This window comes from Suncus etruscus, chromosome 1 (genome assembly GCF_024139225.1).
Source record: "Suncus etruscus isolate mSunEtr1 chromosome 1, mSunEtr1.pri.cur, whole genome shotgun sequence".
NCBI classification, from domain to species: Eukaryota; Metazoa; Chordata; class Mammalia; order Eulipotyphla; family Soricidae; genus Suncus; species Suncus etruscus.
Window position 1 is genome coordinate 135,069,775 of NC_064848.1, and position 72,089 is coordinate 135,141,863.

Here is a 72,089-nt window from a genome sequence, read left to right on the forward strand (position 1 = left end):
TCTATCCATTTATTTTCTGAGTTTTTCATCAAATTATTCAAAGGAATAGAATTATTAGGAGAAACAACAGGATTCTTTCTTGTACATTTGCATAGCATGTTCCAAAACTATTTTAATCACTTATTCCCTTATCTTTACTAATGTATTATAAAATATGGTTATCTGCTACTTTCCTAAGGTATTTTATTTATACCTTACCTTCTAAAAGTTAATAGCAACAAATATTTATATTTGCAGAATATAAATTGAAGAATTCATTTTTAATTAAAATTATGGTAATCTTTCTACTTAAAGTTTTTGGATACAAAGAAAGATTTTAATTATCTTTATTAATTTTTTTTGTTTTTTTTTTTTTAGGGTGCCACACCCAGTGATGCTCAGGGGTTACTACTGGCTATATGCTCAGAAATCACTCCTGGCTTAAGGGACAATATGGGACTCCAGGAGATAGAACCGCGGTCTGTCCTAGGTCAGCACTTGCAAGGTAAATGCCCTACCGCTTGTGCCACCGCTTAGGTCCCATTTTTTTAATTAGTTTTTATTTGTTTGTTTTTGGAACACACTCAATAATGCTCAAGGTTTAAACCTAACATCCCTTCTGGGCCTAGGGAACCATATGTGATGCCAGGATGGAACCCTGGTTGTTCTTGAAAAGACAAGTATCTTACTCAATTTACTGTATGTTGGGCACTAAAGCAAACATTTTAAACGACAAAAAGAGTCTAAAAAAATATATCATATAATGCAGCTATGTGAAATATGGACAAAGAAAGTAATACTAGAAACAAAATTAAGTATTGGATTTTGCCCCTTAAATTTTTTTAGATTAAATGTCCTAAAATTATATCCCATTCATATGAATTTTCCAGTTACATTAAACTTAAAACTAAAAATTTTAATGTTGGTAACATTGATTTTAAGTGTTTTATTGAGCACTTGTGAAAGTCTTTGTTAACTACAAAATGCTATAGCAATGCTAATTTTTACATCAGTATTATTACTAAAGCAATACTAGTAGTTTAGCTATTACTATTGTGATAAAAGAACAATTGCTAAAATAAGAATGAAAACTGTCAGTTAAATGCATTACATAGCTTTAAAGGAAAATTCATGGCCATAAGATGCTTGGAAATATATAATGTTAAATATATATTACAGGACATAGATAAACGAGTAAGCTGAAAAAATAAATCATATCTGAGTAATTGTCTCCTAATATCTATTAAATATGCATTGAAAAGCTTTAAATATAACCTGAGAAATATTGCAAGGTATTGGGGAATATTTTTAAATCAAAGCATTAAATATTCTCTACAAAAATTTGCATGTTACCATAAAATTTTCTATCATCTCTTCACAATCAGAAATATTATTTCAAAATTTGTACTCATATGTATAGTCACTTGAACTACTGTCATTACCTAAAACATCATGGAAAGAGATTTATACTTAAATTTAATATTTTCAGGTTGTAAGTTAAACCTCTTACAATCTCTATCATTTGTTCTTTCTCCTCTGCCAAATGGTATTTTGTTTGTTTGTTTTTGGACTTTGGGCTACATCCAGAGATGTCCTGGACTTACTTCTGCTTCTGAATTAAGATATTACTACTGGCAGATTCAGGGGGACCATATGGGGAATGGAGAATAGAACTCAGGTTGGCCACTTGCAGTACAAGCTCCTTCCCTCTGCACTATCTATCATTCTGTCTCCTACAAAAGATATTTTAAATGAGATCATTTAAATAAAATGAATCCACGTCCATCCAAAGCTCCATAGTTTATGATTAGGAAATTTCGGATAAGAACAGAAATCAGAGGATCTAAAAAGGAAGACACTGAGTGCACCCCTGTTAGTGTTAATGAGTATGCATGGATTGTTGAGCACAAAACTGAGAAAACAGCCATTGTTTTATATAAATGTGCAATGGAAATAGTTACAACTCTATTCCCAAGGTTATTTTAAAAGAACACTCAGCTCTCCATGCTCTGGCTGCTGCCAAAGCTCCCACAGTGCATCACACAATATCTCATTGAGTGCCTCTTGTCTAGAAATAAAAACAAGAGATCTAATTATTGATGTAATTTTCAATGTGCTGCACTCTCTAGGAGATCTTAGATTTTTAGTCTTTCCATTATATATAAGAAGCCCGTATATTCTAAAGAAGATCACATTGAAAATTCAAAGAAGATTAAAGTAGTTTACATATTGAACCCTTATTCTAAAGATAAAATCTCTATTGAGTGAGTTTACCAATTTGAAATCATCGGGATAAAGCAAATTTTATTCTAATTATACACACAAAACTTTGGTAAGGTTTTATTTAATAGATTGTTTCTAAGATGCATTTAATAAGTAAGAAAGAGAAAACTTTGGGAATATACATTGGTAAATGGCAAACCAGGAGAATGGATGATTAGTAGGCATTAGTTCAAAATTCTAAGTATATATATAATCTTTTTTTTTTATTTTTATACCAGAGAAAAGAACTCAAATGTCTACTTTGAGCACCTCGAGAGGAATCCCCACACTCTAAATATCCAACAATACTAGATGTGACTCCAAAATATAATAACATAAAAAATTACTTGACAAGACTATTTTCAAGGATCATAGAAATAGTGCAGGAATTAAAGTTTATCCTTGACATGCACCTGACCTACTTTCAGTCCTTCAACCCAATAATCTCCCCCAGCACAGCCAAATGTATCCCTGTTGGCCCCAAGTATCACAGGGTCCAAGTAGCACTACATCCATAGGCTCCTATCACTCATTTTTGGCCCAGTTGGCTGAGTATTTTAGATGTATCCCTATGTATCTTTGTGCAATCCTGGAGAATCCCCCCTTGATATATTTCGAAAAAAAAATATGAATTTGTATTCATTCTTTCAGTTATTTCTACATGAACTAATGAATAAGTCTATACTTTGCCAGGACTATTGTAGATGCTTAGAATACCTATGTTACAAGCATAAATCAGGAATTCAAATTCCCCATTATTGTCACATATGAAAAATATGAACTTTATTATCTTTTCTGTTGACACTGCCAGTTTTACTATCAGACATCCCAGGATCCACAACAAGTAGGTATGTGAGAAATATGAGGGAATATTAAACTGTTGAATAGCACAGTGAAAACTATATAACATACATTTCTTTCTGGAATCTCCAACATTCCAACGCTGTATGATTTCTCCTACCTTTATTTAGGGACTCTTGTGTGTATGAGTGTGTGTGTGTGTTTCTTTCTGCTCTCATGTTTTTTGAATAAAACTCACTTCCTTTTCCAATGTGCAAGCTGATCACAAAATAGGGAGAGTAGAAAGACAAAGAGGAGAGAATTTTTGGAGAAGTGGTATAGTTATAAATTCAGAGCACATAAATAACAAAGAATACTGAAAACATGAAGGAAAGAAGGAAGGAAAGAACGAACAAAGGAAGAAAGGAAGGAAGAAGAAGAAGAAAAGAAAGAAAGAAAGAAAGAAAGAAAGAAAGAAAGAAAGAAAGAAAGAAAGAAAAGAAAGAAAAGAAAGAAAGAAAGAAAGAAAGAAAGAAAGAAAGAAGAAGAACAGAAAGAAAAGAAAAGAAAGAAAGAAAGAAAGAAAGAAAGAAAGAAAGAAAGAGAGAAGAGAAAGAGAGAGAGAGAGAGAGAGAGAAGAAGAAAGAAAGAAGAAAGAAAGAAAGAAAGAAAGAAAGAAGAAAGAGAAAGAAGAAAGAAAGAAAGAAAGAAAGAAAAGAAAGAAAGAAAAAAGAAAGAAAGAAAGAAAGAAAGAAAAAAAGAAAGAAAGAAAGAAGAAAGAAAGAAAGAAAGAAAGAAAGAAAGAAAGAAAGAAAGAAAAAGAAAGAAAGAAAGTAATATAAAAGAAGGAAAGAAGGAAGGAATGCAAGGGAGTTTATTACAGCGTCCTGGTTTCCAACTTCTCCTAAGATATGAGAATCCTGAGAATGGCTTACATGACAAATTTAAAGGGTACCAAGCATTCAGTCTAAGGCAGGGTCTCAAACTCGTGGCCCGCGGGCCGTTTGTGGCCCTCCGTACAACATATTGTGGCCCGCGGCTGGCCTTCAAATATTGCAGTATTCGCGATTATTCGCTTACCGAATAATCACAATAAAAATTGCATTAGTAGAAAAAAAATCGTATTAAACGTTCGCATACCCCGAGCAGTTCTGTTCAGGTATGCAAATGTTTAATGCGACTATTTGCGATTTTTTTTTTACTAATGCGATTTTTTATTGCGATATTTGGTAAGCGAAATCCCTTATGCGGCCCTGCCTCACCCCGACTTTGCCTCCTGCGGGCCCCCCAGGTAAATGGAGTTTGAGACCCCTGGTCTAAGGTATCCCACCTCTAGGTAGTTGAGTTTTAAAACTATTAGTCCATAATACAAAGTTTGAGTAGGATTGATTGTAGTTCAAATGTAGCATTAGACAGACTTCTGGGTGGGCTACAACCCCCAGACCCATAGTGTGGTGTCATCTGGCTGTCAGATGCTGTTTAGCCTTATATGGGTATTTCCTGGCACTTACCCCTAGGGTCTGGTTTCAGGAACCTGCTATTCTCTGGGCCTACTTTTTGTACTTTAAAACTAGAGCCTATCATGGTTGTACTTAGGCTTACAGCAAAGCCATGTTTACAGCAATTAACTTTCTTAAGGAGCTGATAAGGTTGGGAATTCCACATGCACCCTCTAATGACTCCAAGAGGCAGAGACCATGCAAAGGCAAGAGGGTTTTATCATACAAGAACATGCAGGGGCTCTCAATATGGCCTAACATAAGCCAGAGAATGAGGACCCTGATCCAGATTTTTAAAAGCCTTCATATGACTTTTCAGTAGAAAAGTACAGTAGGCTAGTCCATTTCAGGAAGTACGTGACACTTGACATATGCTCAGTCACATTTTTGCAAGATTTAGATAACCACAAGTCACAAGGTTTGCAACAATATCTTTTGGTCAAGGACAAGTTCTTGGGATTTAGGAAGGGGTGGGGTCCAAGGGCATTAAGGGCGAGTCCTCGGAAAGCTGCAGAGAAAAATTATTTTATTTCTTTTACCTTTCAAAGCAATGCTATCACTAAGCAAAGGCACAAACCACATTCTAACATCAACATTTTGGGTTACAGTTAACTCTAAACCTTTGATTCTAACAGTTCCTGTAATAAGCTCTGAATACTGCTAAGTGGCCCCTGTCCAAAAAAAAAAGACAAAAATAAATTGCTAAATGACTTTTTTAATATATTTGACATTAAAAGTACTAAAATAATTCTGCCTATTGAGGGTTGGAGATACAGGAAGAACTTTTGCTCTGGCTATGGCCTACCAAGGTTTGATTTCTGGCATCTCAAATATTATCCTAAACCTGCCAAAAATAATTCCTGAGTGCAAAGTTAGGAGTAACCCTAAACATCACTAAGTGGCCCCAAAATAAAAAACAGACAATCAAAAGAATTACTGCCATTATAAATATTCCATTACATTACTGCTGACCAAATGAGAAAGGCAAGGACAGGTTAATCCAGAAGATTGGAAAATGATAGAGACACATCCTAGAAAAGTTGCTGGTTGGAGATTTAACACCCACACTTCCCAACAGTGTCATGGGGAGGAGAAAGGTGGCAACCTGGCTAAGAAAATCTACTACTTCTCTTTCTAACCACCTGGGTCACCCAGAAAAGTGTCTAGAAAACTAAGACAAATGAGAGACCACAAGGCAATTGATGGTCAAGTCTCACTGAATTCTCTTGTTCATGCAGTTTGAATAAATATCTTCCACCTTACTTCTCTTGGAGTTATGGACTCAGGCTGCAGCAAAGAATTGTTTTTTTTTTTTTTTGTTTGTTTGTTTGTTTTGGTTTTGGTTTTCGTTTTTGGGCCACACCCGGCGTTGCTCAGGGGTTACTCCTGGCTGTCTGCTCAGAAATAGCTCCTGGCAGGCACGGGGACCATATGGGACACCGGGATTCGAACCAACCACCTTTGGTCCTGGATTGGCTGCTTGCAAGGCAAACGCCGCTGTGCTATCTCTCTGGGCCCACAAAGTATTGTTTTTTTTGCAGGAAGGAAAAGTCAGTTCAAAATCTTCATCAAGTCTTCTGAGTGTATTATCTTTCCCTTAAAGAAAAGATTTGCAGGGAGACTGCATAGAGAAGTAAATAAAATGTATTTGGGGGAAATAGTGGGAGAAAAAAGAGAAGATTTAGATAGGTGCTTCAGGGGGGAGTATGGGCCTTTCTTGAATGAAGAGTGCCAAGTACATGCTGAAGCATTGAGGTGCAGGCTGGGCCATATCTTCAGAATGGGAAATTGTGCCCTAAATTATGAAATAATACACCTCAAGTGGGGAGATGTAGATGTACTCCCTCTGCCAAGTTAGTCTATATAGTTAGTTTTTAAAATTCATCTTCCCCACCCTCATTGAATAGTGCTTAGGGTGGTTGACAATAGTCCTTAATTTTCTTTTGATATTTTTCCATAAGCTAGATACAAATAAGAATAAGAAGAATAAGAAACTTTGTTTCCCTGTGCGGCTTGGGTGAGAGTTTTGCTCCCTTGTACGGCTCGGGGGAGACAGGGTTTTCTGTGCGGCTTGGGTGAGAGTTTTGCTCCCTTGTGCGCTCGGGGGAGACAGGGTTTTCTGTGCGGCTTGGGTGAGGAGTTTTGCTCCCTTGTGCGGCTCGGGGAGACAGGGTTTTCTGTGCGGCTTGGGTGAGAGTTTTGCTCCCTTTGCGGACTCGGGGAGACAGGCTTTCTGTGCGCTTGGGTGAGAGTTTTGCTCCCTTGTGCGGCTCGGGGGAGACAGGGTTTTCTGTGCGGCTTGGGTGAGAGTTTTGCTCCCTTGTGCGGCTCGGAGGAAACTTGGTTCCCTGTGGGGCTTGGGTGAGAGTTTTGCTCCCTTGTGCGGCTCGGGGGAGACAGGGTTTTCTGTGCGGCCTGGGGGAGACTTTGTTTCCTGTGCGACTTGGGTTAGACTTTGTTTCCTTGTCGTCAGGACCGACTCCCCCCCCCCCAGTGAGTCCCTTCCCCTGGGTGGGCGCCTGGAAAGGCAAGTTGAGCAACCGGAATAGTCGGGGGAGATAGGGCCAGCTATCTGGACTCTCAGGTGACCTAGAGCAATCCACCCCCTTGGGCCCTGGAGCGGATCAGGGACTCCCAAGGGTGAGGGCAGAGCCTGAAAGGGTAGACTGAGGGAACTCCTTCAAGGGAGGTTTGGAGGGGGCGGAAATCCATTGACTCCCAGAGAAAAGAGGGGGATTGAGAGCTAGGCTCAACCAGCGCCAGTAACCATTGTGGCCAGGAGTGGAACTGCACCGCTGACAGAAATAAGGAGCAGAAAAGGGAAAAGACCCACAGCAGGAAGGCTGAACTCTAGGAAGCAAAGGGGAGGAGAAAGGGCTAGGCTCAACAAACTCACCCAACAGGCCCCTCTAGAAACACCTTCAGGAAGGGGTCAAAGCAGGCCAAAATTAGAATCCACAGCACTCCAAAATACACCATTAAATACAAAGAACAATGCGTAAAGCAAGGAAATCTATAATAACTGGAGACACCATGACAAACCCTATCAAATTTCCAAGTCCACCAAAACGCACAGATCCACGGGAAGAAGACCTAAAAGCTGTCATGAGGAAGGAAATGCAAGAATTAATAAAAGAATTGAAAGAAACCCTAGCAACCGAGTATAAGAAATCCATGGACGAGACGAATCAGCCAAATTAAAGAAGAAATGTCAAAGAACATGAGAGATTCCATACAAAAAGAAGTGAAGGACTTAAAAGACAAAGTAGCAAATCTTATGAGCAGAAACACAGAGTTGGAGAAGCACATCGAAGAACTCGAAGGAAAACTACAATCAAAAAATGATCAAGAAACCAACAAAGAAATAAAAGGCAAAGCACTGGAAGGAAAAATCCAATATCTAATGAACAAAGACAAAAGAAACAATCTAAGAATTGTGGGTATACCAGAAGGGGAGGATATAGGGAAGGGGGAAGAACAGGTAGTCAGGGAGATAATAACAGAGAACTTCCCTACACTCTGGAAAGACACTTCAGGACAAATCAAGGAAGTCAAGAGAGTCCCTAATAAAAATAGACCCTAATAAACCCACACCAAGACACATAATAATCCAAATGGCAAAAAACAAAGAGAAAGAGGAACTCCTAAAGGCAATAAGGGAGAAAAAAACCTCAAGTACAAAGGAAAGGACATAAGAATCAAACCGGATCTTCCATTTGAAATAATTCAAGCAAGAAGACAGTGGAATGACATATTTACACGACTGGATGAAAGAAACTTCCAACCCAGGGTCCAATACCCAGCAAAACTATCATTCATATGGGAGGGCAGACTAAAAACATTCTCAAACATGAACGAACTTGAACTATTTGTGCAAACTAAGCCGATCCTAAGCGACTTACTCAGAGATGAATTACACAATCCAAACCCCCGATTGTAACAACAAACACTGCACACAATACAACTGCCACAACAGTCCTCTCTATCAATAATTTCCCTAAATGTGAACGGACCTAAACTCTCCATTTAAAAGACACATAGTAGAGAACTGGGTTAGGAAAAAATAAACCGGACTTCTGCTGTCTGCAAGAAACACACCTACAGCTACAGGATAAGCACAGGCTTAGAATAAAAGGATGGAAAGTAATTATTCAGGCCAATGGAAAACAAAAAAAGAGCAGGGACAGCAATTCTTATATCAGACCAAATTGTATTCAACCTCAAGAAAGTGATCAGAGACAAAGAGGGACACTACTTACTGATCAGGGGAACATTAGATCAAGAAACACTAACCCTGATCAATATCTATGCACCTAACATAGAGTCAGCAAAATATGTGAGGCAACTACTGGCAAACCTGGAGAAACACATGAAGGGAAAATGTGATAATAGTAGGGGACCTCAATACTCCACTATCACCACTGGACAGATCCACCAAACAGAAAAATAACAAAGAAATAAGAGCTCTAAATGAAAAATTAGAAGATTTAGGGCTAATAGATTTATATAGAGCCCTCCATCCCCAGAAAGCAGAATACACATTCTTCTCAAACCCACATGGAACCTTCTCCAGAATAGACATGTATTAGGATACAGAGCCAACCTATATAAGACCACAAAGGTAAGGATCATAAGAAGTACCCTTTCAGATCACTATGCAACAGAGGTTAAAATTGATGTCAAGAAGAAGCAATGGAGGAAAACTAGTACCTGGATATTAAACAACATCCTGCTCAACAACAGCTGGATCAAAGAACAACTCAAGGAAGAAATAAAAAGATTCCTTGAGACAAATGACAATGAAGAGACAACATGTCAAAATTTATGGGACACAGCAAAAGCAGTAATTAGGGGGAAACTCATAGCAATAGAGGCCTATGTCAAGAAACAGGAAAATAACAAAACCAACAGTTTAAAAGATCACCTCAAAGAATTGGAACAACAGCAACAGAGAAATCCAACACAACCAGAAGGCAAGAAATAATAAAAACCAGAGCAGAAATAAACAACATCGAAACCAAGAAAACAATACAAAAAATCAATGAGACCAGGGAGTTGGTTTTTCGAAAAATAAACAGATAGACAAACCATTGGCAAAACTCACCAAAAAAAAAAAGGGAAAACACCCAAATCAACAGGATCACAAATGAAAGGGGAGAGATTACAACAGAACCCCAAGAAATACAACATATCATGAGATCATACTATGAACAACTATACTCAACTAGGCTAGAGAACCCAGTAGAAATCGACAGATTCTTAGACAAACACCCTCTTCCAAGACTGGAAAAGGAAGATCTAGAAAGCCTAAACAGACCAATCACCTCAGAGGAAATTGAAGACGTAATTAAAAAACTCCCTAAGAACAAAAGCCCAGGCCCAGATGGATTTACAAGTGAATTCTATCAAACATTTCAAGAATACTTATTACCACTTTTCCATAGGCCTTTTCCAAACCATAGAAAAAACAGGAATCCTCCCCAACTCTTTTTATGAGGCTAATATCACACTCATTCCCAAAGAAGGCAAAGACACCACCAAAAAGAAAACTACAGACCAATCTCACTAATGAACATAGATGCAAAGATACTTAACAAAATCTTAGCAAACCGAATTCAGCCCTTCATCAAAAAGATCATACATCACGACCAAGTGGTATTCATACCAGGAATGCAAGGTTGGTTCAACATACGCAAATCAATCAATTTGATACATCACATCAACAACACGAAAGACAAAAGCCACATGATCATATCAATCGATGCAGAGAAGGCATTTGACAAAATCCAACATCCTTTCATGTTAAAGACAATCAGAAAAAATAGGGTTAGAAGGAACTTTCCTCAAGATAGTTACAGCTATATATGAAAAGCCAACAGCAACATTATACTTAATGGCGAGAAACTAGAAGCATTCCCACTAAGGTCAGGAACTAGACAAGGTTGTCCACTCTCTCCACTCTTATTCAATATACCCTTAGAAGTCCTAGCAATAGCAATCCGACAAGAGAAGGGAATCAAAGGAATTCAAATAGGGAAAGAGGAACACAAGCTATCTCTATTTGCCGACGATATGATGATATACATTAAAAACCCTAAAGAGTCCACAGTAAAACTCCTAGGAAACAATCAGCCAATACAGCAAAGTGGCTGGATACAAAGTCAATACACAAAAGACAGTAGCGTTTCTATATACAAAAAATGAAGTTGAGGAGAGAGAGATTAAAAATACAATTCCATTTAAGATAGTATCAAAAAATATCAGGTATCTAGGAATCAACCTTACAAGAGAAGTGAAAGACCTATACCAGGAAAACTTCAAAACACTCCAGAAAGAAATTGAAGACGATCTAAAGAAATGGAAGAACATCCCATGCTCATGGATAGGTAGAATTAACATAATCAAAATGACTATCCTACCCAAACTCCTATATAGATTTAATGCAATCCCTATCCAAATCCAGACACAATTCTTTAAAGAATTAGAACAATCATTAACAAAATTCATCTGAACCACAAAAGACCCAGGATAGCCAAACACATACTGAAAAACAAGAAGCTGGGTGGAATCTCCTTACCTAACTTGAAACTATACTATAAAGCCATAGTAATCAAAACAGCATGGTACTGGAACAGAGACAGGACTTCAGACCAGTGGGTCAGGACAGAATTTCCAGACATAAACCCCCAGATATACAGCCAACTAATATTTGATAAAAGAGGCAAGAATCTGAAATGGAACAAAGAAAGCTTATTCAACAAATGGTGTTGGCACAACTGGAAAACCACATGTATGAAAGTGAAAATCAACCCATACCTCACTCCTTATACAAAAGTCAACTCAAATGGATCAAAGACCTTGAATCAGACCCGAATCTATAAAGTTTATTGAGAATAAAATAGGCAGAACACTAGAAGACCTATATATCAAAAAGGCCTTTGAGAATGGAGCACCCAATGGCAAGAACCTTAGCAGCAAACATAAACAAATGGACTACATCAAACTAAAAAGCTTCTGCATGGCGAAAGAAACCTTACTTAATGCAAGAAGACAGTTAACAGAATGGGAAAAAATCTTTTCACTAGACATATCAGATAAAGGGCTGATATCTAGAACTTACAAAGCACTCAGAAAACTGAGCCCCTCAAAACCAAAACAAAGCCCATAAAAAATGGGGAGAAGAAATGAATAGACACTTCTCTGAGGATGACAGAAGGATGGCTAACAAACACATGAAAACATGCTCACCTTCACTCATCATCAGAGAGATCTAAATCAAGACAACAATGAGATACCACCTTACACCAGTGAGGATGGCTCACATCAAAAATACTGAGAACAATCTTTTTTGGCATGGATGCGGTATGAAGGGAACTCTCATCCACTGCTGGGTGGGAATGCCCCCTAGTCCAACATCTATGGAGAACAGTCTGGAGAGTACTCAAAGAACTCAGAATTGAGCTCCCTTTTGACCCAGCAATTGCACTCCTAGGTATATACCCCCAAGTTGGAAGAACATTCATTCCAAAATACGTGTGCACCCCACTATTTATCGCAGCACTCAGTATAATAGCCAAATCTTGGAACCAACCGCGATGTCCAACAACAGATGAATGGATCATTAAGATGTGGTATCTATATACAATGGAATATTACATGGCAGTCAGAAATGATACAATCACAGATTTTGCTAGCAACGTGGATGGACTTAGATCATGTTATGTTAAGCGAAGTAAGTCAGAAGACAAAAGATAAACACAGAATGGTAGCACTATTCTGAAAGCACATGAGAACATACATCTCAATCACAACTAATACTTAACAATCAAATAACAGGGTCTAACAGGGTAGAAACTCCAACCACTGTAATAGTCAACATATACCTCGGAACAGTGCCCAAAACACATGAAAAAGGAACAACACAAACTCGCGACTAACACATTATACCACAAAGAAAACAGCAACACCAGAACAGCAGCATAGAGAGAACAGGTACGTAATTAACCTTCTACAATAATGGCCCATAATATCATGTAAGAGATTGTATACAGGAACACAGGTAAAGAATACCAAGGCAAACCACTGGCTCCAATGGAAACATCCCATAAAACTACGTATTAATGCCTCTATCTTACTATATTTAAAATAACCTCTCAGCTTTTCTGTCCACAGGTCGTTCTTGGATACAAAAGGCGGACAAGCTAAGATAGCAACTCGGGATACCACACGAGATACCATACCCAGTTTGCACTACGAGTTGGCCCTGAGAAAACTCTTTAACGTACACTTTATCCCTAGGTTTACCTTCTTTTAGGGTTTCAAGCACGTGACCAGTCAGACCACTGAAGCAGTAACAGCGACGTACAGACCCAAACTATATGCTCTATTCACTGCACACATTCAAGCAAACCAGCATTCCCTTGCTATTTTCTCCTCTCTTCTCACCACTTTCTTGGTTATTTTTTTCTTTTCTATTCTTTTCTTTACTTTCTATCCTTTCTCTTCTCCCTTTCTTTCTAATGTATTTTTCTCTTTTCTCCCTCCCTACCCCTTCCATACACCTTACCCTTTCCCCCCTCTGGAACTATCCCTCCACCCCTCAATCCCATCCAGACCTCCCTCTATATTAAAACATTTCACCCTCAGTCCTTAATCTATTAGGCAACAAGATCGACCTCCTACCCCAACGAACCAGTACCCAGCACCCAAGAGAGGGACACCCAGTCAAACCCACACCTCGTCCCGGGCAAGAAAAGACAGCCAACTCCCCTGCGGACTCATGCTGCGAGGCCCTCCCTACCAACTCCCCCTAACGTGGACTGTTTCTTAAAACCGGACCTAGGTCCAAAAGTATCCCCAATGCAAGAACTCTTCCAAGACCTCCCTGCCGCAAATTTTTACCAACCTGAAGAAGGTCAGGGGGTGTGATAGGAAGATGCCTGGGAACCCACACATCACAAGAAAAACCCAAAAGACAATGGGAAAAACTGTACTTCCAACATAGGCATAAGACCTGTAATACACCACTTCGTTATCTGCTCTCCCCCAAATGTAAGGTAGTCTTTTGCACCACTTTGGTCCTTTAAAAACTTCGCTAACTCATTTTCGTTCTTTTTTTTTTTTCCTCTTAAATTTATTTATTTATTTTTTTAAATGTTGGTCCTATATATACATTTGTGAGCACATACGTTTTTATTTATTTTATTATTATTATTATTATTATTATTATATTTTTTTATCATTTTTGGGTATGTGACCTGTGTCTGTTATCCCCTCTGTCCACCCCCAACCACACCGACAATACAATGTGGCTCCACCTCCCCCTGCAAAAGACACACTAAATAATGGGGAAACCTTACATATAAAAAAAAGAGCTCTTATCTACTAGAGATGGGAACTCATAGTTGTTTACAATACAGGGGTATCTCCTACCTTGAAAATATTTCATGTGGAATCACTTAGACCTCAGATGATTAGATGCCATTCATCCAGCCTTGAACCCTGGATCCCAGACATAGAATCGGCACAGCTCTTCACAACAGCTACAGGAAACAAACTCCATCCGGAACAACCTTAATACTGCGGGGTCAACAACAAGGACCAGCTCTAACATGATATCCTGACAAAGAGGAAAATGTGGAACAACTTGGACCTTAGAGCAGATTAGCCTACCTTACCAGCTAACGACAAGACAAAACCAGAAGACTCGGCACCCTTTGGTAGGTCCAAAAGCCAAGATCGTGACTTACAGATGACTGGCTACTAGAACCACGACCAGACAGTATACAATCTTGGGACCAATAAAAAAGCCCTAGTTTAGGGTTTGAACTATGACTTGCACAATAAGCATGACCCCCAGTCCAAAGGTCCTGACAGAGACAACTGCAACAGAATGGGCCTTCTGGAAGCACAAGAAAGACGCTAACCTAGGTGCCATCCTAGGTTCAGTGCAAAGAGCCAAGGTCACCAACCACAGAAGATGGACTAAAACGACACTGAGGTACCAGAACCTCTAGAACCACAAAGACTGACCTCACCATAAGTCCTACCTCAGGATCTGTGCAGATACTGAGACCTCTAAACACAGAGCTCTGAGTATATCACCCTGGACAGAACAGAAGTCTTCCACACGCCAAAAACACCACCAGGAGAATAAATGATCACTGAGCAAAGTCTGGAGCTGATCCCATGACAGTATACTCCAAGGACGGAGAAACCCCATATTTCTTAGGCCATGTGATATTCCTTTTCGAATGACCCCAATATTTACTGTGCCAGGGCAGGAGGGGAAAAACAAAAATACAAAAAAGCACAAAAACTTAGTATTTTTATATATGTATATATATATGTGTGTGTGTATATATATATACATATATATCTTTTACCTTCATTTATTATTGTTATTATTATTTTTATTTAACCTATCTATTTTGGTCGATTTCTCTGTTTGGGTGTGATTATTGAAATCGTCGTCCCCAATTATACTTATTTTTTTCTATTCTTTTCTTTTCCCTCGTTATGTGCTATGCATGTTTCTTATTTCAAGACCATGGCGTGTTTTTGGTTTGTTTGTTTGGTTTTTGTTCTGTTTTTTGTTTGTTTGTTTGTCTGTCTGTTTTGCTTTGTTTTTCGGCTGTTTTTTTTGTGGTGCTTATCGATATAGCTGGAGTCCTCACTGGATAATTGACACTTTTTTTGGTACTGGTGGAGTGTTTCACCTTCTTTCTCTCCTTCATCTCCCAAATCGATGATGAGAGCCTCTAGAAGGATTCCACCCATTTTGGGAGTATTAGACTCTTACCCCAGTTTATTTATCTTCTCCTTCTCAGGCAAAACCACGCAACTTGAACTAGCTAGTCCTGCCTACAGTTAGAGGGGGAGATAAGGGAGGCATCAAGACCAAACAGGTGCAAGACTACTAAGTAGTGGGTTGGATACAGAGGGGACCACATATTCTAGCCGCCCTGGGGGTGAGGGAAGAGGAAATGGGAGGTAGGACAACAACGGAGGGGTAGGAGGACAATTTGGGGATGGGAATCCCCCCTGATTTTATGTAAATATGTACCTAAAATGTTATTGTCAACAATATGTAAGACACTATGATCAAAATAAAAATTATATTAAAAAAAAAAAGAATAAGAAGAATAAGAGCATTCCCTTTGAAGGAATTCAACTGTCTTAGAAGCCTCTAGCATCCTGGAATTCTGCATCTCAGTGGTTCTCTAGTCCCTGAAATGGGTCTTTTGTATTAAAGGCCTCAATGCATAAGGGGCTGGTTCAGGTTGTTAGCACTTTTTTAAATAGACATTACCTGAAACTTTTTATTCTTGCCCAGAAGCAACCATCTTATCTTAATATCCTAAAGAAGGAGCTTTTATAAAGTAAAACAAAAGAAAAAAGATTTTCAGGACAAGTGGATCCAGTATAGTGGACACCAGAATGAACCATAAAATTCCCAAATGGATTGGGTCTTAAGGCACTGTCTACATAAAAGACAGTTCTCCTAACTTTAGGCAAGGATAATGGTACTTGTACAATACTGATATTTGGCCCAGTTTCAAATTGATCTTCTCTGCATATTTTCCCATTGAACTGTTCCTTTTCTGATACATTTATATTGATTTACGTTGTTCTCACCCTCTTCTTTTATGTCCAAAGTAATTTAACCAAAGCAATTGTTTATATTTAACATGGAAAAGTTACTAATAGCTAGATTTGTGAGTCATCACATGTAGTATGGAATAAATTTGAAGCAATGTGAAAGCCTTGGAAGACTTTTTTTTGGTTCTGGCTTCAGAGGAGGAAAATATGTATTTTAAATTTAAAAATTCCTGCAAAGGGCCCTTTCCTAATACTCTTCATGCCTTATTCTCTGCCGCTGTACTAATGTTACAGAAACAAGATGACAAGATTCAGCAAAACTTTATTTGAGAAGGGAGAGGAGGAAAAGGCAGGGCAAAGCAAGAAAGCTAGGGCGTGAGGTTTCCTTAAGAAGGCAGCTCAGAAAAGATGAAAATATTCATTTTGTTTATATTTTTAAGTAAGGGAGTGGGTGAATTTTCTAGTAGGGTTTAAGACATAAAAGTTAAAGTAGGGAAAGAGATGGTAAAAGCAGGGTATTTGAAAGAATTATCTCCTGTGCATCATGATTACATATCCTTGGCCCAGAATGCTGCATTTTCACACATTTCTTCCTGACTATTTTCCTTCTAATGTCACTATGCTTATTTCCCTCTTGGCACTTTGTTGCTATTATCAGAAATACTTGACCCCAAAATAATTTAAAGGCTGGGTCTCTGGGTGTCTTAACTCATTTTGTATTAATTCTTATCTCTTTGCATTTCTTTACATCCTAGTGTATCTCCTACCTCAAATAAATATTATAGAAGTCCCTCTACATATTTATTCTTATACAGCCAGGTTGGTGGCAATGTCTATGTGTCCATAAATACACATTTTTTCACTCTATCACTTGATATGTAAATTTCATCTTTGTAGCAACTCATTCCAATATGTACAAAATTAAATTCTATATTGAGGGAGTGGTGTTGTCAATAAGCAGAACTATATTAGCTTCTTTCTGCAGACACTCTCAAATTTTAAACTGAAAAATTTATTTCTCTTATTTTTCATGCAGAGATGAGGTTTACTTCTACTGTTAACAGAGGTAGGTAATCAGCTCAATAATTCTTCTGTCCATCATTTTTTTTTCTGGATTTCATGCCCCATCACACACACACAAACACACACACAGGCACATATATGTATAATAGTATAGAATTATATAATATAGATTATATTGTTAGAGTCAGAGAAGCCTGAGATGAGTAAAAGAGGACTAGTCTGCCAATAGTTGTTGGGACAGTGTTTTGCTTTAACCAATATGTACCTGTCTATGTTGCTTTCTTTTCTTTTTTAGGGACCAGGTCATTATCTGGGAGACCTGCTCTCTGTTCCCTCATCCTGTCATGGGTGTCTTCATGGCCTATGGGTCTAAGAGCTTTTAGTTCGAAGGACCCATGTCCGAAACGATATTCAGACTGCTTCAGTGAAGTAGGGTTAGAGGATATTTTGTTAGTTTTCTTTTGGTTTGAAGCCCACACCTGATGCTCTGGTCTTACTCCTGGCTCTGTTCTCAGTAATCACTCCCGCAGATTCGGAGACCATTTGGGTTTTCTAGAACCAAATTTGGTTGGCTTTGTGCGAAGCACACAACCTCTGCTTGCTGTGCTATTGCTCCTGGCTCCTTGTTTGTTGCTTTTTGCTGTAAACACTACTTGATGATATAAACACTCCTCTGCATGCTTTTCTTATGCATATTGAAGCAGGCAGGAAGACAGGCAGGCTGGTACAGAGGGAACCTCAGGCAATGAATATTTTAGATATTTCTTATTTAAAAATAAATAAAAATGAATAAATAAAACCAAGAGACAAAATTTGGAGGAGTTATTTTTATCATTGATAAAGAGCCTAACCTGGTACCATGGCAGGCCTAGAGATGACTGAACCCCTACCAAAAGAAATTGAGTCAGGAAAAAGGTCAGAATGTATGAGAGTATAGCCCCCAAATATAAGAGTTAGCCTTAAGCAAAGATAATTGTCAGCTGGGAAAGTCAAAATTAGAGACACAAGGACCAAAGTTGAACAGGATGTCTTGGGTTTACTCTAACCATGCTTTCCATTTCTTTACCTGGACCACTGTGAATTAGATGAGGTGGGAAGTATCCTTGATTCCCCTAGTCTCTAAATAAAGAAAATATATAGCATGTGCTAAAAGACTGCTTTGGGCTCATGGAATATCTTTAAGGACTTACAGTGCTAAGCTGTAATAAACTTTTTCTTTCACAGTCAATCTCTAGTGTCTCCATGGACTAACGAAAGTAGTAAAAAAGACATCATCTATACCCATGCATTCCTCCTGGAACCATCCTAGCAATGGTGCTCTAACTCAACTTGCTCTAACCTTGGAGCTGTTAGGTTCGTCAGGCCTAGGGGAAGTACTGACTGGCCAGGCCAAGGACCTTCGTGGCTTTCTTTGTCAATCCTTATATACCATAAGGAGGGGAGAGGGGGTAGGGGACGATTTAACATTTCCTTATAAGGGCATAAAATCTGCTAAGACATTCTGAGGCAGTGGAAAAGTACAAGATATCACATGATAGTTATCTCAGGAAGTTCCATACAATGAGCCCGTCCTTTGGGAAATTTCTACCTTGCCCCGGAAGGTCAAGCTGCTTTCCTGGAACTGTGTTCCAGCCCTTACAGAGCAAGTAGGGAAAAGCCTAGGAAAATCAACTTGGAAAAAAGGAGCAAAATACATGTTGCCTGAATTTCCCTTCCGGAAAAGTGGGACTTTCCAAATTTCAGGCTGGATGGTGTACCAGGGCTTTTTCCATCTCTGAAGAAATCTGAGCTCTCTTTCTAATTCTCTCCCTACTCCTCAAAATAAAACCTGTTACTTAACTGCTTTTTACTTCCTGATTTTTTTTTCTCAGAGGAATGCAATGTAACTCAAAAATTATGGGTAAGCTCTAGAACTGAGTTTGCTTTTCTTGCCAGAACAAGATCCTAGCTCTCCCCAGCCACTTTTTGGGGTAACAGGGGTAGAGAAATAAGCACAGATTCCCCTGTCTGAACTGCTACCGATCTTTTTTACACCTCAGGTAACTCACTGGGGGACCTTCATAGACATCAATATCATGTGTTTTCCTCTATTTTGATTGTTTTTAAATGTTCAGTGGAGACATTAAAAATACTTTAAGTTTATAAACTTAATTATATATACACACACACACACACACACACACACCACACACACACACACACATTATAAGTTATAAACTCATTTCCAAAGGAGCTATCCCTAATATCAGGAAAGCACAAAAAGTCTATGCATCTAATAAGACAATTGCCCTAAATGCTATTCTCTAAGGAACATTAATTAAACTAGATAAAATAATTCAGAATCTATTAGCTGAAATCATACATTTGTTTCTTTTACTTAGTTATTTAGCATTAAATGAAATTATCAAAAATGTGTAAAATAACCATAAATATTTAGCACTATTAGTCATTTAAATACATTTTAAAATTGAATATTTTATTTAAACAATAACCCTTAAAGTATTTTTACCTATGACAACTAAGTTACTTTTTTCTTATGATTTTATATTCATAATAAAAAATAAATGTTTTTTCTCTAAGAATATATGTTTATGGGCCCGGAGAGATAGCACAGCGGCGTTTGCCTTGCAAGCAGCCGATCCAGGACCAAAGGTGGTTGGTTCGAATCCCGGTGTCCCATATGGTCCCCCCGTGCCTGCCAGGAGCTATTTCTGAGCAGACAGCCAGGAATAACCCCTGAGCAATGCCGAGTGTGGCCCAAAAACCAAAAAAAAAATATGTTTATGGAACTATGAGGTACCATCTCATGCCACAGAGATTGGCACACATCACAAAGAATGAGAACAATCAGTGCTGGCAGAGATGTGGAGAGAAAGGAATTCTTCTCCACTGCTGGTGGGAATGCCATCTAGTCCAACCTTCATGGAAAACTATATGGAGATTCCTCCAAAAACTGAAAATCGAGGTATCATCTGATCCAGCTATATCACTCCTAGGATATACTGTAGGAACACAAATATGCAATACAAAAATCCCTTCCTCACACCTATATTCATTGCAGCGCAAATTCCAATAGCCAGACTCTGGAAACAACCAAGATGTCCTTCAACAGATGAATGGCTAAAGAAACTGTGAAACATATATACAATGGAATATTATGCAGCAGTCAGGAGAGATAAAGTCATGAAATTTTCCTATATATGGATGTACATGGAATCCATCATGCTGATTGTAATGAATCAGAGAGAGAGAGATAGATGCAGAATAGTCTCACTCATCTATGGGTTTTAAGAAAAATAAAAGACATTCTTGCAACAATTCTCAGAGACAAAAAAGAGAAGGAAGGGCTAGAAGTTCCAGCCTATTACATGAATCTCACCACAAAGAATGGTGAGTGCAGTTACAGAAATAACTACATTGAGAAATATCATAACAATGTGAATGAATGAGGGAAGTAGAAAGCCTGTCTAGAACACAGGAGGGGATGAGGTGGGGAGGAGGGAGATTTGGGACATTGGTGATGAGAATGTTGCACTGGTTAGGGGGGTGTTCTTTACATGACTGAAACTCAACCGCAATCATGTTTGTAATCAAGGTGTTTAAATAAAGTATTAAATAAAAAAGAATATATGTTTATGGGCTGGAGTAATAAACAAAGCAGTAGGGCATTTTCTTGCATGCTGCCAACCCAAGGGCAGACCCTGGTTCAATTCCCAGCATCCAATATGATCCCTGGAGTCTGCCAGGAGTGATTTTTGAGTGCAAAACCAGGAGTAACTCTTGAGTGCCACCGGGTATGACCCAACACTCCATAAAATAATATATGTTTATATTGATAGTTTGGTCAACTGACCTCAACTCAGAGTTTTGACAGAGCTCAATGCTAAAATGAGGAGACTACTGGCCAAATATTAATTCTTTAAAACTACAACAGTGGTGAAATATATAGATGTTTTGGTATGCTTCATGCATAGCAAAATGCATAGGTTACCTTTGGAGGTTGATACAGATTTTCTTTTCTTTTTTACTTTATGTAAATTAAAATAAATTAAATATTATTAAGAAACGAATGTGCAGCTATTTATAGTGGATTTTCAGGCATATAATGTTTCAGTATCAGTCACCACCAGTGTCAGACTCTCCACCAGTGTCCCAGGTTCCCTCTTTCCCTAGTCTGCATTCTTGAATGGGCACAATTTTCAGTTAGATGTTGCAATGTGAATCTCATACTTTTTTGGTCTTGTTGGTTCTGTGGTTTAGTGATCTACTTATACCACATCTCTAAGCCACGAATGTGCTCGAAACCCTACCCCCTTGTCCTATTCCTCCCATCTGCCTCTTTTTAACAGTCTCTGGCCAACTGTGTTTCTTTCTTTAATCTTTGTTTTATAATCTGGTGTCAAGGATAATTTAATTTGGTATCCCTTAAGAAGTTTCTTCCTTTATCATGTTATTCTATATATCACAGATAAATGGGATCATCTGGTATTTGTGCATCTTCTGATTTGTTTAACTTACATGATATCCCCTACTTTCATCCAAGTTGCTGTGAATTGCATGATTTTATCTTTTCTTGCAGAAGAGTAGTATTCTGTTGTGATATATACCATACCTTTTTCATTTATTCATCTACCATTGAACACCTTACTAGTCACCCTGTCTCTGGTGATGTTCCTATAACTAAGCAATAATTTACAAAATCAGGGCAAGTACAAAGAATTGTGTATATATGATACATATAATATATAATATGAATTTTTGTACTGTTTTTGGGGGGGCCACACTCTGTGACGCTCAGGGGTTACTCCTGGCTATCTGTTCAGAAACTGCTCCTGGCTTGGAGGACCATATGAGACACCAGGGGATCGAAATGCAGTCCATCCTAGGCTACCATTTGCAAGACAGACGCTTTGGTTCGCAACACCACTCCGACTTCCATGTACTATTCTTTTTATAGCAACTGACTTGACTCTAAGGAAAAACCAATGAACATAACTATATTGAGAATCCAAATTTTTCATTACAGGATCTTGGCACTATTAGCACAAATTATGGTTAGAATTTTATTTTTGTATATTTTACAGCTATTGTATTCAGTGTCACATCAATACAATGATATTAGACAAAGGATAGAACACACATACATTATCTGCAAGTATAAAAATTAATAATATACTGGAGAAAATATATTACTTTACATTGAAATTCTTAAACCTTGCTTTCATTTTGTCATAGTTTAAAAACAAAATGTAAAAAAAATCATAAGTAAGAGATGAGAAAAAAGGACAACAAAGAAAGGAAGGAGGGGAAAAATGTGAAAAATTGGATGAGTAGTAGAAAAATATTTAAATAAATGATTGAATCAAATTACTAAATAATCTTTGTTTTATAAGAACTAAAAGTAAAATTTACTTTTAAGTTACCACTATCTTTTAAGTGTTTTATATCATATTAACTCATTTTATTTTTATCATTTATAAAGTAGATATTATACAGCTAAAGAATCATGTCCAAAATATATAAAAATTGTAAAAGTTGCCAAACTAAACAGTACAGTAGAAATGAAATTTAATAGTTTGATTATCATCCAGAAAGTTTTTTTGCCTGTGTTCTATTGATGTTGACCCAGTATCTGAAACCATTTACTAGTTTTATCATATTTTAGCAAAATCTTTTGTCTAAATAAATGAAAAGCTTTTTTTATTCAAAATTCATTATGCTCTTTCCTTATTATTTTCTTATAAATTGGTGTCTCATTATTCAGATTGCAGGCATACAGTGCATTTAGCATAAATAACTGCAGAAGAAATTAAGTAATGTATGAGAATATATTACATTTATACATACATTTTAATTTTAGACATACCCCTACTCAGTAAGTGTTAATATTTTAATCTATGAAATATGATTAGATATCAATGAGTAATTTGGCATTTTGGTTAATCAACTATTTTATGGTTACTTCATAGACAAATGCTTGCAATATTGCTATCATAAAGATATAGCAGGAAATTAATATTTAAGCTTTTCATAGTGTTGAAAGTACAATGCTTTACTATATATACATATATAAGCTTTTGATTTATAAAAAAAAAAAGAGGAAAAGAACAGCAGCCATTTTCCTTTACTTATACTTTCTTGATGGCATATGGCCACTCAGGATTGTTTAACAATGACTTTTAAATTTTATGCTAATTCTATATAAGCAAGACAACTTCTGTCATTATCTAAAATACCAAACTATCTTTTCCCTTATATGTTTTATTAGAAAAGAACACAGTAAATAAATAATACTGTATATATTATGGATTAATAATGAAAATATAGTACAGGGTAAAAACACTTTTCTCACAAAACATGTGCTAGCAAATACAAGAATGATAGTATATTGATGTGGGCATTTTCTGTTCATGCATCCAACCCAGGTTTGATCATTAGAAGCACTACTTGTTCTCAAAGCCCTGTTAAGAGTAATTCCTGAGCAAAGAGCTTGGATTATGCCTTGAGTACTGCTGGGTGTGTTCCCCAAACAAAACAAGTGATATAATTTGGCATAGAGGAAAATATGCATTCCTAAATGGAATTATAACTATATATTTAAATTGTTGATCCACTTGTTTATATTGTTACTAAAATAAATATTAAAGCATTACTTTTGTGAACTAATAAAATTTCTGCAACTAAAAAACATTTTAATATATTTTACCTAACCTAGCAACTGCTCATAAGTGTGAAATAATTATAAGACTATTTATACTAGATATATTAATATGAGAAATGGAGTATTATAACACTAAATTAAGAGTCCTGGTACAAAATAATATTAAAAAGCCAATTAAAGTGAAAGTTTAAGTATGAATAATCATCACTAACTCATAATCGTAATTTTTATATGCTCAGCATGTTACAATGGAAAGAACACAAGGCTAAATAGATAGTAGAGTGGGTAATCCTTGTATTTTACTTGGCTGACCAGGGTTCAATCCCTGGCACCACAGATGATCCCTTAAACCCCAACAGGAGTGCTCTCAACAGAGAGCTAGGAATAAATCCTGCACACAGCCTGGTATGGACCTAAAATAATTTTTTTAAGTACAAATATTTCATTGTTAGATTTATTCTGAAATATAAAATGTCAGTAATGTGTCAGTTGTGGTTTGTTATTTCTTAAACCATATTGTATGTTTTAAACCATTTATTATATAAAGAAATTAATTTACATAAAATAGTGGTGCAAATTTCATCTATAAATTTAGGGTTACAAATTATCTAACACATAGATTAAATTCCAATTACATTACTGGATAGTGCATCATTCACTTTTTGTGTTCTCCACAGTTATGAAGAAGATATAGTTCCCAGAGAGTAAAGACAAGCACTGGAATATTTCCAACTTCTCAATGAGTGACTTCGTTATATAATGGTTATCCTACTAGAAAGATAAATCATAGAACTGGGAGAACTATAAAACTAACTTTAATTTTTTTTTGATGGGTGGTGGTTCACACCCAGCAAATCTCAGGGATTACTCCAGGCTCTGCACTGGAAATCGCTCCTGACAGGCTCAGGGAACCATATGTGATGCCAGGAATTGAAACTTAGTCTGTCCAGTTTTGACCACATGCATGGCAAAGGTCCTACTTCTGTGCTATCTCTCAGGTCCCACTAAATTTAATTTTTAAAAATTACATAGAACCTGCTATGAAATACAAATAATCTACTATTAAAGTTATATGACACATAGTTTGAACATTTTGAGATGGAGTCATATTTACTCTTTTCCATAGTTTTCAGTGATTCCTTAGTGTCTTATGCAATTGTATTTCTTTCCTTCTATTTGAAAATGTAATATTTACTAAGGGAGATATACCTTCTGCTTGAGTTTTTATCTTTTGGGACACATCATATAAATATTGTACATGACTTTCTGCTACCTCCTTTCTCAGAAATGTAATAAAATATTTCATTGTATTTTTTCTTCAAAAAACAGAAGTATTATCCATTTTCTTTCTACTTTTCACAAAATCTACTATAGTTAACAGAATTTGTAACAGACTATATTAGTAGTGAATGTATATTTATTTTATATTACAAAACATGAAAAACATGATTCATTTGTGAAAAACTTGTGTCTGATGTTTACCTCCAGAAAATGATATTATAGGTAAATGTGTAATATAATTATAACAATCAGGATTTAGGTAATTTAGTTGAATTACTTAAGATTTGGTATTTAATTTTATTAGTGAAGCTTGTGTGATTTGTAATAATCCATAATATAATTGCAATGATTTTATTACATATATTGTGTATACATAATATTGATACTATTTATATATGTTAACCAATAATAATCAAAATTATCTATAATATAAAGAAAATCTTAGGATTTCCACGTAACTCTGAATCATATAATACTGCAAGTGCTTCATTTTATTATATATAGATATTGAGAAAATATATTGATCCTAAAAGGTTAATAACTTTTTTCTTTTTTATTGTAAGAATTTATTCAAGAGACAAAATTGATTAACATAATGAGGTAAACTAACATAACATAACATATAATATAATTGACATAATAATAATGCATGCAAGTCAAAGAAAGTTTCTGATTAAAAACACATTTTTTTTCATAATGACTTACATATCTTTCACAGTAATATTTTAGGTACATATTAACATTGAGTCAGGGGAATACCCATCACCAACTATGTCCTCCCCCCATTCCAGTTCCCTTTCTACAACCCATATACCCCACCATCACCCCCCGGGCTGCTAGAGTAGGTGGACCCCTCTTTGTCTGGCTTACTATTAGTGATCACATATCTGTTTGGTCCTGGAACCCTCCCTTGTTTCCCCCTCTATTTAAGAGGCAGAGCTAGAAAAATCGAGGTATGTGGTTTTGTTTGAAGGCAAAGAAAGCAATAGAATGGGGTACAAAATAAGAGGAAAAAAAAGGAAGTCAAAAGTCAAATACGCTGAAAATGGGCTGAGTCCCTCTAGAGGCTTCCAACCTCAGTTTGAGAGAGGATGTGAAAAAGGTAATTGAAATATCACAACAATACCAAAAAAAAATCGAATTAAATAACCGGTGAGCACTACAGCAATAAAGACAGGCACCACACAATAGTTTCGATTCTGAAATCAAATCATGCTCGAGGGCCCGGAGAGATAGCACAGCTGTGTTTGCCTTGCAAGCAGCTGATCCAGGACCAGAGGTGGTTTGTTCAAATCCCGGTGTCCCATATGGTCCCCCGAGCCTGCCAGGAGCTTTCTGAGCAGATAGCCAGGAGTAACTCCTGAGCAACGCCGGGTGTGGCCCAAAAACAAAACAAAACAAAAACAAAAAACAAAAACAAATAAACAAAAAACAAATCATGCTCGAGTGCAAAAAGAAAGAGAAAGACAAGACAAAATAAAATAAAATAATATTGGAGACATCAACCGTAATCTCCACACCAAAATAAAGATGTCAAAAAAAAATCGATCAATCAATAAATAAACATGTGGAAAAATGATTGTTTTGTACTTTTTTTTTTCTCCTTTTCTTTATCCCCCTGCATCGGCACAGTAACTATTGGGGATATTGTAGGGGGAATTCCCTTGACCTAGGAGATACAGGGTTTCTCCACACCTGAAGTATACTGCCATGGGATTAACTTAAAAGTTTAATAACTTATAAGATCGAATAATATAAAATATATGAGCTAATTAAAAACCATCTTCTCATTAATAGTTAGCATTGTCATCATAATAAGTGAAATGTTTACATGTATAATTCACACAAATTTAAGTTTCTATACATAGAGATTATAATGTTTAATTACTTTTGGCAAAGATGTGGAAAAAAATTGTACCCAAAGCCAAACATACAATCATAAGAGAAAATACAGAACAATCCAGGCAATATCAACTTTATTTCAGAATGTTTGAGCAACCAACCAAAATAAATTATTTATTAAAAAATTCTCTGTCAGAACCTAACCTCTCTTTGAAGATTTAGTCATAGCCTGAGTTTGCTATTTGCCATTTTTTTTCTAGTTAAACAATGATTTTATTGCCTGAATACAGAAATTTATGCAACCAAGGCTGAGGCTGTTGATGATTCATATTTCCAATTGGGAGGGAGAACCCATTTGGTCTTATAATAGCGGGCCAAACGGTGAATACGACTCTCAATTAGGATCAGACGGAATTTAGCGTCCTTATCCTTTCTGTTCCTCTCAAGATGCTTGTGGACAGCAACAGCTTTCTTAATTAAATGGTAGAGATCCTCGGGAAGATCAGGAGCAAGTCCTTTAGACTTAAGGATCCTCAGGATTTTATTGCCTGTCACAAAGCGCACTTGTGCAACACCATGGGAGTCCCTCAGGATGACACCGATCTGGGATGGCGTCAGGCCCTTCTTGGCCAGTTTGTAGATCTGCTCCTTCACGTCGTCCGACGTCAGCTTCAGCCAGGTCGGGACGCTGTGGCGATATGGCAGAGCCGACTGGGACAGGCCCTTCCCAGGAGCGTGCATGCGACCCATGATGGCGGCGGATGGGAGGCGAAAAAGAGCTATTTGCCATTTTCAATACAATTTTCCTAACTACCTCAAGGAATTATGATCAGAAGATATTTTTGGGAAAATAATATTCTATGATTAACAAAAAGGAAACGTAATGTAACTCTGTTGTGAGTTCACATTGCTTAGTAGTACATATTAAAACACAGATGATTTTGAGGATAAAAACTATGTAAGTTTTTATTCCTACTTCATTAAAAAATAAACTATTTTCTTTGTAAATGTTTTTAGTTGTAACTTTGCATACTCTTTGGATCTGGTATTATTTAAAGCATTTGTTACCTATAAATTATTAGGAAAATAAATTACATATACTCATATAAAATTTATAAACTTAAAACATATAATGAATACATTTAAGGGATATTATTCTTATTAAACCACCCCAAACCTTGCCCTTTAAAATTTAAGACTTATGGAGACTGGAAAGATATTATTGCAGATAGTGTACTTGAAAAGAGAGAACAAGACAAATGACTGCAAAGAATTCTGAATAGTTCCATATAAAAAAAATTTGCTAAATGGCAAAAACACCCTATTAGGAAAATGGCAATAAACTACTGAATGTCAAAAATACCCCTAAATTACAACAAAATGAATTATTTTTATCCAAAGATACAGATTGATGGAATGGATCAGGAAACAAAATTTAATTTTCTGCTCTTTACAGGATACTCAGAAATTTGAACAATAACCATAGGCTCAGAGTGAAATGATGGAAAAAAGTCATATAAGGTAATAGTTAATTAATAAAAGGTTCATATGGCCATACTAGTATCAAACAAAACAGTATTCAAACTAAAAATAAACAGTAAGAGACAGGGATAAATACTACATACATCCTAGTCAAGGGATTAATCCAATAAAGTACACTTAGCTCTTATTAGCATATATATTCACAAATGAAGAGTCAACAAAGTTTATAAAGTAGCTGTTAATAGACCCGAAGAGATACATTAATAGCAGCACAATACAGAATAATACCTTATTTTCTTTTAACATATCAATCAACCAGACAGAGTGTCAATAAGAAACAAAAGTTCTAAATGAAAAATTTTAACAACTGGAATCAATAGAAATGAATATAGCCCTCTATTATCCAAGATTAAAAAAAAATATTCTTCTCCAGTGCACAAAGATCATTATACAGATTAGACTAAATATCAGGACATATTTACTCATACATAAAGTCATAGAAATAGAAAACATATACAGTATCATCTTAGGTTACACAGAGGCACAAAGGTAAAAATTAGCTTTACAAAGAAAGTTGAGGAAAGCTCTAAAATTTGTAAACTAGAACAACAACAAAAATAAAAAATTAGGGGACGATGGGTCAACAAAAAAATAATAAAATTAAAAATTACAAAGCTAAAGAGGTGGAGCCAGAGCAGTGGCGTGGAGAGGTAAGGCCTTGCCAGTGCTAGCCTAGGATTGACGGCCGTTCGACCCCTCAGAGTCCCATAGCCAAAAAGTGATTTCTGAGTGCATAGCCAGGAGTAACCCCTGAGCATCATTGGGTGTGGCAAAACAAACAAACAAAAAATAATAACACAAAGATAGCATACAAAAATCCAAAAGTAGAAGGAAGAAAATACTTTAAAGAAACAGAATAGAAATCAATAAAATAATTCAAAAGAAATAATAAAACCAAGTTATGTTTCCAAAAGAATTAGCAGGATTATAAAATTATACCATAAGTAAACAAGAGAGGCACCCCTCACTAAAAAAATCAGTAACAAAACAAGAGAAATTACAAAAGACACCTCAGACACATAAAAGATCCTAATATGTAACCATGAAAAAAATTTTTGCCACTATAAAAAATAACAGATGAATTATTAGACTCAAATAGCTTTTCAAGATATGAGAGAAAACAGAAAACTTGAACAGACTGAAGGAATAAAACTGAAACAGAAAAAAATTCTCCACCAATATAGCAGAATATAAAGCTATAAAATAATACAGAAAAATTTGCTCTTTCTACATACAAATGATGATTATCTTTAATACCCCATATATTATAATTTTCAAAAATATAAATTATCTATAAATCAACTTTGAAAGGAATGTAAAGACTTGTAGATCAAAAGCTTGAATCTGGGCCCGGAGAGATAGCATGGCGGTGTTTGCCTTGCAAGCAGCCGATCCAGGACCAAAGGTGGTTGGTTCGAATCCCGGTGTCCCATATGGTCCCCCGTGCCTGCCAGGAGCTACTTCTGAGCAGACAGCCAGGAGTAACCCCTGAGCAATGCTGGGTGTGGCCCCCCCAAAAAAAATAAAACAAAAAACAAAAGCTTGGATCCATTATTGAAATAATAGAATATTAGGAAATATATAAACATGATTGAATAATTGGATGAATTAATATTGTCAAAATGTCAATCTTATTTAAATTATTACACAGATTAATTGCTATTCTCAAAATTTCAATAACATTCTTCAAGGACATATAACAAACTATACTACATTTGTATAAGAGCATAAAAATCCCTGTTCAGAATTAAACATAGGAGGAATTGCACGTTCTGACATTAAATGTACTATAAAACTATAGTAAACAACATTGTGTGGTACTGGATTGAAGCTAGACTCTCAGGACAATGAAACAGAACTGAGATCCCAAAAATAATCCCTAAGCCTGGAGCAGTAGAATAATGGATAGGTGTTTGCCTTCTATACAGTTGGGTTCAAATTCCAGCATTCCATATGTTCTTCTAAACCTGTCAGGATTAATTGCTGAGCACAAAGGTAGGAGTCAATGCATGAGCACTGACAGGTGTGGCCTCAAACAAACAACACAATCAAACAAAAATCCCTTAAAATACATAAAATTAAATATATATATATATACACACATACATACATATATATAGAGTAAGAGAGAGAGAGATTGAGAGAGTGAGTCAATATATGAGAGAGGACATGAGGCAAGAAATGCCTTTTCGAGAAATGGCACTGAGAAAATGAGATAGCTGGGCCCGGAGAGATAGCACAGCGGCGTTTGCCTTGCAAGCAGTCGATCCAGGACCAAAGGTGGTTGGTTCGAATCCCGGTGTCCCATATGGTCCCCCGTGCCTGCCAGGAGCTACTTCTGAGCAGACAGCCAGGAGTAACCCCTGAGCACCGCAGGATGTGCCCCCCCCCCAAAAAAAAAGAAAAGAAAAGAAAATGAGATAGCTACTTCCAAAAAAACAAAAAAACAAAACAAAACAAAAAAAACACAAGACATTAAAGTTGATCCCTGTCTTCTATCTTTTCAGATACAAAAAGTCCATTCAAGGTGGATTAAATACCTAGAGATTAAGTCAGAATTCATCCAATCTAATAAGGAAAATAGAAATTTCAAATATGGAACTTGGACTTATTTTTAATGATTTGACCTCATTGCAACAAGTCAAAAAACATAAACTTTAATATAATATTTACTTGTTGGAACATAGTAGGCTCTTGCCTTGAATACAGCTGATCTGTGTTTAATTTTGACACCCAATATGCTCCACTGAACACTACAAGGAATAATTTTTGAGGCTAGAGACAGGAGTAACCTCTTGGCAACACCTGGTGTGACAAAAAACTGAAAATAAACAAATACAATTTATAAAAATTTGTTTAAAAATACTTTCATGCCAAAAGAAACTCTAGATAAAATGAAATGAAATAAAATGAAATAAAATTAGAGAGAAATATTGTATCAGATAAGTGTTAAAATCCATATTTATCAAACACAAAGCTCAACAACTATATAACCAGCAGCCCCATAATAAATGGAGAGAGGAGATTGACAGGTGCTTCCACAAAGAAGACTTACATAACAAATAGAAATATGAAAAAGAAGCTCATTATCACTTATTAGAATTATTCAAATCTAAAGGATAATGAAATACGATTCAATATATGTGAAAATGTCATATATCAGAAAGGCTGGAAACATCTAGTGGTAGTAAAAATATAGTGAAATGGGAGCCCTCATTCACTCTTGGTGGCAATGTTGACTTATTCATTCTTTATAGAAAACTAAGAAGATGACATAAAAATTTAAGATTAGAGTTCCCAGGGCCAGAGTAGTGGCCCAAGCAGTAGAGCATCTGCTTTGCATGTGCTAACCTAGGATGGACTGCAGTTTGATCCCCTGGCATTCCATATGGTCCCCTGAGCCAAGAGTGATTTCTGTGTGCATAGCAGGTGTAGTCTCTAAGCATCACTGGGTGTGGCTAAAAAAAGCCAAAAAAAAAGATTAAAACTCCCATATGATCCAGTTATCACACTTCTTGATATGTATATATACACAAAATCCTATGATACTAATTCAGAAAGATACATATACAGCACATGTCAGTAACACTATTTATACAATGGACAAGATGTTGAGCCAACACAAATATGTGCATAAAAATGTTTTACAACACAGTAGAACATTCCATATTCTTAAGTAAAAATGGATTTTCATAGTTTAGTAAATCTTGGATGAATATGGACAGTATCAGGTAAGCAAAATCAGTCAAAAATAGATATTATCAAATAATTTCACTCAATTTAAACTCACTCAGTGTGATTCAGGGGCTTAGATAGTTCGCATTTAAGCATAGCATTAAATTTACATATATTGCTTACTTAAATGTGACACAACTGTGACTTATATATCTGACAAGAAACAGATATATAATACTTACTTGGCAGGGGAGATACCATGATCAAGAAGGTGGTTTCCCCAGGGCAAGGCTTATCCATTGCACTCCGAATGTGCTGACCTCTGCGATTTCCCCAAATATGGGAAACTCGACTGCATAATTTGTGGTAGTGAGGGACTGCGTTTGCACTCTTTCCTGAAGAAAAAAAAGAAACAGATATATTATTATATTGAATAATAAAAATTAAGAACATCATACATTTCTTGTGTGCAAAAATACAATGAGAATATTATTAAGTTTTATATTACCTTACAAAGAAGCTCATTAAAGATCTATTTGATTCAATTTTAATTAGCTTTGTGATATTATTTATGTTTAATAGAAATTCAATAGTCTTGGTAATTTTCCCTACAAACAAATATTCACAGCAGTGTTGTGGTGTTTAAACATAAAATCAACAAAATAGTAACTAAAATAAATATGATTTAATGTAATCTATCTTTTATACAGCTTAGTAGACCAAATGAGATGAACTACGTTATAATTTTTATAGAAAATTTCTCTCTAGTTATAGTAAACAATATTTATAAATTGCCTCCAAATTTGCATTTCTCAAAAGTATATAAGGGAAGAGTAAAATTTATATTTATTCATTTTTCTTTAAGTTATGTAATTATTCTAAAAAGGATATGAATATTATCATAGGTTTTTTATACCCATTTACACACATACTAACTGCATTAGTATCAAAACTCAATTGTTTGGGGCTCAAGAGAAAATTCATTTTGTTAGGGCATTTGCCAATATGAGTTTAATCCCCAGCATCCCATATAGTCTTCTGGGCACTGCCAGGAGTGACTTCCTGATACACAAAAAGAGCCAGTAGTAACCTCTGAATATCACAAAGTGTGACCCAAAAATCAAAATCGAAAGCCTCAATTATTCGGCATGTATCCCACGTTTATAGGTCATCAGGATATTACACTGATAGTATCAAATTCAGTTGACACAGGAATAAAAGCTTGTCACATATTTTTAGATCATTGAGATATTGCACAGATATTCTTAATCTGTGGGAACATCTTACCTCAGCAGTCTGCTTGATCTTTTTATCACTATCTTGAAACAAACAATAAAGAAAGCAAAGGAAAGAAATTAAACTCTATTTATCTAATAATTTTTCAGAATTGTAATGAATGAGGAATAATATTCGAGAGAATTGTCATTCATTACCTTATTTTTCCCAAAACGTGTGTGTGTGGGGGGTGGGTGGGTACAGCATGCATGCATGCATGCATGCAAAATCAGGAAAAGAATGATGTACATTTCAACAACACAGTAATTAGAATTAATCTTTTCTGTTAACGACAGCAGGTATGAATTAGGGTGCAAAACAACAATGATAAAAATAATTGAAATTTGAGAAGTGAAGACACTCTGCAAGATCACTTCTATCTTTAAATGAATCTACCTTCTACTGCAAAACAAATTTACTTTATGGAGCTGTAGCGGTGGCGCTAGAGGTAAAGCGCCTGCCTTGCCCAAACTAGCCTAAAATGACTGCGGTTCAATCCCCCGTAGTCCCATATGGTCCCCCAAGCCAGGAGTGATTTCTAAGCACAGAGCTAGGAGTAACCCCTGAGCGTCACTGAGTGTAGCCCCCCAAAATTTATTTTACTTTAGGTCTTTATGGTAATATATAAATGAAGAAATATCAGTTACTCTTTTAAAATCACAACTTTCAAAAGAATTTTAATTTACAGGGAGTAAAAAAATTAAGGTATAATACAAAAGTGATGAGACTTAGTATCACTTTTGGATATTTTATTTATTGTGACAGAACATGTAGCATAAGATATACTTTCAAAATAAAACTTTAGCAAGTGAAGTTAAAGAGTATAAAGGGTAAAAAAACTGATTTAAACAAGTTTGATACTTTATTAGTAAGTTTTGCATTCAATTGGGTTAAAAATATTAAATAATTACATACATAAGATCTCTGGAAAATATGTGTCTTCTATAACAAACAAAGTTTGTTTATTTGTTTGGAGGTTTCCCCAAATTGTGCTCAGGACTTTTTATTAACTTTGCACTTAGTGACCACTCCTAGAGGGCCACATATAAGGTTTCATGGTTCAAAACTCAGGTAGCCACAGGTCAGGCAAATGCCTTTTCTGCTGCTATCTCTCCAGCCCCCACAAACTAAGATATGCAGTAAGAAAATGATAAAATTTTGAATAATTAACAGCAGTAGAATTTATAAAGTCCAAAACCTGTATTCATTAGGAAAGCATAAGTTTGAAAGAGATCCATTATTGTTTTTAATCCTTTTTATTTGGGGGTGTGTGAGGTGAAGAATAGCACTCTCAGCGTTTTTAGATTGATAGATCATAGAATTATGGTTAGTGATAGCACAAAGGTAGGGCTTTTGCTTTGCATGCTTCTGATCAAGGACAACTCGGGTTCTATTCCCAGCATCTCATACAGTCTCCTGAGCTTGCCAGGAGCAATTTTGAGCACAGAGCCAGGAGTATCCCTGAGCATCATTGCGTGTGCCCAAAAACAAAACAAAACAAAACAAAACAAAACAAAAACAGAACTAAACTAAAAGTCACAGAATTATGGCCCAATAGTATATTTAAATTCAGCTAATGATTTTGTGTGATTCCTTATAAAAAGCAAATTAGTTTTCATGTGTTAGATAACACATTTCAGGCTATTACATTAATGTGTTTTTCTTAGAAAAAGGATTATCTCTTGATCTTTTGTAAATTCATGATCTTTCCCCTTTCTATATTCATTATTTAAAAAAAAACTTGTATTGTATGATTGTCCTATGCTAATCAAAGAGCAGTACAACTGGAAAATTTTGTGATATGAGGAATGGGGAATATTGATTAATATTAGAGTCAGAGGATTTCAATGTTGAGAATAAACACAAATTAAAGCATAGTAGTTGAGCCCGGAGACATAGCACAGCAGCGTTTGCCTTGCAAGCAGCCGATCCAGGACTAAAGGTGGTTGGTTCGAATCCCGGTGTCCCATATGGTCCCCCGTGCCTGCCAGGAGCTATTTCTGAGCAGACAGCCAGGAGTAACCCCTGAGCACTGCCGGGTGTGGCCCCCCCAAAAAACCCAAACAAACAAACAAACAAACAAAAGCATAGTAGTTATGAAAAAGGCATTTACTGAGCTGAGTTTTTGACTGATAACAAAGTCAATATTTCCCCCCAAAAAAACTCCAAAGATAAGGTTTCTAGAAAGTACAAATAAAATAAGGCAAACTAATACAGATTTTATTCAGGAAATTATAAGTAAGGCATGAACCAAAGGAAAAAATTGTAAATGGATCCTCTTATTTAATATTTAAAAGAAAATAAAATATAAGCCATACTATGAAGTATTTATTTTATCTTGAAAACTATAGGAGAATATTTTTGAATGATTAAGATGGTATCTATCAACATCAAACATTACTGTAGGTGGAAAAGAATTTGAATATGGGAACTGGCAAATTACATGTTATGGTAATCATTGCAGTTATAACAGTAATGACAGCTTTGGTATAAGAGTAGTGTAATGGGAACATCTTCTAAAACACTAAGTTGATTACTCATTGAATTAAAATTTATTGAGAAATTTTTATTTGTCTTGAGGTAGATATTGAAATTTAAGTGCTGAATGTCCTAAGTTAATATTGTTCTTTTAGAACAACAAAGTTCAGAGGCTAGAAACCATGATGAAGACATATTTCCATACTATCTAATTCAATGTTAATCTTTATGTCAGTCTTTAAGATAGTTGTTAAAATTCCCAGGCATTTAGATGAGTTAGAAGTGGCTCAGTTTATAATGAAGGATTTAGGATGATTTATGATTACAGTGATGAGACATATGTTGCTCCAGGACTTTATTTTTGTCTTACATTACTGAAATAATACCATGAAAATTTTATCATGCAAGTTGCAAGCAATGAAAGAGAATTCATGCCAATTATCAGATGGAAAGAGAGTGATTTTTTAAATGGTGACTGGGAAACAAAAAGGCAAATAACAAACAAACAAAAAAACAAAAGATATGTTACTGAGATTAAACACTAAATAAATGATAACCACTTCAAAGGGCTAGGTACTATAGAAGAGATGATCATGTAAGGATTGAAGCAAAACAAAATTATTTGATAGTTTTACTCAAGTATAGAAAATAATTAAAGCAAAAAATATCATATGATATTATAATTAACTTGTATATTCCAAGAAAGCTGTCAGAGGGAGGTTGTAGGGGTGGGAAGAAAAGATAAATATTCGGAAAGGATGGTGGAACTTCACTGGATCATTAGTGGGAGGTGTTGAGTCCTATACATATCAAAAAGCATTTCCTTAATATAACTATAATATTAAAAAATAGTAATAAGTCAACATTAAAAAGAAAAAGGAAAAGAAAAAGGGGAGATCCTATTACAATAATTAGGGTACATAATAAATAGGATTTCTCATTATAGCTGTATGACAAAAGATTAAATACTTTTCTTGATATATTTTCCCCTTTTCATTTCCCTCCAAAACTTGCTTCTTCTCTCCAGTATTACCAATGCCTACCAATGCATAACTTTATTCAGTAGTAGAACCAAATTGATAGAAACACGATGAAAGAATAAGCTGTCCAAACCACCTAAGAAGAAACTTGTGTGCATATTAATAAAACATACCCTTTTTCTTACAAGAGTCACTAATGCTTAATAAGGAATTAAATTTTCAAAAATAAAAATAGGTTAAGATTTGTGTTTCAGGTATACTTCTTTTTAAATTTTATTTAAGCCATTATAGTTTATAATATTACTAATGGCAGGGTTTTGTGCAAAAGCATTTCAAAACCACACTCTCATTCAAAGAGCAAACCTACATCCACAGTTGTTCCAGTAACACCTTCCTGTTCTCCCCAGCACCATCCCCATCGTAATACGCTTTATACTAAAGACCAAGTCTCAGTTTCTATTGTTTTATGGTATAGGTTGGTTTTTGTTTGTTTGTTTGTTTTGTTTTGAGGCCACACCCATTGATGCTCTGGGATTACTCCTGGCTATGTGCTCAGAAATCGCTCCTGGCTTGGGGGGACCATATGGGATGCAGGAGGATCAAACTGTGCTTTTTCCTAGGCTAGTGCTTGCAAGGTAGACGCCTTACCTCTAGCGCCACCGCTCCCTTCCCATAGGTTGTTTCTTTATTATGCATGTGTCCCTGTCTTCTGGCTACATTCACTAGCATGATACTCTCTAGATCCATCCACAAAGAAGCAAATTGCATGATTTTTCTTCTCTTATATCTAGTAGTAGTTTACTACTTATATGCACAATAGTTTCTTTATTCATTCGTTTTTGGACAGAAGTTGTTTCCAAGATTTTGGCTAATTTTAACAGTGCTACAATGAATATAGGACTGCAAATGCCTTTTCTAAATACTGTTTTAGTTTTATTGGAGTATATAACAAGAAATTGAATGTATGGATTATATGAAAATCACTTTTTAGTTTTTTATATGTGTCTATATTATTTTGATTTGCATTTTCCTAATAATGAGTGATCAGAGAATTTTGGGGAGTAACTTTTGGCCAGATGTAATTGTTCTTGAATGATATTTCTGATCCATCTCTTCCCCTCAATTTTTAGTGGCTTTGTGCATTTGTTTTCTGTTTTACTTTGGGACTATACCCTTGTAGTGTTCAGGGTTTATTCCTAGATCTACTAAAGGATCACTTCTAGTGACTTTCAGAGAGCCATATTAGGTGTTGGGGACTGAAACTTGGTCTGATGCATGCATGGTAGGCACCTGCATTTATTTATCCAACCTGGGGAGTGTTTGTTTACCTCCCTGTAAAGTTCTACCAGTGCTTTATATATCTTGAATGCTAACCCTATATGATGCATGATAGGTAAATATTTTTCCCTAATCTGTGTATTTATTTATTTTTAATTTTGGTCATTTTTTCCTTTGTAGTACAGAGTCTCATCATTTGATCTAGTCTCATTTATTTTTGCTTGGATAATTTCATTGATCCTTGAAAATCCCTCATAGTAAATGTTACTAAAATTCTACATATGCTTTCAAAATATAATTTATACATTCTGGTCTGATATCATGGTCTTAAATCCATTTTAATTGACTTGTGTGCATGTTTTTTATTTAATATGCAGTATGGATAAAGAAATTAGACCTTGGGGCCTGAGCCATAGCACAGGGTAGGGCATTTGCCTTTCATGCAGTCGATCCAGGAGGGACCTTAGACCTTGGACCTTGGATCCAGGACTGATCTCTGGAATCCTATATGGTCCACCCAAACCAGGAGCTATTTCTGAGTGCATAGTAGGAGTAACCCCTGAGAGTCACAGGATGTGGTCCAAAACCCAAATACAAACAAACAACAAAAAATAGAATTGAGACCTTAAAACTGAGAGCAGAGAAAAAACTGCTTAAAATGTTTCTGTATTTGGTGAAAAAGAAAATGTATAGGCTTTGGTCGTCTATTTATTTAAATAGGAATATTAAAAAAGGAATATTAAAATATGGTGAGTATAGGTGAAGAAAAAAATGGTAATTTTAAAAGGTATTGTTTAAATTAATCCTAAGGAGAACTGCAGAGCAGAAGCTTAAGAGTTATCAAAGGCAACATTTATCTTTAAAAGTCATTGGTTAATATAGATAATAGGTGAAGTTATAGGTGTGTTTGAGAAAATTTAGAGTGAAAAATTGTATAACGTCACAATGTCCCCAGAATCATAACATCTATTCCAACTAGTGGAAGGAAAATTAAGTAATAAACCTCTCTAACATTTTAGAAAAATACAGGTTACATGGATCAATGGGCACAAGGCTATGGAGGTGAGCTAAGTGGTCTGTGAAGGGCCTTCTTTGTCCATTTAGTGCCTCTAATGTGCAGTGAGTAAAGCAAAGGCAGAGTCAAATAAAGTGAATAAAATATCAACCATGTATACCAGAGACAGGACATGTGATGTTGTTATTCTTGAAAAAGAATTTTATGAAATTTTAGACTTTAATATGACAGAACATTTATATTTCAATAGCTCAATTTGATGTTCTACAAATAAACATACTCTGTAGATGGATATAGAGGGGTGCTTTTATTCATATATATGAATATATAATATAATAAATATATATATAATATATACCACACCCAGTGGTATTTAGGGTTGTCTCCTGGATCTGTACTTAAAATTACTCCTATCAGCCTTGGGGACCATATGGGATGCTGTGGGTCAAATTCAGATTAGCAGCATGCAAGGCAAATGCTCTCCCTACCATTGTACTATCACTCCAGCTCTTTTAATTCAGATCTTGATAGTGTCAGTTCCTCCAAATCAATAATTTTATTAATAAAAATTATTATGCATGTATTTATATAACTATATTAATTAGTACCATTCAAGTGATCTACTGATATCAATGGCAGTTTCTATCTAACGTGTCCTACAAAATCTGAAGTGCTGTGTGAAAAATGTTATAAAAGTAGGTGCCAAGTCATAATCCAGCAGGTAGGGTGATTGCTTTGCACACTGCTGACCCAATTTCATTCTTCAGCATCCAATTGGTCCCCAAGCATTACCAAGTCTAATTCCTTATGCAGAGTTATTAAAAATCCCTGAAAACTATCAGGTGTGAGAATTTTTTTCAGTTCAAAACATTTAAAATATAACATCTAACTTAACACCTGAAATTTTATGTAATAAGTGATGAACGCTCTATACTTTTTATTCCAATAGTGAAAACTAGAAACATATCTGATTACTTTGTGAATCACATAACATTTTTAAAATAACTTGGAAATCACTGGCTACAGAAAATACCCTTCCTACCAGAACAGTTTTAAAATACACTAATATGGGGCTATTTATACTTACCATACATAAAGTAGTTCCATTAAAGAACTACTCAATACCTTAAAAGCAATCACAAAATCAGCCTTTAGCTTAATTTCATCTACATGTTAATGACTTCAAAATATAGCCACATTATAGGGCTTGTGGTTGTATTTTGCAACATTACCTGTTTCAGAGTATTGTGTCTTTCCATCTCAGTAGCAATAAATTCTAGTAAACAGAGCCATCAACAGCATTTTTATAGGGTCAAATGGAGCTATGATACTAGAAGTGTGGAGCTAAGTAAAATTTGAAGGATATTATGTTATATACAATTATTCATTAAGCCAATTAAAATAAGATCTTCATAGGAAATTTGGATGTTTCTCCTGATCTTTTCTACCCTTGCAGTTATTTTATGTAAAAATTTGAAAAAAATTGGTTACCTGAGGTTTCACCAAGTTTGAAGTTCTCATTAAGATAAAACTTTATCAAGGGATGCCATACTCTAAAAATTACTTACATTTAGCTAGCATTAAAAATGACCATAATCATAATTAAAAATAAATATTCTATGTAAATAGATAGAGCTAGCATGATTTTGAATATACATATGAAGCATCATTAATAAAATCAAATAAACTTTAACTCCTATTTACAAATTTGCATCAAATTAATTTTGTTTTAATAAATTAAATATAGAAAATATTTTTGTTTTTGTTGATTTTGCAGTTTACCCAATGGCACTCAGGTGTTACTTCTGGCTCTGCACTCAGAAAACACTCCTAGTAGGCATAGAGGTCATGTGGGATACCAGAGATCGAACCCAGTCCTGTAATGTACAAGGCAAATGCCCTACTTGCTATGCTCTCACTCAGGCTAAATAGTCTTTTTGTTTTAAAATATTTTATTTTACACATATGGCTTACAGAGTTGTTCATAATATAGATATTTCTAACATTCAATATACCAACACCAATTTCACCACCAATGTAACATTCCAACCACTCTTGTCATCAGTTTTCCAACCTCCCAGAAGCCTGCTCCTTTGCAGATACATATAATTTATTTAGTACCACTTGGTAAAATTAGATGGTAATGGAATTATAGAAAAATTGCATAAAAAAGAATGTATATACACTTCTCTGTCTCACAATGGAGTCTAAATGTCATTATCTGAAGGTCTACCAAGCTATATATTGCTAAATGAGCATTCTGTTGTTGATTCTGTATGTTTAGGTTATGGACTTATATGATAATTCTAAATTTAATTTTTGTATTCCTCTAAAAAAAGAGTTTTAAAATTATATGGGTGTCATGTGACTGTTTAAGCAGCTTCATAATCCACTAATTGCTATACAATACCATCCTTAAGTTCAGAAAAATTTTAGTCACCCAGCAATATTTATATGCTCTAAAAATTACTGATTTGTGACCAGAAAGATAGACTAGTGAGCAGGATATTTGATTTCTTGGTTCAATCCCTGACACCCATGTTATTCCCTGAGACCAGCCAAGAATTTTCCTCTCATGCAGTTACAAGTGTAAATCTTGTGCACCTCTGGGCATGGCCCAAAATCCTAACAACAACAACAACAACAACAAAAAAAAAAAACTAAATAAAAGGTTTTTAATCTTATCAGCTACATGGAAATTGGAGCAATCTACTAAGAGATTTATAATTAATAAAAAAAATTGGTGGGACCTGAGCAGTGGAGCATGCAGTAGGGCATTTGCCTTGCATGCACTGACCAAGGATGGACCACAGTTCAATCCCCCAGCGTCCCATATGGTCCCCCAAGCCAGGAGAGATTTATGAGCATATAGTCAGAAGTAAACCTTGAGCGTCAACGGATGTGGCCAAAAAGAAAAAAGAAAGAAATGAATAGGTGATTATTTATGTTCTCTTAATCAGTCAAATTGGGCCACACTTTGATGTGCTTAGAGTCTGCTCTGAGCCCTGTTCCAAAGTCATTCCTGTCAGTGTTCAGATGACCATATATAGTATTAGGGATCAACCTATGTCAGTCACATGCCAGGCAAACATTTTAAACTCTGCACTAAACCTCTAGTCCCTAGACATTAATTTTATCTGTATGATTGCTGAATTTTGCATGTCCATATTTACATCAATCTTATATCTGTAAAGTTCATTCTGTCATGCTGTGCTTCAAGGTATCTTATAGATATTTAATTTACTAATAGAAATTTTACTACCACACAGTATTGTGCAAAATTTCTGAAAAAATTATACTACATTTATTCTAAAGCATGTGACCTTTCCTTGGGTCATGTTTTCTTGTAGCAATTAATTTAATTAATGAATATTCATTTAAGTTTAAATAAATTAAAATAATTAAATGATGGATCAAATAATTAAATGAATTAAAATTCAACTTAAAGGAATTAAAAAAATTAAATTTTAAGTGACATAAAATAACCAAACAGCATGCAGATTTTCTGTACTTTTACTTATTTAAAATCCTATAGTGGGACAGTTTTATAAAAGAAAAATATTTTATAATTTTCCCACAGTACTATGTAGCCATAGAAAATTTAAGACATTATTTTTTCAAATTAATTATACATTATAAAATTTTGGTTTTGAACAGTATTTAAATATTAGTTTCTAAAGATACTATGGGTAATAAAAGCCCCAAAACAATAAAGATGAAGACCAACAGGACAAGTCCATGGTTGGAATCTTTCCACAAAGAGCAAAGTAGAACAGTTATGGCAGAGTAGAGACTATTATGATAATGATAGATTGAAATGATCACTTTGGACAAGAACTGGGTGAGAAAAGGTATAAATGATATACATGATACCCTTCTGAAACAATATTGCAAACCACATTATCTAAAAGGGAAAAAGGGTGACAAAAAGAGAAGAAAAATAATAGTGTGCTATACAGAAAGGCATGCTGGAAAACAGGGGTCTTTAGTGACAGTAAATGTACACTGCTGAAGGTGTGGGTGTTGGGTATTGTATGGCTAAAATTCAATCACAAACAATTTGTTAACTATCTCATGATGATTAAATTAAAACAATTATTTAAAAATATATAACTAGAGAAAGAGGAAAAACTATATTATTTTTTACAATGCTTGTAACATATACATAAGTATTACATTAAAGAATATTAAATAAAATGATGGGAGCACACACATGCATTCTGCTTTCTCTTCATGTCTCAGCCAGCCTCTAGACCCTCAGCTTGCTCATTCAACTCTCAGGCCCAAATCTACATTTTCTGCCCATGACAACATTTAGGGATGCTGCTAAAACCTTGAACTACATGGCCATTTATGTAGTGCCACAACAGTTCTACACATGACACCTCACACTCCACACACTTATACCTCTTCTATCAATGGTAACCAGTGGGGAAGGAAAAGATTGTTACTCAGTCTAACCCTCAGAGATCTTCCACTGGGCTACACTACAAATATCCATCCTCAGAGAACAACAGAAACAATGCAGAACAGACACACGAAACACAATGAGTGAAGATGATATCACAATACAACATCACCATTCTATATTTTCAGATTTACCTTAAAAATGTATCCAAAATATTAAGTTGTCTAAAACCAATATCTTTCTTCATAGTCCCAGGAAAATTTCTCCTCAAGCACAATTGTTGCAGTCAGGCTTCAGTAAATAGAGATCTTGGTTTTTGCACAAATTAGAGAAATTTGGTGCCAGGGCAACATTAGGAACTTCCCCAGTAAAAGTTTGATTCCTGGTGCTGGTGCAGAAACCCCTGTTGGTTCCAAAGATGGGACCTAAGGTTCAGGAGTGAACAGTGGTGTCGGAATGACTGAAACTTACGGCAAGTCAGTATGGCAGATGTTCAGGGTGAAAGTCCCCACCTCCCAGCAATAAGAAATTTAGAAGTTCATATCCCTATTAGATAAGAACTTCTTTCTATATATATGATTTCACCATTTTAATGTGCCTATACAGAAAAAAACAATGCCATGGGATACTACTGGTGCATATGGAATAAAAATAACATGCTAAACAGTCTCTATAATCTGGTTTTAACATAATCCCAGAAGCAAGAGAAACTTATTTTTGAGAATTTCTTACTAAACAAATACAGAAAGAGGTGGAGAGAACTACATCAACATAAGAAAATATACATACTAAAAATTATACTATTAAGGAAATATACCTAAAGAAATATACAAAGGTAATAAATATATCCCCTTTAAGTATTTTGAAATATTTGAGGGGGGGAATAAATTCCGGAGCACAGCTTCAGCCTGCAATGTGGTTTTGTGTAGTGTGAAAAATGGCTTGGAGGAGTCATGGATCAGGAAATGTCCTCAAGCCAAGTGTCTCTCAAAAGCTGAATCTGGTGGCAAGCAACAATCCATGGCAAAGCAAGGTGGGAGGAAAGCCCCCCCCCCCCCCCAGAGCAACTCATTAGTAGCCGGGAGGCAGCTTCTTCCCAGGCTGAGAAAGGAGGCAGGCTTGGGGGCTGTTCTTTCACTATGGGAGCCAGTTGGCAGCAGGTTGGCCTGGGGGGAACATTCTGGTTCTTGAGGAGTTAAGAACTGAGGGGAAAATAGGTTAAATAGGGAGAAATAACATCGATGGGGAGAGAGAATAAAAAAGGATAGAAAAAGGTTTTTAAGGTGGTAATATGGGAAGGGGGAAAGGAAGGGTTATACATAAAGAGGGAAGGACTATATACAACAAAGTCAGACATTATGTACAATACAGACAAACATTAGACCGACATGTATGACTACCACAAGCATACTCTCTCTCTCCCTCCCTCCCTCCCTCCCTCCCTCCCTCCCTCCCTCTCTCTCTCTCTCTCTTTCTCTCTCTCTCTCTCTCTCTCACTCTCTCTCTCTCTCACACACACACACACACACACACACACACACACTGAAGATTTATCTATAGGTTGCAATTGAAAAACTGAGGGTGTGGAATAGTTCCACAACAAGAATTATAACTATTAAGGAAATATACCTAAAGAAATATACATATCACCTTCTAGTTTTTTTTAAATAGCCTGGTGGGGGGATAACCAGTTGGAATGGTTCAGAGCACTTAAAAATATATAAAAACGGCAGTTTTCATGTCAGGATGCTTCATGGGTAGAGATAACCTGTTTTTAGGTCAAAACTTTTTTCTATTTTTCTTAACTTTTGCTGTGCCTATGCAAAAAAATAACACACAAACAAAAAAACTACCATTCCCTTTTTATCTTTTTAATAAGAGCTACATTCTTTTTTATAGAACTTTGGTATATGAATTAGTTGTTTTACCTTATATTTATAAATTTTTTGTATGAAATTAAGAAGGGGGAGAAAAAGAAAGGATGGGGTTCAAGGACCAAGTGGTCTCAGGTGCATTGGTGGAGATTTAAAAAAATCACAGAACTAAATATCAAAGTCAAAGTCAACAATAGTAGAATCAAGAGACCCAAAATATAACAATCTAAACTTAAAATGGGCCCTTTTTACTGTCAGTTCAGGGGCCAATATTGATAGTATAGGATACATTTGGGGAACATTGGTGGAGGGAGGTTGAAACTGGTGGTTGGATTAGCCCTAATTCATTTATGTCTGAAACCAAACTACTAAGGACTTTATAAATCACAATGGTTTCAATATAATAAAATTTTAAAAAGTATCCAAAATAAACCAATAAAAATGACAATGATATATCACCTCAGATCAGTATAAATGAATGCTATCAAAAGATCAGCAAGAGCCAGATGAAAAGGACCACCTTATCTCCTTTTGGAGGGATTAATTTTCTATGGAGAATAATTTGAAGACTTTTCAAAAAGTCAAAAATAAAATTACATTTTATATAGTTTTAGTTTTATGATTGGTGGTGGTTCTACTCCTGGATATCTATTCTTAAGATGTAAACTATAAATTCCAGAAGATATATACACACCTATGCTCATCTCAGCACTTTCTACTATAGCCTTGATCTAGGAACAGCCAAAATGCCTACAACAAAAAAGTGGATATAGACATTGTGGTAAATATACACAATTAGAGGCTGATCACCTGTCAGAGGAAGTATTGACTTTTGCTTCCACATATACAAAACTTAAGGGTGTCATGGCAAAAAGGGCAAATGAAATGGCAGAAGTAGAATGATACATTTCAAATGACCATATTGGATACTATAATATATAAAGGAAATATATTTAATAAGTAGAGAAAGTTCAATGAAACAAACCTTTGGACTTCAGCATAGAACTGAGGTTACCACAGGAAGTGGAAGATGTAGGTGAGTTGGAAAGGACTAATAGTTCAGAAAGGACCTAGGTTATATAAGTAGAGGAATTCTGGTATTTTTTGGGAAAAGGTTGTTCAACGAGGCACTTTGTATGCCAAAAACAGTACTACTACTATGATTGTAAATCCTAGTACTACAGCAAAAATAAAATCTTAGAAAATTAATCCAAAATCATCAAGTAGTGTTGCCACCATTATATCCACGTTGTCACTTATTTTCACTAAGGATGTGAAATAACAAATGCTATCTTCATTCTCTAGTAAACTTTCCAGAGTCTGTTCTCCACAAAGAATGCAGAATTCTTTTTATAAATATAAATTTGCTTATAAAATGCATAGCACAGGTCATCTTCCCCAAATTTTATATCTTTGGCTTTGAAAATGCAGTTCTCAGATTCCTGACTACAGGAAGTGTGACTGCCTGATTATGACTCCCATTTTTGCCTCTGATACTCATCATCTTCATTAAAACAGAAGTTATATTTTTCTCAGGCCAATCCCAACCAATGACTCATTTCACATAGAATCTCAAGCAGAACCTTTTCCCTAAAACATACAACTTCCTTTGATCGCAAAAACAAAGAAATGTGGGCAGAGACTTATAACTGTGCATAAGGTGCTTGCTATGCATGCAGCCAATATCAGTTTGATCACTGGCACCCTATAAAGCCCACAACACAGCTGGGTGTAAGTTCTCAGTGCAGAGCTGGAGTAACCTCTGAGCATTGCTTGGTGTGGCTAAAAAGAAAAAGGAAATAGAAAAATAAAAACAAAGACTGAAGTTTCACTCTAATATCAGAAAAGAAGGAAAGGATGCTTATTTTGACCACATTTTCTGCATTGTCTTGAAGAGAATAATAACTAAAATAACAACAGCAACAACAACAAAAAAAGAGACCTTAAAAGACCCTCTGATTATAAACAAGCAAAACAAAACTCTCTTTTTCATCCAGATCACAGAGTAAGAAATTTTAAGTAGATACCATGGGTATTAATAACTGAATAAAAAGGTTTAACACTTTTAAAATAATACACATTTAATACATAAGAAATTTTGCTATTGTTATTGTAGTAATAAAAATGAGAACTTGACTAGTTTTTAAATAAAAGTACCATTTAAATAGCTTTGCAGAGACACCTTTTTGACATAATTGGTAGGGCATATGCCTTGAGTGTGTTTGATCAAAACACAGTTTTGTTGACTGGGTTTGATCAATGCTCTGAATCAAGCACCACCCAAGTGGCCTTTGTGACTTATTTTTATTAAATCGCGTTATTAACTGAAGAGCATGATTTACAAAGTCAATTATAGTTGATTTTTAGGCATATACTACTTAAGTACCACCACCAGTGTCAACTCCCTCCATCAGTGCTCCCATATACTCCCATTCCGTCACCTGCGGAATGCTATCTTGACACATTGAGAAATTCAGTGGTTGCAAATTAGATGCATATTTTCAATGTTGAGTCTGTTTGAATATATAACTCTTCCAATCAGCACTAAAACTAAAGCCACTTTGGTTTTTGACCCTTTCTCATCTTCTTTTTGTCTATAAATAAAGCCCCAAGCTCTAAAACTAGAATCTGCAGAGATGCAGGTCTAGAAACAAACTTCAAAGCGGGAAATAATCCAAGCCGTGAAAAGGTGCAAAAACGGGTTCATAAATTCCAATACGCATGCCAAGAATCCTGCCACACAAGCTTTTTGTTCCTAAGAAAAAAAGCAGCTTAATCTAGGAAGACTGAAGAATGAGCCTCTTCCTTTTTGAATCCCGGGCTTTTATTCACAAGAACCAGGCTACATCCTAGGATGGAGAAGGAATACCAAGTAGGGAATGATCCCATAATCCATCACCAGATTACATTTTAGGGTGAAGTAAAAATACTGATTAGGGTAGGACAAGTAATCAACACCTATCTGCCTTGAGTTCTTCCTTGTGTGTTTTTATTCTCCCTAAATTCTGGGGTCAAAGATTTTTGACATTGAAATATACCTCATTTCATTTTTTCTTCCAGCTATTCTATATAGCACAGGTAGATGAGATCATATTGTGTGTTTGTTTTTCTTCTGGCTAACTTTACTTAACCTGATGGCTTCTTAAATGTTAGTAGTACATTCGCACAACAATTAACGACTGCAGTGAAAAAAATTTAAAGAATATATTTCTTAGAATTTGTGCCAGACTCATCCAGTAGCAAGGAAATTCAAATTTAAAGAAACAATGCCACTGTATGCACACAAGAGTGACTAAAATGCTAAATCCTGACTAAACAAAATGTTGGAGAAAGATATAATGTAACTGAAATGATCATATATTGCCAGTTGCAGTATAAAATGATAAAAAAGATTTTGAATACATTATGAGACTTTCTTATATTCCTTAGCGTTCACTTGCTAAGATCCACAAAAAATCCTCTATTAAATCTTTAACTCCAAAGGAAAAAGTTTTGACATAAAAACAAGAATTCAAATTCTTGTAGAAATGCCAGTCTTCTTTTATCATAAAATTAGAAAGAACACAAATGCATGTGATCATGATCTATATAAAGGACGTTCATGAAAAAGGAATATAATAAAGAATTGCAGATAGATATGATGGCATGCATTACTTTTCAAAATAATCTAAAGCAAGGAGCGAAAACAAAGACTGCCAACTCTATGAATTAATGTCTTTTACTTCTAGAAAAGTAAATACTAGAATGAGTCATAACAGATATGTGTTAGCTGGAGTTCATGTAGGAAGACACATGACTGAAAAGTGATGAGGTAACTATTAGGGAGGATGTAAGTAGTCTGAGCCATTGGTTTAGATCAAGGTTACTCCAAGATAAAAAACAAAGTTAGATGTTATTTTGTAAAATTATTTTGTAAAATGTGTAATTTTTGACTACATATATCTAAAATTGGCTATAATTAAGCTTTGTAATTTATGCTGCATTAAGGCCAACAAAAGAAAACAGGAGATTATAACGTAGGCAAAATATCTATTTATATGGGTTTTTGTTATATATAAATATTAAAATTATCTAATATTTTATTGTCTTTAAAACAAAGACCATTACAATTTAAAATGAAATATATTTTAGCATAAATGCTATTTTTCAAAAATAAATTCAGTGAGAGAATAGCATTGTTTCTCACTTAAAAAATTTCTAATTGTCTCAGCCAGGATACTTATATCTACTTCTGTATATAATTTTTATATATTTATGAGGAAAATATAATCTCACACACTTAAAAGGAGAATATAACCTTCTCAAATGGTAATTTCTTACAAATGAACTGAGTATAAAAGATGATCACAGGGATTCTTTATAATATATATTCAAACATGTATTATATTTAAGTGTATAAATATATAAACTTGGTCAGACATGCAACCTAATTGTATTTCCCATATTGATCTTTCTCCATATTTCTCTTCTCATAACATCCTATTTTTTGAATTTACTAATTGTTGAAATATTAAACATATCTATTTTACTGGTGACTTTTGGGAGTTGATATATGATCTAAATAACTAGTTTTGAGAGTTGGAGTCTCTACTCTGACTTCTTAGAAGGGAAGAGGAGCTTCAGATTAAGTACAGTTATTCATCTTTGGTGATTTAATTAATTACTTTTATGTAATAAAGCCTCCATCAAAAACAAAAGAACAGATTGGATTTGAAAACTTTTGTGTTGGGGAGTATGTGGAAACTAGGAGAAGGGCCATGCACAGAGAGAGCAGAGAACATCTGAATTTACTTTACAAAATTTGTCCTATCTCTATCATCTGGCAGTTCTGGGATATCTTGGTAGTGAACTGGTGATCTTGTGAATTTTAATGCTTTCTCTGCAATCTATAAACTACTCTAGCAGAATAAATATGAGGTGGGGTTCTGGATATGTCTTCAATTACAATAAATTAGTCAGGAACACAGGTAACAATTTGAATTTGTGACTGGCACGGGGAAAGCAAGTGGGAATAGGGAAGGAACCCTTTCCCCTGTGGAAACTGTTATTTGAATTCTTTTTTTTGTTTGTTTTTGTTTTTGTTGTTGTTAGTTTTGGTTTTTGGGTCACACCCGGCAGTGCCCAGGGTTACTCCTGGCTCTAGGCTCAGAAATCGCTCCTGGCAGGCCTGGGGGACCATATGGGATGCCAGGATTTGAACCACCATCCTTCTGCATGCAAGGCAAACGCTTTACCTCCATGCTATATCTCCAGCCCCTTTATTTGACTTCTATGCTTTGAGCAGACAAATGTGAAATTCTCAGATACACAGCTGGTATCCAAACTTTTTTTGGTATAAAGAAACATACACATAGAGAAAAATCTAGGAAACTGTACATATAGATAGCTTAAATTTATAACCTCATGCTTGCCAGCAGGGTACTTTTTAAGAATTGAGTATATAAATTTCAGATATTCAATATTGAATTTTAGACATTCAATTTCCAAACACCAATTCCTTTATCAGTGCCAACTTCTTTCTATCAGTGTACCCAATTTCTCTCCAGTCCTCTGCCTGCCATATTTTTTAGTCTTATTCTTTTAGTCTCTGTGGCTCACAATTCTGTTACTGATAAGATGTAATGCATATTGCTACCATATTCCCTGTCCTATATCCCCAACTATCTGTTGCAAGTTTCCTATTTGTGAATAGCTCTAGTAGTCTTTGTTTCTCTACTGCCTTTGCATTAGGCATTTATTATTCACCTCTATGCTTTTTTTTATATTCCACTAATAAGTGTGGTCATTGTGAATTTTTGTTCTTCTCCCTTTAACTTACTCCCCAGATCCATCTAAATAGCTGCAACTTGCATTATTTTAGTATTTTCATATAGTTTAGTAGTATTCTATATGTGTATGTATCATGATTTCTTTATCCAGTCATCTGTTTGTGGATACTTAGGTTGTGCAGCAATTTAGATAAAAATAGAGATGCCCTTTTAATATTATGTTTTTTGAGTGCTAGAGATATATTCCAAGGACTAGAGTTGATATATCAGATGGATGGTCAATTCCTAGTTGCTTAAAAAAGTTTATATATTGTTAGTTAGTTTGTTTGTTTTTGAAGGCTGGACAGGCAGACAGTAGCAACAGCATTAAATGAGGGTCCCCTTCTCCATTTCTACTCTCTCCCTGCATGCAAATCAACACTGATTGATTTTTGTGCTTTTGAATATGTGCCAAATCTCTGTAGTGTGAGGTAATGTTTAATTGTTATTTGCATTTCCCTGATAATGATGCAGAGCATTTTTATATGGCTCCTGATCACTTGTATGGTTTTTTTTTTTTTGAGAAATTTTCTTTCCATCACTTATCCCCATATTTTTAGTATTGGATGTTTTATATTTTTAAATAAATTTTATATAAATAATTGATTTAAAAAGGAATGGCTAACTGCATTTTAGGCATATATTATTTCAACACCAATCCCACTTCTAGTATCAACTGCCCTACACTAGTGTTCCCAGATGCCATCCCCAACCCACCTCCCACCAGACATCCTGCATGCCATCTTGACAGACATATTATATGGTTTGGTGGTTTGAACTTTGATCTCAAGTTTTCAGTGCTATTGTGTCTGTGCTTTGGATATATAGCTATAACCAAAGCTTGAGTCTTATTCCCTATTACTTCCTCTACTCCTCCCCACCTTTGATTTCTTTCCTTTAAATGTGTTTTTTCCCCAAACTCTGGGGTTAAGAATTACCTAGGCACCCCCTTTTATTAAATTTCATTTATTAATTAAAATATTCTATAGAACATAGATGAGTTCATGTGTTTGTCTTTCTTTTTTATTATTTTTAAATAATCTATTTAAGCACAATTAAAATATGTTTATAATTGGGTTTCAGTTTTAAAAGAACACCCTCATAACCAGTGAAAACCTTCCTAACCACCAATGTCTCCCCATCTCTATTCCCCCCACCCCCTGCCTGTATTTGAGACAAGCATTTTTATTTCTCTCATTACCATTGTCGTGATAGATGTTAGTGTAGTTATTTCTCTAACTGTACTCACATCTCTTTGTGGTAAGCTTTTCTTCTTCTGACTTACTATACTCAAAATGACACCTTATGTTTACAACCAGGCTGCAGCATTTTGCATGATTTCATCATTCCTTGCAACTGCATAATGTACAACCATATATATGTGTATATATCATTACATATATATATATATATGTGTGTGTGTGTATAATAACATCTTCAGGATCCACTCATCATTTATAGACACCTAAGTTAATTCATTATCTTAGGTCTTGTACTAAGTGCAACAATAAATATGGGTGTGTATATGTCCTTTTGAATGAAATTTTTAATGTGCAATGAGTAGATAACTCTAAATGGAATTACTGGATCATATATCAGCTCAATTCTGTTTCCTTAAAAATAAATACTAGTATAGGAAATGAGGCAATAGTAGAACAGGTAAGATTCTTGTTTGTCTTGCATACAATGGACTATGATTTGATTTCTTGTGCCCAGGCCAGGGAGGATTTATCTTCAACAAAGAATCAAGAGTAGCCCTGAGCATCACCAGGTATGGCCCCAAAACCAAAACAAACTAAAAAAACTGGTCAAAAGATCTCATAGATCTGGTCAAGCTTATGAGTTCTACCAGTTTTTGTATGTCATATATATAGATCCTTTATCAGGTGAGTGGTGGGTAAATATTTTTCCCAGTCATGGTATATCTTTCTATTCTGCTTATTAATATCTTTTTTGTTTGTTTGTTTCTTGGGGCCAACCCAGTGACACTCAGGCATTATTCCTGGCTATGCGCTCAGAAATCAAACCTGGCTTGGGGGACCATATGGGACTCCAGGTCCATGAACCACGGTTCATCTTAGGCTAGTGCTGGCAAGGCAGATGCCTTACTGCTCTGCACCACCGCTCTATCCCCGGGTTATAATTTTCTTTAAGGAGAAATACATTTTTAATTAAATGTAGGCCCATTTGTTAACTTTTGCTTCAACTTGCTCTCCTAATGATGTTAAATTTTTAAAGGTGCTTCATTGTCACTTTATGTAATTTGTAAATTGAATTGTGATATTAAGGTATTTGATAAATATTGATTTGACTTTTGTGTATGGTGCCAGAAAGTGGTCAGCTATTCCATGTGGCTGACCAAGTTTTTCAATTCCACTTGTTGAAGAGCTTTCTTTACTTCTTTATTGAAGATTAACTGTATGTATATCTGAGACTGTTTCTGGGTTTTCATGCCTATTCCATTAATCTTTTCTTATTCTAGTGCCATGCTGTTTTAAATACTAAAATTTAGTAGTATAATTTGAAATTGAGGTAAGCAATATCTCCTATCTTCTTTTTCCTGAAAAAGAATACTTCCTATCTTCTTTTTCTTAGCTTTGGCTAAGAGCAAGTGATATTATTCTATAATTTCAGGAGGTCTTGTTCTACTTTTTAAAAAATGCCATAAATATCCTGATGAAATTATACTAAACTTTTATACATGGAAACTGATAATATTTTGTAAATATTAATCCTCTTATTCTATGAATAGGGTATTGTATTTCCATTTTCTTAGGTTCTTTTATATTTTTTATTTTATTTGAGTTTTGTAGTTTTCTTTGTGAGGGCCTTTTTGTTCATTTGTTAAGATATTACATTGCTTTTTGACATAGTTAAAAGTTTTTCCCCAAAGATTTGTTAGTAGAGAACTTTGCATTTCCTTTTAAGTTGACTATGGTCTAAAATTGTCATGGGCCCGGAGAGATAGCACAGCAGTGTTTGCCTTGCAAGCAGCTGATGCAGGACCAAAGGTGGTTGGTTCGAATTCCGGTGTCCCATATGGTCCCCCGTGCCTGCCAGGAGCTATTTCTGAGCAGACAGCTAGGAGTAACCCCTGAGCACCGCCGGGTGTGGCCCAAAAACCAAAAAAAAAGAAATAAAAATAAAATAAATAAAATAAAATTGTCATAATTATGTGAAGTGGGAGGTACATCAAAAGTGTCATTATGATAACTTTTTATTATAATTAGAAATAAATGCAATTTGAAAGAGTATAACATTTTGTTTTAAATGATAGCAATATGAAAAATTTTATATTACCATGCCTCCAAACCATTTTACTTTTCCACTCTGTAAAAACCCATATATTTTCTTGAACATTTATCTATCTTTCTCTCCTCACATCTAAGATTATTTTAATAAAATGATTTATTTCAGTAAAAATCAATATACACTTATAAAAACTATACCACATAATTGTTTTATAATACAAAATAATGAATAAAATTGAATCAAGAAACCCATTTTCCATTGTCTTACCTTTTCCTATTTAAGTAAGCAAATACAATATATTGCATTTAATGTGCCCATAAGTTGCATCACAAATATCCATTCTAATGAAATAATGTAAAAATGAGAGTTAGAGTTAGAGTTAATAGTTATCTTATGATATTTTCTCTCATTTGGTTGCTATATATCTCTTCCCAAAAGACCAATGCAGATTTGTTTAAGCTTTGGTGATGCAAGACAGCATTTATTTTTATTACTGCCCTATCAAGTTTAATAGCAAAGTAATAACAAAAGACTATATATTTTCATGGCATTCTTTCAGGAAATCCAAATATAATAACTTTGAAATCCACCCTTATTTTCAAGGTCAGCTATACAGTTCATGAAGACAGCATATTTATGGTTCTACAATAAAATATAAGATGTCATGTTGAAACAATCTTTGTAGTATGTTAAGGAAATTTTATGTGTGCATTTTTAATATGATGTATTTCTGAATGTGGAATTATATAAAGAAAAGACTTGTTTTGTAACTATATTTAATCAAATGACCACATCTGGGACTGAGCAATAAATAGCACTACAGATAGGGCATTGGCATGAGACCAACCTGGGTTCTATCTGCAGAATCCAATAAGGTTCTCTGAGCCTCCTAGAAGTAACTTCTTACTGCAGAGTCAGGAGTTACCCCTGAGTACCACCATGGTTGGCAACATTAGAGATGTTCTCTTTTTTCTTTTTTTCAATATAGAGTTTAATTATTTGATTCTGTATGGATCTTGATATCTCTCAGGTGTGATATGGCTTTGCCAACAAGTTAACACATTCTATTATCATTATCATGAGGAGTTTAGATTCATCATTAACAAATTAACATGTTTATAAGCCAGTAAAGAATCAGTGGTACCAAATAAGTACAAACACTCCAAAATAAAACTGTTGTTGGAAATGCTGTCTGGTCAAACCCCCATGAAAAACATTATGAAGGGTTCTCAGTAAACTCAAAAGTGAGCTTCCATATGCCCTAGCAATCTCTCTTTTGGGTATCTATCCTCAGGAGAGAAAAATATTTATCCAAAAGGATGTATGCACATCACTATTTATTGTAGCACTAAGTACAATAGCCAAGACTTATAATTAAACTAGACATCTAATTACAGACAATTGGTTCATAAAAATGTGTACACATATACAATAAAATACTACATAGCTATAAGGAATGATGTGATCATGCAATTTGCAGCTACATGAATAGAACTGAAGATATCTTGTTTAATAAAGTAAGCCAGAAGAAGGATAAATAAAAAATGATGTCTCTTATATGTGGTATTTAGAATAACTGCATGAAGAAATGCTATAGACAAAATGGAAGTTGCCTTAAACACTGTTGGCCCCAGAGTATAACAAAGAGAAGGAAATAAATTGAGTGGAGGAGGAGGAGGAGAAAAAAATATGAAAGGTTGGGGGTCAGGGACCAAGTGGTGTCTGGTGCATTGTTGGTGTTAAAAAAAAAAGTACAGAACTAAATATCCAAGCCAAAGGCAAAAACAATAAAATCAAGAGACCCAACTTAACAATCTAAACTTAAAAGGGGCTTGTTATACTGGCAGTCTGTCAGGTATGGGAGTTATATGGGATGCACTTGGGGAACATTGATGTAGAAGGTGGACATTGGTAGTGAGATTGGCCTTAATTCTTTGTATGCCTGAAATCAACTATAAAGAATTTTGTAAATTTCAATAAAATAAAATTTAAAAAAAGGAACAAAAGAACTTGTGCTCTTTAATTGATATTGAAATTTCTATTTATTTATTCATTTTTGTTCGTTTTGGGGCACACCCTGTGACACTTAGAGGTTATTCCAGGCTATGCACTCGGAAATCTCTCCTGGCTCAGGGGACCATATGGACCACCAGGGATTGATTCCAGGTCCGTCCTGGGCAGCCGTGTGCAAGGCAAGCTCCCTACTACTCTCTAGACCCTGAAATTTCAATTGATTGAGTTCCATTGTTAAAGCCAAAAATGTAATTTTTAAAAAGATTCCTTTTATGTGGGTCCATCAATAAAATAAAGCCAATGTGAAAAATTGACCATTAATGCTTTTAGTGTTTTGAAATCATAAATTAAAGAAAATATAAAATATTAATTTATTTATCATGATAGAAAATGATATATTAAAAAGAAAATAATTTTACATATAGATGAGGGACAAAAGTGATAGCATAGTGCTAGGGTATTTGTTCTGTATGCAGCCAACTGGGCCAGACTCAAGTTTGATTCCCAGCATCCCATAAGGTCCCCTGAGTCTGCCAGAAGCAATTTCTGAACACAGAGCCAGGAGAAACCCCTGAGCACTGCTGGGGGTATCCCAAATAAAAATAAATAAATAAATATAAATTATATTTTATATTTTTACTTTATTTTAATCATTATTCAATTTATTAATACAGGCCTCCCAAGTGCTTTTCTGGACCCTAGAAACATTTTTGGAGATAGTCTAATGACTGGGCATTGTGTTCAAGACTAACACTGAAAGATGCATTGCTTCTAAAAAATTGCATTATGCTGGACTAATAAAATCACTCCAGCAGTGTGCTCAGTTGCTAGGGATTAAACATACTGTGATAGGAACATCTTCAGGCTCCAGATATACTCATTGTCAAACCCCAATGTCTTTTTATAGTGGCAGGAAATGTTCTGCTCTTTTTTTGTGAGACTCAGAAGTCATGATTTTCTAATTAAAAGTGAATGAAACATTAAGATTTTCAATACATAAACAGTAAAATTGTATATAGTAATCCATATAAATATCCTTGTTGTAAAGGTTTTGAAAGTTACCAACAATAACAATAATAACAACAAGAAAAGCCTGTATATGCTTGTCTTTAACATGTGGATGATAAATTTCTTGTGATGAGTTACAATCCAATAGTAAATTTCTCTGAAGGAGTATATATAAAATTACTTGGCAGAGAATGATTATCCCAGGACACTTTAAATAAAATGCAAAACATTAGCAGAACATATTTTTATTGTACTTATTATACATTCCATAATATAATTAACATTTTGGTAGTTTAAATTCTAGGATGAGATATAGGCTGAGAGGCTATAAGAAGGCAAGTTGTAGAATAAATGTCTTTGTAGGTTAATACCATGCCAAAGCACAACAGAATAGTCTCTGGATTTTTAGTGCATCAGAGCCAGTTATCCTGAAGCTTACATAAATTTCTGACATAAATAAACCTCTACTTGTTATATAATCATATAGGAATAATATCACCCTGCTTTGATTTTGTACATGTACATTTTTCCCAAAAACTCTATCTCCCATGGTTCAGTTGAAATAGTGTGCCCCACTTATATGAATCAAAAAAGGAAGGCTTTTAAAGCATAGACAAAATTCTATGCTTCTTTACATATTTGAAATAGAAAAGAAGTCCTTTTTTTTAAATATAAATGTGATATCCATCATTTTCAATGGATCCAAAACACAATTCCTGGGGAATGTTGACATTTTCTGATGATCTGTATATATTTAAAACAATAAGCAAAGTTATCTTTAGTGCTTAAATCACACCTATTCTACTTTTAAAACCACCTATTTTATCAATGGCTCTCAGTCATTCAAAATAGAGGAAGTCCTATTGTTGAATTATTCTTGACACATTTTTCATATTCCATTTGATGACCAATTTTGATCTCTAACAAAAGTCCTTTTCACTACAATTTGTTAACAATATTGAATAACTCCATTCCTAAAATATGAAATTACTTTTTCCTATTATGATTTTCCATAACATATTGATCTCTAAAATATCTTAAGGATTTGTCAAAATTAAATAAAATTAGACATTTTTTATTTTAAAAATGATATTCGATGTTGTTCAGCAAACCAAAAGTTTCAAAAGAGAGACCAATATAAGATAACAAGAGTCTATTTTTTTGGAGAAGATTAACTTGAAGAATATGAAGATTAATTTGAAAAAGATTTGCTCTTGAGTTACAGAATGTTGTGTAGTTCAAATAGAGTCACAAATCCCTTATTATTGATTCAAATAAGAACTGGTCAATACTGACTTGATCCCTTTTTAGTCTTTAGTCCAAGCTTCAGCATTTCTAATCTATTAATCTTTTGAAGATAACCCAACTACAAAGATGTCTGTTATCAAGGAGTTTAAATAAAGATATAAAAATGAAATTAGAAAATTATAGAGCAAGTTTTAACTGGAAACTCAAGGCTGCAAAATACATATTTATTGAAGGAGATTTTTAGACGCACATAAGTCTACTTGCATGAGGTTGTTTCTATGTACAGGTGGAACAAGTTTTCTGTGAAGCTTTCTTCTGCATGAACTATACACTTCAGTATAAAACAGAGAATCCAAAGGATTTCAGGCATCAATACAGGCTTCAAAAGTACAGTAATATTGACTTTAGTGAGATGGCATACACATTAAAAGACATTAGCCCTCATTTGTTAAAATAAGAACTTTTATTTTAAAAATGACCTTGAACAAAAGAATATGTACTGATACTCGGAAATATTTTTGAATAGAAATGGAAAAACTTTGCTAGTTATCAAACCATTAAGCTGGTTTCTGTAATGAACCGAAGAGATGAGGAAAGACAAATGTAGCATTATTTGTACCCAAAGTTATTGGTAGCTGGGGAAATTCAAGTTACTTAAGAGATATTCAGGTAAAACTTCATCCATGTCATCAATTTACCCAGGGACTTAATTAGGTGAGTAAAATATGCAGTTGCCTAAAATGATATCTGAATACCAAAGGGATCACAAGTAGTCTCATTTCACTTACTCTAGGAAGCTTCTAAGAGATTGCTTTCCAGATATAAATATGTATAGAAGTATTAACCAAAGAACTAATAAAGTACCTTGAAAATTAATTTTACCCTTTTTCTATAGGGCATATAAAAACAACCTTCTATAATTTCTTCAATTGATATTCCTAGACTTTGCAGTTAAAAGAACAATCCTCTTTTGATCTTTCTTCAAATTAAGACTTTAGGCACAAAAGGTATATTTTCACAGTACCACTTTTTTTTGGATACTTGATTAAAAGAGACTTCACAGTAATAAAGTATATTATGCAAATTAGATCAACCTGGGAGATTTTGTTTTACTCAAAAGAGATATTTTTCAACTAATAAAATGGCACAAAGTTAAAATACTTATGGAACTCATATAAAGTTTAGAAAAATGTGATTATTATAAAGATAAAACACAGTGTCACCTGATAATATTGGCCAATTAAATATTAGGAATTTTTTGTTTTATTGCTTATTTGGGGAAGGGGTCATGCCTATGTATGTATTCACACCTTAGTCCTGTCTTTGTGCTCAAGAATTACTGCTGGAGGTTTGGAGTCACCATATGATATGCCAACATCCAACCCAGATTAGCTATGTGCAAAGTAGTACCCTATTTGATGTGCTATTCTCTGGCCCTATACAAGTAAATTTGGACAGTCAAATTGGAGTGATAGGTTACAAATGTATTTGCAAGAATACCTCTGAGCATCCTGGTTTGTGAACATTTCTTTGGTAACCTAACTAAGATGCACATCCTTAAAGCCACCCAGAAAATAATATCTGTTAATTTTTTCTTTCTACTTTCAGGCTGAAAGCAACTTTTTACAATCTCTCTCAATAGGATGCAAATAACACCAGAGCTGTCATGAAACTATCAGAACCATTAAAGATTGTTAACTATGAAGCATTGACTTTACAGTTATCTGTAAAAGTATATTGCTTGAGGAAAAATGAGTATATATAAAATACCTGCCACCATCAGTCATTCTTTCAACCCTTATAATGAAACAAATGCTGTACTCTGAAAAAAAAATGGAATAGATACTTAAAATAAGAAAAATGTGTACAGGAGGAGGCCACAGTTGTCTAAGTCTATTATTCAAATGATCTCTATATTGCTTTTGAGATGCCAGATAACATAGGTTTAACAGAAAATTTCACTACTTGATATAAAAAGTCTTAATATCTTCTTTAATATTTTGTATTTATTTTTGGTGTCAAGAAAGAAATAAATATTTTTTCTTTTGAATTGATTAGTTCAAAACACAGTTGGAGAATGAAAATAAATATTTTGTTTTGGGACATACCCAGTGGCACTCAGGGGTTATTCCTGGCTATGCGATTAGAAATTCCTGGCTTGGGGACCATATGGGATGGCAGGAATCAAACTGTGGTCCATCCTAGGTCAGCCACAAACAAGGTAAAAGTCCTACTGCTTGCACCACCACTCCAGCCCCTCAAAATAAACATTTTTAAAGTATAATTTATTTTTGATCATGGGTTATATTTAGCAGTTCTCAAAGCTTACTCCTGGCTAATACTTATGAATCGTACCCGGTGGTGCCAGAAATTGAACTCAAGGCGGCTACATATAAGTCAAGTGCCTCACCATAATAATTTTTTAGCCTTAGAGTATAATTATTTTTCTTTAAATATTGTAAATAAAATAGAGAAAATTATTTTATATGTAACTATTGAGAAATAATTACATTTTGTTCCAAATCACTTATCTATGGTAAAAAAAAAAAGCAAGCTAACATTTTTTTTGAGACCACTGGAAATTTTACCTGGAAAATTATTATAATTCTTTTTGTAGTTTTGTCTTATTATAAATTAATGAGTTCTAGAGTTGGGGATGGTGAGGCCTTTCTGGGCTCTACCCGGCTCCTGCAGCCCCTATGGCTTGGCAGGTCTGAAGGTTGCAGAGTGAGGGCGTAGAGATTCACAAATCAGTCAGATGAAGTTCCAGGAGTCAGCCAGCTTTATTTCACAGTCTCTACCATCATGTACACATCCTTACATGGCCTTTATACTAAACTTTTCCGTAGTAGTTACTTTTCTACTCTTTCTGGCTCTCTGGGCCTCTATCTCCCTTTCAGCTGCTTTTCCCAGACTGCTTAACAGGCTTCCAGGCTGACTAACTCCCTTTGGTGATTCTACTGCCACTGAATTTATTGCTGAATTGTTGATACTAAATTTCTCTGTTGAATCTTGTTGTTGATTTTCACTTCTGCCTATCCTGGCTTCTGCCATTTGCCTCTCTCCCACTTCTCTCTTAACTCTTACTTATCCTTTCTTTCCCCAAATACAGGCTCCTCTACCAGCCCATTCACGGTGTGAATTCTGAGAATTCAAGTGGGATAAATAAGAAGTTGGGGAGGGGATACCCACAGGGTAACATTTATTTGAGACCACTGCAAACTTTACCTGGAAAACTATTATAATTCTTTTTGTAGCAACAGTATAAGTTTAAAATAGCATATAATCCGGTGTATCAGATGACTTTTTAGCCCATGAAAACCTTCTTAAAAGTCGAAGTTGTCTTATACGCTGGTATACAGCATGCTGAAACTTACTCCAGCTTCAGGGACAAGTGATCTGCCACCTTCTTAATGCCGCATCCCATGCAGCTGCCCGGCGTCATCACTCAGTCCTCTGCTTCTCCTGATTCATCTTTCAGGGCACACAGAGGAACTGAGATATTGAGCACCAAATCTCATCCAGCTGCCTGGTATGCTGCTTTCCCATACTCTGTTCTCTCTGTTCAGCTTTTATGGGACACAGAGGAGGCACTCTGTCTCCCTCTAGCTGTTCTATTAATCACTGCACCTCAGCCAGTTGCTCTTGGAGGAGGCCCCTCTCCCTGGTCTCAATGTAGATCGTAATTCAAAAATCACAGTCACTCACTACAAATGACAAATATAAAATGAGTATTGGCACTCCAAATAGCTAGCTTTATTAAACATATAGTATTAAGCTTTGAGGGTTCTACTCTTTTTCTCATACGTTTTTGAATTTCCATTTGGTGTGTGTTAAAAGAAAGATAGTCTTATACGGCAGATATAGCCCAAACTCTATATTTTTACAGAAAAAGTAGGGGATCATCTTATACGCCCAGTCATCTTTTACGCCAGAAAATATAGTATAATAAGAAGTATATTATAGTATAGTATACTAGTATACTATCCTGGTATAGTAAGAAGCCAATAAAAATCAATGTAATTTGCTATTATGTAAAACAAATCACATGGATAAGCTGCCAATTTTCTCCTACACTCAGAGGATTTGTATTAGTATTTCATTAAATTTATTTTTATTTATTTATTTATATATTTTTATCGATCTATGGCCCCCAATTTACAATACAGACAATGTAAATGGCCTGGGTTGAGGTGTATATGAGGTGCATTTATTGTACTTTCTCTTTCTATACAGTCAGTGTAAAAAACACAACCTGTGGCAAGAATGGGAGGCCTTTTCTTTTTAATATATATTAAAATATATATAAATTTTATATATATATATGTATATACATTATATATATATATATATATATATATATATATATATATATAAAATCCTTCACCAGTACAACATTCCCATGACCAATATCCCAAGTGTCCCTCCTTCCCACCCCACACCAGCCTGTATTCTAGATAGGCTTTCTACTTTTAAATTATGCATGCCACTCAAATTTATGACTTATTTGAAAGTTTCTCCTGGATAGGCGATTATGTGATAAAACTGGTTCTAATTAACTGGAATTATTAAAATATTACAGCTATTCTAGTAAAAACTCTTTAGTATGAGACTTCTTCGCTCAAATTATAATGTTTATTATAAAAATAAAAATTGTTTAAGAAATATAAAATATCTTTGGTCAATGAAACAGAACAAGAGTTAACTACCTGCATTTTATTCTCAACACCACTGTTGGTTTACTGATCCTACTGTAATCAATACTTGTACTCCACCTTAGGGTGTGATCTGGTGATGGGATATTGGATTATTCCCTATTTAGTATTCCTCTCTCACCCTAGGGTGTGGCCTGGTTCTTGTCAATAAAAGCAGGGATCTGGGGAAAGCAAAGGCTCTTTGTTTACCTTCTTCCATGAAGCTGCATTCCTTCTTAGGAGCAGAAAGCATGGTGGTTGAATTCCTTGCTTGAGTGCTGGATTTCCTCAAGTTGTTCTTGTACCTTTTTCACTGTGTGAATTATTTCCCTCATCAAAGTTTACTTTCAGACCTGCATCTCACTAGATCCTCTTTGGAGTCCTGGGCTCCACTATCACACCACTATGGCTTCACCATAGTTTGACATGGTCCTAAAATCCTCCAAGACTGTAGGATTGGCCCTGTTTGGTACACTAGATATGCAGGATTGACACAGCTTCCATCCTCAGGCCCATGCAACAAATAACTAACATGATAAGCTATGCATGACCTCACTGATTTTTGAATACCACTTGTTAACTATGAATCATTAATCTTACAATTATATGAAAAAAGTGTGTGTCTTGAGGAAAAATATGTGTATATAAAATGCATGCCATCATCATTTATTTCTTTCATAACTTGTAATCAAAAGGTGTATGATGAAAGAAATGGAATACATATATATTTAAAATGAGAAAAGTACATATTGATAAGCTCCTATAAAAATTCAAAAGCTTCGCTATATTTTTTAAGAACATATACACTATTGGACCTATTTAGTGTGTATATATTTTGAATAGCATTACAATATTCATGACCACCAGTTTTCTACCTGTGGCTTTTCTATATTGTTGCTTAATCCCAATCAATTATTTTCTAAACATATGCCTTGATCAGAAAAGAATACCAGGTTTGAAAACTGCTATATTATTTATTGAATGATTTCTTAAAAAGCATTATTATTCAATAACACAAGTTATAAAGCTTAAATACATGTTTAAATTCTGTTTATTGATTTAAGGTGGCTTTAATTAAGATTTAATGTACATATTAAAAACCTTATATTTTATTACATAGAACATAATCATGTCATTATCAAAGTTACTACTGCAAAATACAGTCCTCTAAATTTATGTATGCCAATAATGATAGTATTTTGCAATGTTTATCTTGACAAAATTTTAGCATGCTTTTGCTTATTTCTATATTCCTTCACAATTATTCCCAAATTGCATGTTGCAATAGAATGTTTTTATATAGTACAAAACACTCCTTTTTATTTTATAATAAAAGTTTTTATTTTGACCAAAATGGATTACATATCTTTCAAAATAATATTTTAGGTACATATTAACATTGAATCAGGGGAATTTTCATCTCCAAAGTTGTCTTTCCACCACTCCCATTCCCAGCTCGCATCCCATAACCCCATCCCTTACACTCCTGGGGTGTGCTAGTGTAAGAGGTCCCCTCTGTGTTTAGGTTGTTGTAGGTTGGGTATTGATTCTAATGTCATTGGCTTTGGAGTTGGTGTTTAAGTCCAATCATTTTTGCTACTACTCAGTGCTCATACAACTGTTTGGTCTTGGTACCCTCCATTATTTCCCCCTCAATTTGAGAGGTGAATTAGATGGTTCAAGTTATGTAGTTCTGTTTGAAGAAGAAAAAAAAAGCAATAAAATGGGGTAAAAATCAAACAATCCAAAATTGGATGGAGTCCTTAGAGACTCCCAACATCAGTTTGAGAGAAGAGAGGAAAAAATGAAAATACCAAACAATACAAAAAGAAAAATCAAACAAAAAATACAATCAGCACTACAGCAATAAAGACAAGCACCACATAATAACCATGGTTCTAAAATATAAATAAACAAAGCATAAAAAATTGGGAACAACAGCAATAACAAAACCAAAAAAATTAAGTAAATAAATAAAAAAATTATTTTGTGCTGCTTTATTTTTTCCTGCATAGGCACAGTAAATAATGGGGAAATTAGGAAGGGAATTTCATTAGTCTAAGAGATACAGGGTTTCTTTACCCTTGAAGTATACTGTCGTGGGGTTTTCTACAGACTCCTTGCATCTCATTTATTCTCCCCTAGGTCCTTTTGTGGTGTATGGAAGACTTCTGCTCTGTCATGAGTGATAAAATCAGACCCCTGTAGCTAGAAATCTTGGTATCTGCACAGGTCAAGGAATGGTGCTTATGTTGAAGTCTTTCTTTACGGTTCTAGAAGTTCTGTTCCTTCACTGTCATTTAATCAGTCTTCTATAGTTGGTGGTCTTGGTCATTGTGCTGATTGTAAGATGAAGCCTGAGATAGAGTCTTTCGTTATGTTCCCAGAAGACCCATTCAGTTGCAGTTGTCTCAGTCAGGCCTCTGGAATTAGAGATCTTGATAGTTGTACAGATCATAGGCCTAAACCTAGGTTAAGGCTTTTTTTATTGGTCCCAGGATACATTCTGCCCAGTCACGGTTGTCACAGTCATCTATAGATAGCAATATTGGCTTCTGCACATATCAAAGGATGATAGATATTCTGATTTTGTCTTATCATTAGATGGTGAGGTAAGACAACCTGCTCTTAGATCAAGTTGTTACCATTTCCTCATTGTCAGGATAGCATATCAAAACTGACACATGTTGGTGCCAGACCAGTATTGAGGATGTCCCAGAGAGAATTTGGTTCCTGGAGCTGTGTCATTTCTATGTCTCGGCAAGAAACTACAACCAATTCCCCTGCTGACTCATCCTGAGTGGCCCTCCTCACCACTCACTAACGTGGACTGTTGTTTGGTACAGGACTCAACTTCAAAAGGATCCCCACCCCAAGAATTCTACCCAAGTTCTCTCTGCCGCAATTTTTTTCTCAATCTCAAGAAGAGCAAGGTGTGTAATGAAAAGGTGCCCTAGACCCCACACCCCACAAAAAATCTCAAAAAACAATGGGGAAGCCTATACTTCCTTCATAAGTTTAAGACCTATATAATACTACCTCTTAACCTGTTTTTCCTCAAATGAAAGGTAGTCTTTTGCATTACTTTATTCCTTTAGTTACTTTTTTAATTCATTTAAAAAATCCTTTTTTCTTCATATATGTGAGTATATATATTTTCATTTTTTGTCTTGCTTCTGTTTTCTTCTTTTCCCACCCCCCAAATGCAACAGCAATATAATGTAGCACCATTGCTTCCTGCAAAGGCATACTAAAAAAAGGGGGAAATCTTACTTATAAAAATAAGCTCTTATCTACAGGAATAAGAACTCATACTTTTTTAAAATACATGGGCACCTCGCCCTTGAATATATGTCATGTGAACATTCCTTCTTAATCTGAGCAAGACCTGATTCTTAGGCATCCATTTTCCAATGACATTGAATTTTAATTCACAACAATAAAGCCCAATCACTGGTACTTTGTCACAGCTATTTTCTTAAATCGGTTGTTTTTCTAGATCTTCCTACTAATGTTCTATCTCTGCATCTTTGGCTGCTTTTTTGTTTTTACTGGCTCTAGTTACTTTTGAAGTATGTGATTTTGATGGCATCATTTTGTAAGTTCTGCACTATTCCCACCTCACTTACAATCAGAAAACTATGCAAAATATCTTGATATTTTCTAGATCTGACTTCATTTGTGTCTAAGTATCATAAGGTATCTTATATACAATATTATAATAATTGGTTTAATTTATTAAAATATACTCTTGAATGTACATTAAAAGGTAGATATATGGGATTTCCATGAGTTTGAAACACATATTTATGTTTTGTATACATATATGTATATTTACATAACATAATAAACAAGGATAATTATATGTATCTAAAGTTAAAGAAGCTTTACCATTACTGTCACTTAAAATTATAATTTGGGGAGTTGGGCCACACTCAGCTGTGCTCAGGGGTTACTCTTAGCTCTGTGCTCAGAAATGGCTCCTGGCAGGTTGAAGGAACCATATGGGATACCAGGGATGAAACCAGGGTGTATCTGGGTATACTGAATTCAAGGCAAATATCCTACCTACCACTGTGCTATCTCTTCAGACCCAATATAAACCAATTCAATAAACTAATATTACACCACATTATAAGTGGTACTTTCTCCAAATTACATCACTCTAAGTTGGCAGTCAAGAAGTTTCATGTACTACTTTATTCATAGTCTTCATAATATTGTATTATCCTCTTCACTTATGCATGAACTAAACTTGATGGTTCATTAATAATAAATAAATTGCAAAGAAAATGAGTATTTCTAATATCAATTTATAAAAAGAGATAGAGAAAAACTATTCTTCCCAAACTACATCTGGGCAATTATAGTTCCATTATATGAGTATTCCTTTAAAGAAGTCCACATGAACTCAGAGATAGAGAATACAAAAACTGAAGCACTTCCCATGTATGCAGCTTACACTCATTAATCCCTAGTACTATGCATAGCTCCCTTAGGAACACCAGAATGTGTCCTGATCACAGAGCCAAGAATAATTCATGAGCATTGTTGGTATGGCCCCCAAACTCAAATTTCAACTTTAAAATCAATAAAAAGGGTATATGACTGAGGTCTAGATGATGGGTCAGTAGTCAAGCGTCAGCACCCTATATGACCGAGTATTACCTTGTCTGAAGAATGTTTGCAGAAAAAAACCAAATGCTTGTTGCCAAGAAAGCTCAGGAGAGTCCCTGAACCACCTAAACTCTACTTAGATGCAATTCCAAGAACTCACACATGAAAAACGACTGAGAGGGGCTGGAGCATAGCACAGCAGTAGGGTGTTTGACTTGTACGTGGCCTACTTGGGACAGAACCAGGTTTAATTGCCTGCATCTCATTTGGTGAGAGAGAGAGAGAGAGAGAGAGAGAGAGAGAGAGAGAGAGAGAGAGAGAGAGAGAGAGAAGAGAGAAAGAGAGGAGATACTCAGAGTCACATAAAAAATGAAGGAAGTTGAAGATAATAACCAGCAAAATAGTGTATTATCCCCTTCATTTATGCATTAACTAAACTTGATGATTCATTAATAATAAATAAATTACAAGGAAAATGAGTACTTCTAATGTCAAATTGTACTCCAATAGGCCCTGATGCAGTGATTCCTCATACACTCATCTTTCAACAGCATAACCTTCTACAAATGAGCTGATACTACACTGGTTGAAGCTTCAAATGAGATTCTGATTAAGGTTAATACTTAAATATTACTTATTAAGGTTGAAACACCCAACTAAAATGTACATGTACTTCTGATGCAATAAAATTCCTGAGTTTCTTTTTTTGTTTTGCTTTGTTTTGTTTTCTGTCATTATGTCAATTTCAGAATAATTAATACAACAGTAACTAAAATGTTTTGATTTTTTCCATCATTTACCGTAATTTAATAAATTTGTGCTGATGGTGATTTAGAGTTTCCTCAAGTTTTTGGTTTTTATGAATATTCTTGAAAATATCCTACCCAAACTACTATATAGATTTAATGCAATCCCATTCCAAATTCAGACATCATTCTTTAAAGAAATAGAACAATCAATCACAAAATTCATCTGGAACCACAAAAGACCCAGGATAGCCAAACACATACTGAAAAACAAGAAACTGGGTGGCATCTCCTTACCTAACTTGAAACTATACTATAAAGCCATAGTAATCAAAACAGCATGGTACTGGAACAGAGACAGGACCTCAGACCAGTGGGTCAGAACAGAATTCCCAGACATAAACCACCAGATATACAGCCAACTAATATTTGATAAAAGAGGCAAGAACTTGAAATGGAACAAAGAAAGCCTATTCAACAAATGGTGTTGGCACAACTGGAAAACCACATGTAAGAAAGTGAAAATCGACCCATACTTCACTCCTTATACCAAAGTCAACTCAAAATGGATCAAAGACCTTGAAATCAGACCTGAATCTATAAATTTTATCGAGAATAAAATAGGCAGAACACTTGAAGACCTTTATATCAAAAAGGTCTCTGAGAATGGAACACCAATGGCAAGAACTTTAGCATCAAACATAAACAAATCGGACTACATCAAACCAAAAAACTTCTGCATGGTGAAAGAAACCTTATTAAATGCAAGAAGACAGTTAACAGAATGGAAAAAAATCTTTTCACTCAACATATCAGATAAAGGGCTGATATCTAGAACATACAAAGCACTCAGAAAGCTGAGCCCCCCCAAACCAAATAAAGCCATAAAAATATTGGAAGATGAAATAAATAGACACTTCTCTGAGGAAGACAGAAGGATGGCCAACAAACACATGAAAACATGTTCACCTTCACTCATCATCAGGGAGATCCAGATCAAGACAACAATGAGATACCACCTTACACCAGTGAGGATGGCACACAACAAAAATAATGAGAACAATCTCTGTTGGCAGGGATGCGGTATGAAAGGAACTCTCATCCACTGCTGATGGGAATGCCCCCTAGTCCAACACCTATGGAGAACAGTCTGGAGAGTGCTCAAAGAACTCAGAATTGAGCTGCCATTTGACCCAGAAATTGCTCTCCTAGGTATATACCCCCAAGTTGGAAGGACATTCATTCCAAAATACGTGTGCACCCCACTATTTATAGCAGCACTCAGTATAATAGCCAAGTCTTAGAACCAACCTCGATGTCCAACAACAGATGAATGGATCATTAAGATGTGGTATCTATACACAATGGAATACTACATGGCAGTCAGAAACGATACAATCACAGACTTTGTAGCAATGTAGATGGACCTAGAACATGTTATGTTAAACGAAGTAAGTCAGAAGACAAAAGATAAACACAGAATAATAGCACTATTCTGAAATACCTGGAATATACATCTTATACACAAATAATACTCAACAATCAAATAACAGGGTTTAACAGGGTAGAAACTCCAAACATTGTAATAGTCAACATATACTTGGGAGCAGTGTCCAAAAGACATGAAAAATGAACAACACAAATTCTTGACTACACATTATACCACAAAGAAACCAGCAACACCAGAAACAGCAGCATAGAGAGAACAGGTATGTAATCAGCCTTCTACAACAAAGGCCCACAATAATCTGTTAGAGATCGTATACAGGATCACAGGTAAAGAATAGCACGGGAAATCACTGACTCCAATGGAAACACCCCATAACAGGATGTTTTAATGCCTTTATCTTACTATACTTAAAATAACCTCTCAGCTTTTGTGTCCACAGGCATTCTTGGATACAAAGGGTGGCATCTTGGATACTAAGATGGCAGCTCGGGGCTCAGTCACACGAGATACCATACCTAGCTTGCACTACAAGATGGTCCTGAGAAAACTCTTTAACATACACTTTATCTCTAGGTTATACTTTCTTTTAGGAATTAGAGCACATGACTAGTCAGACCACCGAAGCAGCAACTGTGATGTACAGACTTAAACTACAGGCTCTACTCATCGAACACATTCAAGCAAACTAGCATTCCCTTGATATTTTCTCCTCTCTTCTCACTACTTTCTTTTTTCATTTTTTCTTTTCTTTTCTTCTCTTTTCTTTTTTCCTTTTCTCTTCTCTCTTTCTTTCTAATGTATTTACTCTTTTCTCCTTTCTACCCCTTCTATATATCTTCCCCTTTTCCCCCTTTGGAAATCTAACAACCCCTTCACCCCTCAATCCCATCCAGACCTCCCACCTTATTAAAACTCTTCACCCTCAGTCATTAATCTATTAGGCATCAAGACTGACCTCCTACCCCAACGAACCAGTACCCAGCACCCAAGCAAAGGGACACCCAGTCAAACCCACACCTCGTCCTCTGCAAGAAAAGGCAGCCAACTCCCCTGCGGACTCATGCTGCGTGGCCCTCCCTACCAACTCCCCCTAACGTGGACTGTTACTTGAAACCAGACTTATTTCCAAAAGTATCCCAATGCAAGATCTCTTCCAAGACCTCCCTGCCGCAAATCTTTTGCCAATCTGAAGAAGGTCGGGGGGGGGGGGGTGATGGAAAGGTGCCTGGGAACCCACACACCACAAGAAAAACCCAAAAGACAATGGGAAAACCTGTACTTCCAACATAAGTATAAGACCTGTATTACATCACCTCTTTACCTGCTTTTCCCCAAATGTAAAGTAGTCTTTTGCATCACTTTGGTCCTTTAAATACTTTAATTCATTTAAAAAAAATGTCTGTTCTACATAACATAGGTGAACACATACATTTATATTCCTATTTTTGTCTTTTTTGGGTGTGTGACCTGTTTCTGTTTTCCTCTCTGTCCACCCCCAAATGCACCAACAATATAATGTAGCACCGTTTCTCCCTGCAAAGGCACACTAAAAAAAGGGGAAATCTTACATATAAAAAAGAGCTCTTATCTACTAGGGATAGGAACTCATACTTGTTTACAATACAGAGATATCTACTACCTTGAAAATATGTCATGTGGACTCAACTTAGACCTCAGGTGATTAGACACCATCCATCCAGCCTTGAACCCTGGACACCAGACATAGAAACGGCACAGTTCTTCAAATAGCTGCAGGAAACAAATCCCATCCGGGACAGCCTTAATACTGCTGGGCCACCAA

General features: G+C 35.2%; 1 protein-coding gene and 2 non-coding genes across 3 annotated transcripts; 1 reads left to right on the forward strand and 2 right to left on the reverse strand.

Moving 5' to 3' along the window:
- Positions 1 to 27,176: 27,176 nt before the first annotated feature.
- LOC126011946 (40S ribosomal protein S13-like) lies at positions 27,177 to 27,701 on the reverse strand. Its single transcript, XM_049775725.1, has one exon. The coding sequence runs from the start codon at positions 27,676 to 27,678 to the stop codon at positions 27,223 to 27,225; it is 456 nt and encodes a 151-aa protein (XP_049631682.1). The 5' UTR covers positions 27,679 to 27,701; the 3' UTR covers positions 27,177 to 27,222.
- Positions 27,702 to 32,379: 4,678 nt separating this feature from the next.
- Positions 32,380 to 32,541, forward strand: LOC126028893 (U1 spliceosomal RNA). The gene has a single exon (XR_007502582.1). It is a non-coding gene; the product is annotated as a U1 spliceosomal RNA (small nuclear RNA).
- A 30,384-nt stretch (positions 32,542 to 62,925) lies between these two features.
- On the reverse strand, positions 62,926 to 63,057 carry LOC126032448 (small nucleolar RNA SNORA51). Its single transcript, XR_007503869.1, has one exon. It is a non-coding gene; the product is annotated as a small nucleolar RNA SNORA51 (small nucleolar RNA).
- Positions 63,058 to 72,089: the final 9,032 nt, after the last annotated feature.

Bases quoted from the DNA above. Each gene is read 5' to 3' on its own strand.
- LOC126011946 (XM_049775725.1), bottom strand. From the start codon at position 27,678: ATGGGTCGCATGCACGCTCCTGGGAAGGGCCTGTCCCAGTCGGCTCTG.